The sequence below is a fragment of the Equus caballus genome, chromosome 6 (assembly GCF_041296265.1).
Source record: "Equus caballus isolate H_3958 breed thoroughbred chromosome 6, TB-T2T, whole genome shotgun sequence".
Classification (NCBI taxonomy): domain Eukaryota; kingdom Metazoa; phylum Chordata; class Mammalia; order Perissodactyla; family Equidae; genus Equus; species Equus caballus.
Genome location: NC_091689.1, coordinates 70,595,452 through 70,667,540, shown reverse-complemented (window position 1 = coordinate 70,667,540; position 72,089 = coordinate 70,595,452). Strand labels below are relative to the sequence as shown.

General features: G+C 36.7%; 1 protein-coding gene across 1 annotated transcript; it reads left to right on the top strand.

The window, feature by feature from the left end:
- Window positions 1–22,478: 22,478 nt before the first annotated feature.
- On the top strand, window positions 22,479–64,616 carry LOC100070179 (vitamin D3 hydroxylase-associated protein). The gene is made up of 15 exons (XM_005611059.4): window positions 22,479–22,838; window positions 27,579–27,692; window positions 28,423–28,566; window positions 32,000–32,133; window positions 32,915–33,121; window positions 34,776–34,816; window positions 35,575–35,699; window positions 37,108–37,233; window positions 41,313–41,410; window positions 42,568–42,667; window positions 56,267–56,310; window positions 56,675–56,714; window positions 57,860–57,968; window positions 61,390–61,535; window positions 64,157–64,616. Exons 1-15 carry the CDS (start codon window positions 22,608–22,610, stop codon window positions 64,283–64,285), a joined length of 1,788 nt encoding a protein of 595 aa, XP_005611116.3. The 5' UTR covers window positions 22,479–22,607; the 3' UTR covers window positions 64,286–64,616.
- The last annotated feature ends 7,473 nt before the right edge of the window (window positions 64,617–72,089 follow it).

The window sequence follows — 72,089 nt, the reverse complement described above, 5'->3', positions numbered from 1 at the left end:
AGCATTCATGACTAAGTGTGAATGAAATGGAATTATTCTGCCTCTGTCACTGGATAATCATCCAGCAAGTATGCTCACCTGGGCTGTGCAACGTTTGATGCCTTTGACAAGTCTGCCTTGAAGCACTTTGTGATTTCCAGAATAACACATCGTTTTGGCTTTCCTCTTAGATGTCTGTTTCATTTTGTCATCATGAACAGATTGCCCAGTCTTTGTTCTTTCCTTATCATCTGTGGTTTTCAAGGTTCTGTCCTCAGAAGTCTTCTCTTCCTTAACTCATACTCCCTAAATGATATACTTACTCCTGTGGCTTTAATGACCATTTATTTGCCAGTCCCAAACATATATCACTTATAGGTTGCACACCCGTGTATTCAGCTCCCTATTGTATATATTTTTGGGGGGTTGGACTAATCTAATAATTGTCTTTTTTCTTTTTATTTTGTTTTCACCTAGACGTGGGGGTGAGGGGGTAGGAGTGAAAAGCTTAAGAATCCATGTGGAGATGAAAATAAAACACTGACTTTAAATTAGAGCTTTCTGGTAATTTCTACACTGGAGAATGTGGCAAGGCTCCCATTTCTTTTTTCACTCTCCTGCCAAACTTCACTCTTACAAACACACACTTCCTCCCTTCAGGCTACGGTAGAAAACCATGACCTGTCTCATATTCAATGATGCAGAGCAGCAGAGAGAAAAAGGATGAATCTTCAGTAAAGTTGCCCCACTCTGTTAATTTAACCTATTGGACATCAAACTCTCTCTAACTTGGCAAATGGATAAATTGTTTCTTTACACACAAGGAGGGATGTTTGAGGGAGGAGAAGTGAGGTGACAGAATAGTTTTGCTCTGATACTAATCTATCTCTCAGGAAAACACAAAACAAAATTAGTTTTCTACTGGGAGTTTCCAATTGGATCTTCTAAAGGAACTTTGAATTCAACAGACAAAACCACAGCCTTCCATTCACCATCTCACCTCAGCCTGCTTCTCCTCTTGGTCTTACTGACTCAGTGAACACAATCACCCTTGAAACCAGTAGAGTTAGCCATTGATGATTAAGTAGCTAGGAACCAAAGGTTTTTTTCCTTTTTGCAATTACTGATTATAACTTTTAGCTGTTTAACCCACCCACTGTTAGCTGTGCTGTTTAGGCAATATGCTATCTGACTCCCACTAGGTTCCTATAGATAACATCTTCCTGGAGCCTTGGTCACCATGGTAATGGGTAGGCAGATCTTTTTCAGGAATTAGAACTCCTTGTTCACTTCAGGCCAGTTGAGACCACCAACTCATCAACTGGGCCTATGCAGATGTCTGATAAGTGACCTTTTGACATCAAGAGGCTAAAAACTCCACCCTCGGGGGCTGGCCTGGTGGCACAGTGGTTAAGTTTGTGCATTCCGCTTCAGCAGCCTGGGGTTTGCCAGTTCCGATCCTGGGTGCAGACCTGCACACCACTTGTCAAGCCATGCTGTGGCAGGTGTCCCACATACAAAATGGAGGAGGATGGGCACGGATGTTAGCTCAGGGCCAGTCTTCCTCAGCAAAAAGAGAAGGATTGGTGCCAGATGTTAGCTCAGAGCTAATCTTCCTCAAAAACAAACAAACAAACAAAAAACTCCACCCTCAGATTGTGCTAATGCCGCCATTTTGTAAGCATATGTCCTATGAAGAGGCGTGGAGTCTGACTACGCTTGCGCAGATCGTCAATCACCTCACCTCTCCTCACCTCCAGTCACCTATCTCCACATTTCAGCCCACCTTACCCCCGTCCCATAAATATCCCTGAGTCCCTATTTTCGGGGAAGCAGACTTGAGATTCCTGCTCTCGCTTCCTCACATGGCTGCGTTGTGATTAAACTCTCTCTGGGCTGCCATCTTGTCATCTTGCTGTTTGGCTTTCCGGGTGGTGGGCAAAAATGAACCTGGTTCAGTAACACTGAGAATGAAGAAAAGACAGAAATATGCATTTCCTATTTTTCCTACATATTCTCCAAGAAGTACTAAAAATAGAAAGGGAAAAATGTACATTCGTGTTGGCAACAACATCCTTTTTACAACTGATCCTCTGCCATTTCACCATGCTAGTTGAACTTCGGCTTTCATCAACCATCTGACAATGGGGCAAAGTCATGAATTTGCATTGTGATGCCTGATACTTGGGCCTCTAAATCCTGCAGTCTCATTCCTGGCTGGCTATTTTTTAGAATTCTTTTTTTCCATCTGACCAATAATAACCTCTTCATATCAAATAGTTTATAATATGTAAGGGTGCTCAAAAGTTTGTTTAGAATGCATACATTTCTTTGAAACTTGTGAAATAGGTGGATGACATATAGATCTATACAAGGAAGAGAAGATTTGTAAGCATCAGTTCTACTTTAAATGCCAGTTCTTGTTGTAGACTGAAAACCAAAATTAATATGACCTCCTTACACACAAAAAAATTATGTTCTCTAGGAATTATAATTCTTAGAATTGCAAAGAACACAACAACATATTTCACAGAAATACACTAGATTTTGTCATTTATTTTACTTCTTATCTTGGATGAAAATGCATTTCAAAATTTACCATTTTAAGTCTATGCTCTTAATAGTTGATTCTGTCCATACAGAGAAGATGGCTTAGACTTACCCTATGAAAGTAATTTAACACCTCTCAACTATTATAAATTAAGAATTATAAGATCTGTAATAAGTCAGACAATTTTATAAGAACACTACTGAAAATTCTTGATTATAAAACAGCTTAAATGTACTAACGTGCAAGGTATCACTTTTTTTTATGCTATAGGAATAATGACTTTTTTCATTACTTTTCTCTGAATCTGACACTCAGACCTAAGAATCTTTGTGGTGATAATAAATAACATACGTTATGTACTTACTATGTGCCAAGCATTGCACTATGTACTTCATTCATAAATTCATTTAACTCTATGAAGTAATAGGTATTACAGTTGTACAGTCCTTATCCTGAAATCCTTGGGGCCAGATGTGTTTTGAAAATTGGAGATTTTTAAGTTTCACAACAATAATACAGTGCGTATATTATAGATTATGTCACACACAGAAGAGTCTGCAGAAACACTTCATAATCAAACTCATTAACATTTCAATAGAGAAATTGATAAATGTTCACATTACCTGAGAAAATATGGCAATGAGTAATCCATATCAGCTCAGATGTGTTCTTGTTGCCAGGTGAGTTTGCTCCAAACTTAAAGCTTTTAGTTTTGAAAAATTTTGGATTTTATAATCATGCAAAAGGGATTGGTGACCCATATTTTTCAGATGAAGAAATGGAGGTATAGAGTTATTAAGTAGCTTCCCCAAATCCTATTGGACAGCTAGAAATTAAACCCAGGCAGTCTGGCTCTAGAATCTTTCAAGTTCCATAATCTACCATCATCCCTCGAGGCTGAACGATAAAGAGAAGACGATTTCCCTTCCTCAGCAGTGCAGGAAGTGTTTAGTCTGTGTCCGTACAAATGGATTCCTTTAATAATATGTAATCTGCTACCTCACAAGAACCCACTGTTCTTTCTAATGAAGAGATGAGATCTACTTCTCCATACCTCCATTCATGATTCATAGTTTTGCCTTTAGAAGCAACAAATAATAAATCCATTCCTAAATGACAGTATTTCAAATATTTCAGGATGGTTCTTACCATTTTCCTTTATTTTCCCCTCTGTTTATCTAAACCCTCCCGGTCAGTTCATATATTACATTCTTTCCTTTCCATAATAGGTCTAAATGTCCTCCTGACAACTACCATGTTTTTATTAATATTCCTTTAAAAAATACATTGACAAGACGAGAAGTCAGTAAGCTGATTTGGCTTTTAGAGTAGAACACAGTGGGATACTTATTCCTGTGATAAAACATCATTCTTATGTTGTTGGAAACTAACTCATGAGCTAGCTTTTTAACTATTTTCTGCTATTGTCTTGTATTACATCTGTGGTTAACTAATACCTGTATATCTTCATCATGTGATTTGCTAGCAAGTATAATTTTCATCACCATTTACTTAAGCAAATGAATTTTTTAAAACCCAAAATCTAGTCTTATATATTTATCATGTCATATTTAACAGTTTTTAGCTTTGCCAGGATAACTCAGAATCTAGAATCCGTTATCTATTAGGTAACCTTCTGGCTTTATGGCATTTAGGTCTCCACTAAGTATCTTTTTATCAGAGATTCCATCTTTGATCATGCTTTATAAACTTGCATCCTCCCACCATCACACTTTATTACCTTAAAAAATTATCATTTGACTTTCTATGTGCATGATAAATTCTATGTGCAATTTGCTTATTTTCTTGTTGTCTGTCTCTCTCAAACAGACTGTGTGCTCCAGGAGAACAGTTTTTATTTTCTTCACTGATGTAACCCTCAGCACTTCTGACAATGCCTGACACTTATACATATTTAATAAATACTTTAACTAAATTAATTGAATGTTAGCATACATTTAATATCTTCATCAGACCTTTGATAAAACTGTTGTACAACTAGCTAGCCAAAGATAGAATTTTATAAGCAGGTCACTGAATATCTTATTAACTTTGGCATATAGCCATTAATAAACAACTTTGGCATTTGGTATCATTTTAAATCAAAGACATCTATGCAATTTTCAATCAGTTTTTTGTTGCAGTAATGATATATTTCTCTCAGACCTTTCCCTAATCAGTGAATAAATTAATATTGCCCAACAAAGTATTTTACTATGATTTGCTTTGAATAAGCAATGATACCTTCTGCGGGTTACCTCATTTTTCTCATGCTAACAAAGAAACCATTTATTTAATAATTGATTCTCTAATTTTACCAAAAGTCAGCATCCAGTCTGTCCAGTAATTATTTGTTCCTTGCTTTTGGAAGTTGGGAAATTTGCCAGTCACCAGTCTAGAGTTCTTTCCCCAACATACGTGATTGCTTTGAATATAAATGTTCCTGGATGGTATGGAAATATGCTTTTTCCAATCTATTATAAAATTAACCAGGACTGGGATACTTAACACACTAAAACTGTCTGGTCCTTCTCATTATATTATTACCTGTAGTGAACTGATGTTGCTTTTCTCTTTCCAATTCTAAGCCTATCCTAATTGTTAGAGAAGATGCATTTTCCGTAAACTGTTGATATATGTTATCTTCATCAATCAGTGGCTCATCCCTTCTTCCTCATTTACTTTTATATGATAATGATAGTAATAACTAACATTTAAGGATATTTTACTTGAGCCACATGCTTTTTATATTTATTCTTATTTAAACCTCAAAATGATCCTAAGAGGTTGATATCCCTGTTATCTTCATTCTCAGAAAGAAGGAATGTCCCAACATATTCCATATCTTAGAAATAGAGTTCAGTTCACACAGGTCAAAGGGGGCCAGAGCAATGGCTGCAAGTAGAAAGTTAATAATAGAACCAGAAGTCAGTTAATTGGCTCTTAATTAGCTGATCTGGGTTCTGATCACTGGACCAGTCAGAAACTCCATTATTTCCAGCCCTGTATTCTAGCTTGGCGGTAAACCTAATTCACAAGACAAACTGTAACAAGTATAGCAAGAGAGTGAAAAGAATTTGCTTTTGTAGAAGAAAGACAGACTCATTTGCTGTTAACTAGTTTAATATTTAATCTCTTAAATAAAAATACAAAGTGCCCTCTTTTTATCAGTAGCTGCAGAAGACTGAAAAAAAAATTAAGCACATCATTCATCATAGCCTTCTATTCAAAAATAAACCAAAGCCTTCCTCTCTAAAGATCTGGATTTAAGTTGAAAAGAGTGAGTGTGAAAAGTCGCTGCTTAAATGCAAAGTCACATTTGGTGGCGTGATGAAAAGTGATTGAATGCGTTTTTTACCTCAAATGTTCTTAGAGCTGGTGAGCGTTTTTATCCCCAGGATTTCAAGCTTTCAAGGTATATATGCTCTTTTTCTCTTTCCTAATCTTTTCAAGTAGTATTGATAAGATCAACATTTATTGGAAAAAAATCAGGCCTTAGAAATACATATTTTTTTCATTTCCCACAATTTATTTCCAGGGAAGGTAAACAGAGTTTATACTTATCTATTGCAAGAAAGCTTGTTTACATGTATTACATTCAGCAAAAACCTGAATGGTGAAGTAAAAGGATCTCTCACGAGGACAGAGGACTAACCCATAAACACAGCTGACCCTACCTAGAAGTGGTGTAAATTCATCGGTTCGTGTTGTATTTTGAGGTCGAACAAAAGTTTCCTCTCCATAAAAATTGTAATAATTCTGGTCCATCAGTGCAGTGCCTGAGTCATTCACCAATAATTAATTTCTCCCCATCAAGGAATTTTGTGCCTTAGAAGGCCACACTGTGACTTGAGAGGCAGCCCACTGGAACTTTTCTAACTTGGCATGGACTGGTTGATCAGCTATCTCAGTTTATCAAAGAATAGCATCTTAGAATATAAGAATAGCATCTTAGATGAAAGAGCATCTCACCCAAGAAAGGTAGTTTTTAATGGGCTGGGAACATCTTGAACTTGGAGGACACAGAGAGGATGATAACGTTGTGGGTTTACTGTCCTTCACAGGGGAAAACAAGGGTGGTCCTATTTTTATAGGTATTTTCTTTAGCTGTCAGGGAACTTTCTCACTGAAAAGACTGCATTTTCTCCTGGGTACATGATCAATGCTCTGTAATCAACATTCAATTTCTTTACAAGTAGGCTTTCCTGTCAATTGGTTACTATTGCCATTTAATAATGAGAGTGGAAACTGGAGGCTGTTGGGTCTGGGCAAAATCTTCCAGAAATTTGAGGTTTTCTCCTGGTTGATAATCCACTTTGAAAGGCTCTTGTAGTTGTCTCAGTCAGTGCTTCTTTTTATATTTGGCCTCAAACCCAGCCTGGGTTAAGACTAATTTAATAGATTCCTATTCTGTAAGGAAAACTGTTTACCTTGATTTTCCTCTCTGGACAAAAGAATCTTGATTACAAAGTCAGTTAGAGGTTATTTGATTTAGTTATCTAGCTGAAACCAAACAAGAAAGTGTTTTATAATTAAGGAATTTATGAAGATGGTAAAGAACGAATTTACGGGTGACTAAATCTACGTTACTGTACAGTTAACTTGAACATAATTATATACAACAAACTCCATAATTATTATGTGGGGGTCTGATGTTAACAGTAGTTTCTCTTCCTTAGAAGTTGTGAATCCTCTTTGCCAAGGAGTGACTAAAGAAAGTGTTTTTACTCTGATCTACTTTTAGTTTTCCTTTTCTTTTTTTTAAACATCCATGTTCTGCTTTGTATTTTAGATGTGATTTACCTTAATCATTTGCTGGTGATATTAGGGATGGTCACTTCTTTGACATTGCCAATTAAAAAGTTATCAGTCTCAGGACCAGCCCGGTGGCGTAGTGGTTAAGTTTGCATGTTCCCATTCAGCGGCCCAGGGTTCACCGGTTTGGATCTCGGGCGCAAACCTAGGTGCTGCTTATCAAACCACACTGTGGCAGGTGTCCCACATACAAAATAGAGGAAGATGGGCATGGAGGTTAGCTCAGGGCTAATCTTCCTCAAAACAGAAAAAATAAAGTTATCAGTATCTTCATCTGAAATTGCTCAAAAGTTTACATGTAAAATTTTAATACAGAATTTCATAAACTGAATTTATTTTAAAAATGAATTTACTTTTCCTTTTGTAGTTTGAAAACAGCACATTTTCATTTATGAAAATTTAGATAAAAAGAAGATAATAATCATCTGTTAGTCAACCACACTGTGTATATCCTTTCAGATTTTTAATGCATCTTCATGTACATAAAATCCCAGAGTCCCTGTATATTCTGTGTACCCCTTGTTTTTCACTTCATATATCACGAGTCTTTTTCATTTTCAATAAACATACTTCTATGATATCTTGAATGGGCATTTAAATAACCACTATTTTTGCACATTTAATTTGCTTCCATTTTTTTCCTATTGTAAATAACACTGTGGTAATTATCTTTGCAATTAAATATTTGGGCACATACTTAATGATGTCTGAGAAATGGATTTGCAGGATGAAAAGGAAAATGTATTTTAAAGCTTTTCACAGCCATTACTTTATTGTCAGTTGTAGTTTAAAAACAATGCCTGCTCCTATTTTTCACTACCTCCTCTGACTGCCTATTTTTGAAGATGTGAAAGTTCTTTATCAAAGTATTCTCATCACAGCCATGGTATTCTTCTCTTGCTCTGCGAATGCAGAGAGTTTCATAAGCTTCTGTCTTTTTGGTTGGCAAGAGTGAAACATTTAAAATATTATCCTCTGGGTAGAGCAAGGATTCTGTTAATACCAGATGCCACAATCTGGAGAATGTGCTGTCAAACACTTTACAACAATTTGTGCGGGCAAAGTTCATCCAATTCAGAATTCAGCTCATGATCCTCATACCCATAGCTTCTTTAGCATCTGGAGGTCCAGGAGGTTTATATTCTCCTGGTCCCTTCTAAATCTAAGTTCCCGCTTGCCTAAGCCTCTCAATTTCACTCATGTTTCACATCTCAGTGTTCTATTTTTTCTCAAAACACTACTTTGTAGTTTTAATTGTGAAATAAAGAGTGTATGTTGACCGTTTTTAAAAAAGTCAATAGGCATTGCCTAGAAGAATAAAAATGATTCTATTGATGGCAAGAAACAACTCCAGACAAGATTCTTCAAACTTTGGTTTACTAATTTATTTTCCAAAAGGTATCCATGTTGGAGATATCCAAAAAGTATCCAACGCCTTGGAGAGTCAAGCAATACATTTTTATGAGCAAATGGTCACAATATTATCTCTGAATCATGAAGCAATTATTAATTCATATTTACTGACAAATAGAAATGGCAAGCAATAGGATATATTGGAGTATCTAAGAAAGCCATTTGGTGTAAACCTAATTCGGCCTGACTTTGTTTTTTCCAAAAGGGCCTGACGTGGCCATTGAGCATGCATTATATATCTGCTTTTAACATTTCCTATGGTGAGAACAAATGCCCTTAAGATAAAGGTGCAACTTCCCCCAAATTGGCATTTCCTTAGGATGAGCATCTCTTCCTAGGCAAGGAACTGATTGCTGTGCTCACCTTTGACTACCCAGCTCGCCTGTGATCACCCAGCTCGAGACAGCAGACCTGCCACTCTGCTGAGTCCACTGAGACAGCAGACTTACCTGCTGTGTCCATCAATCGCTGTGCCGACAGAGCAGTCTCACGACTACTATAAAAGGGACATTTCAATCATATGTGAAACATCCTCTTTGGGGGTATATAACCACTCTGTACACCCCACTTCTTTGGTGCCCTTTCTTCCTTTGGGAAGAAATCCCTGGGCCATGGTCCTCACATTTTAGCTCAGAATAAACTCACCCAAGTTTTCATTTATAGATTGGTTATGGATTATTTTCGTTGACATTACCAAATTCCTATTCTGAGGAATTTTATTGTAAATTATGTTTGAAATAAAAAGATTTTGCAATTAAAGGAATAACTAGGTATTTTAAAAAGCTTAAGGGCATCTCCGTGTCAGTTATTCTGCCTGACTTTGAAAAGTATTTCCTCATTTTATCCTTAAAATAAGTTTGCAAGCAAGTCAGGTAAATGAGGTGGTGAGTGAGTCTAACTTCAAATCTTCAAATGCAATAAAGAAAGCTTTGCTTTTATGATTTTTTGTAAGAAATTTTATTATAAGAAAGCAGATGAATTCTTTGCTACTGCTTTGATCTACATCACCAGAGAATCACAGAGTTTTAGAATCACTTGTTGGACAAGGACCTTAAGTGTCAAGTCCAATGACTCATCCAATGTTTAAATATTCGCTAATGGGGTCCGAGGCATTAATGAACTCCTCCAGGAGTGGAACTTGGTTTAAAGAACATAGACATTATCACCAATGATGTGATTTTGCCTTTTCTGTTTCTTTATTATTTTTCAGAAGACCAAAATCATTATTACTATTTCCTTAAAAATAGGTGTAGGCAAGGCTGGAAGACAAAGAAAATTCCAAACCTGCTTATATTTGTTTGTAAAGGAAGCAGCTGCTAATTGTTTCATGGTCTTAATCATGGCCTGGGATAAAATTACTTGGGGACAAATTTAATTTGGCTTGATGTAATCATGTGGAAGGTGGTCCAGAACTCGGATTTTTACAGACCTCTAGGAATGTCTCCAGAAGATTTTGGAAAAAGCTTTGCAAACTCCTAACAGTTGAGTTCTGAGGCTTCTTTTCAGTCAGTCTACTAGAAAATTTTCTAGAACGTGAACCATCTGAACAGTGATATGACTAGGGTGGTAGAACACAGAGTTGAATTTCTGACACGAGACCAACCTGGGAAAGATAAAATTTGTTTTAGTTTCCTGATGCTGCTTTAACAAATTACCACAAACTTGGTGGCTTAAAACAACACACATTTATTCTCTTACAGTTCTGGGGCTCAGGAGTCTGAAATCAGTTTCACTGGACTGAAGTCAAGGCACTGGCAGGGCTGTGCTCCCTCTGGAGGTTCTAGAGGAGAATTTACTTCTAGAGACCACTCACATTCCTTGGCTCTTGGCCTCCTTCCTTCATCTTCAAAGTCAGAAACAGTAAATCAAGTTTTTGTCACACTACAGTCATGTACTGCATAATGACATTTTGATCAACAGTGGACCGCGTATACAACAGTGGTCTCACAAGGTTATAATGAAGCTGAAAAATTCCTGTTGCTTAGTGATGTCCTAGTTGTCATAACGTCATAGCTCAATGCATGACTCACATGTTTGTGGTCATGCTGGTGTAAACAAACCTACTGTGCTGCCGGTCATATAAAAGTATAGCACATGCAATTATGTACAGTACATGATTCTTTTAATGATAATAAATGTCTATGTTACTGGTTTATGTATTTACTATACTATACTTTTTATTGTTATTTTAGAATGTATTCTTTCTACTTATAAAAAAGGTTTACTGTAAAACAGTATGCTGTGTTACACCAGCAGCAGCTTCATAATCTCATGTTTACTGCGTCTCTTGATTGCATCCTTTTCTCTTGTGCTTGGTTTAATCTCGTGTTGCTTTGTTCATCATGGCCCCTAAACATACAAAATCCACTGATAATGTTGCCAGGAAGAGACCATGTCGAGTAACTGACCTGGGAACAAAATTAAAAGTGATCAAGGACTACGAAGGTGGAAAAATCTGTGATGGTTATTGCTCAAAGGTGGAAAATCAGTGATGGTTATTCCTCGCCAGTCAGGCGTGTCCCATTCCACCAAAACTACAATCTTGAAGAACAAGAACAAAGCAATGGAAGCTGTGAAAGGATCTGCTTCATTGAAGACAACAAGACAGGAAATGTCGAGAAGGGCCTATATCAGACATGGAGAAACTTCTAATTATTTGGATTAAAGACCAGACACAAAAATGTATCCCTCTTAACACCATGACAATCATGGTCAAAGTAAAAGTTTGTTTGCAATGTTGAAAGAAAAGGCTGGACCCAACTACACTGTTGAATTTATCTCTAGCTCTGGGTGGCTTAAACGATTCAAGAATTGTCATTCAATACATCATGTGAAAGTGAGTGGTGAGTCTGTGAGTGCGGATGTGAAGGCAGCTGAAGAGTTTTTGGAAACTCTACATAAGCTGATTATGGAGGAAAATTACTCACCAGAGCAAATATTCAACACGAATCAAACCTCCCTATTCTAGAAAAGAATGCCTAAAAGGACTTTCATTCATAAGGAGGCGGAGTCAATGCAAGGTTTCAAGGCTTTTAAGGACAGGATAACAGTCTTGCTTGGAGCAATGTTGCAGGCTACAGTTGAAACCCTTTGTGATTCGGCATAATGAGAAGCCCAGAGTCTTCAAGCATATCAGTAAGCACACACGGCCAGTGTACTACAGGAGCAATAAGAAGTCATAGATGACTCAGCTCCTCTTCCAAGATGTCTTCCTGAGCTGCTATGCCAGTGAAATGGAAAAGTACTCTTTGGAGAATAATATACCTTTCAAGATTTTCCTTATTATTGATAATACTCCTGGACATCCTCCTTTTATTGGTAATCTTCATCCCAAGATCAAAGTGGTGTTTACCCCTCCAAACACCATCTCTTTGATACAACCAACGGATCAAGGAGTTATATAGCGGCTTTTAGGCCTACCACCTGAGGAGGACCTTTGCCCAGGCTATTGTTGCAAATGAGGAAGACACTGAAGCAATTCTGGAAGGAGTACAACATCTACGACTTGCATCAAGAACCTTGCTTTGGCTTGGGGTGATATCACCAAGGAGTGTATCAATGGCATCTGGAAGAAGACATCCAAGAGGTTCATCCATGACTTCAAAGGATTTGCAAAAGATGAGGAGGTTGCAAAAATCAACAAGGCTGTGTTTGAGATGGCAAACAACCTTAACTGGATGTGGATGGGTGTGACATCGAGGGGATCTTAAAGTGATTCCTGAGGAATTGACTAATGAGGAGTTGCTGGAACTGGAACAGGAATGCACAGCTGAAGAAGAGGCAAGAGAAAAGCTAACTATAGGAGAAGAAAAAGAAGAAGAACCCCCAAGGAAATTCAGAGTGAAGGGTTTAGCAGAAGCTTTTGCAGACCTCAACGAGCTCCTTAAGAAGCCTGAAAACATGGACTCCAAGACCAAAAGGTTTTCATTAATAGTGAGGAATGTTTAAGGTGCATTATCACTTATAAGCAAATCTGTGATGAAAAAAAATAGAAACAAATCATGCAAACCACCATGAATGTATTTCTGAATGACTATGTCCTGAGGAACACCTCCTCAAGAAAAGACCCAGACAGGTCCTTCAGGAGGTATTCCAAAAGAAGCCATTGTTATCATAAAATATGACAGCTCTGTGAGTGTTATTGCCTCTGAAGACCTTCCAGCAGGACAAGATGTGGAGGCAGAAGACAGCGATAGTGAGGATCCTGACCCTGTGTAGGCCTAGGCTAATGTGTGTGTTTGTGTCTTAGTTTTTAACAAAAAAGTTTAAAAAGTAAAAAAAACTTAAAAATTTAAAAAATAGAAGAAAACATAGAGTAAAGATATAAAGTAAATATATTTGTACAGCTGTGTAATGTGTTTGTGTTTTAAGCTGTTTTTACAGAAGAGTCAAAAAGTTAAAAAAACTAAAAAGTTTATAAGGTTACAGTAAGCTAAAGTTAACTTACTATGGAAGAAAGAAAAATATTCTTTTATAAATTTAGTGTAGCCTAAGTCTACAGTGTTGATAAAATCTACAGCAGTATACAATAATGTCCTAGGCCTTCCCACTCACTCACTGACTCACCCAGAGCAACTTCCAGCCCTGTAAGCTCCATTCATGGTACATGCCTTACACAAGTGTATGATTTTTTTAATCTTTTGTACTGTATTTTTATTGTACCTTTTCTATGTTTAAATATGTTTAGATATACAAATACTTATCATTGTGTTACGGTTGCCTACAGTATTCAGCACGGTAACATGCTGTACAGGTTCACAGCATAGGAGCAAGAGGCTATACCATACAGCCTAGGTGTGCAGTAGGCTATACCATCCAGGTTTGTGTAAGTACTCTCTGTGATGTTTGCACAATGATGAAATTGCCTAATGATGCATTTCTCAGAATGTAGCCCTGTCGTTAAGTGATGCATGGCTGCCTATTACTTTTACCTCCTCCTTCTTCCACATGTAAGGACTCCGGGTTTACATTGTCACCATCCGCATAGTCCATGATAACCTCCCTATTCTAAGGTCATCTAATCAGCAAACTTAATTCCATCTGCAACTTTAATTCCCATTGTAATTTTCCATGTAATCTTACATATTCACAGGCTCTAAGGATTAGGATGTGGCATCTTTTAGGGGTCATTATTCTGCCAACTATGAAGGTTTTTAGGCAATGTATTACTTTGCCAGGACTGCCATAACAAAGCATCACAAACTGGGTGGCTCAAACAATAGAAATTTATCTCATAGTTCTGGAGGCTAGAAGTTCAAAATTAAGGTATTTGTAGGGTTTATTCCTTCTCAGGACTGTGAAGAAGGACCAATTCCAGGTCTCTCTCCTTGGCTTATAGATGGCCGTCTTCCCCATGCATCTCTTCACAGTGTCTTCCTTCCTTCTATGCATGTCTCTATGTCCAAATTTCTCTTTTTCATAAAGATACCAGTCATATTGGATTAGAGTCTATCTGATTGACCTCATTTTAACTTGATTCTCTCTATAAAGATTCCATTTCAAGAAAAGGCCTCATTCTGAGGTGCTGAGGCTTAGGACTTCACCATATGAATTCTGAGGGTACTTAATTCAACCCATAACAAGCAATCTCTTGCTTTAAAACTTGCCCAAGAATTTACAAAGTTTTTCATCATATTATACAGAGGATCTGGGATTTTAAAGAAGGAATATTTTATTTTCTGATCAGATTTACTTAAGTAATGAGGGAGAGAAAGTATTTTTATATTCCCAATACTTTTCCTCAGCTAACATGAAACACATTTTCTACTCATTTGTCCCTCTAACTTAAGAAAAAAAATTCCACAACATGAAGCCATAAAGTAAAACTAAAATCCTACTTCTCCAGAGAATTCAGATAATTAGCAATAGAAATCTAGGGGGCAAATTGACCTGTTACAATTACTAAAAACATATGAATTCTAAAATTCAATAGAAATGTTGTCTCCCTAGTTAAGGGCCTCAAATCAGTTCTGAAATGCTAATTGCTCTCATTAGGAATGTTCTTGTTTCCCTGAAAAAATGGTAGAGTTTATGCCCTCACATAATACGTTAGCATCTGCTTTTTTTTTCAGCCCTTAAGGAAAAGAAAACTGTGTTAAACTCTTTCCCCCTCTCTGAGAATCCATCAGTCGCTGTCAATGGAGGGCCTGGGCTATGCACAGTCAAGTACTATGTTTTGGGAGCATGAAAACATTGTAAAACAGTAACAAAACATATTGCCTGCCCTGGAAAATCAGTCAAAGCAGTAGCATAATTTGAAGAAACTGAAGGGAATATATGATTTTTCACGTCATCACAGTATAATGCCCCCATATCTCTAGGGACAGAGAAAGAGACTACATGAAATGTGGCAAACTCGACCGAAGTATGATAAAAATAAAAATTAGCTTTTTGTTTGTGAGAGTGAATGTTGTAACACTTTCACTAAGATAGAAATTTAAAACATAGGTACATGAAGCCAATCTCGATACATCCACTAGTCCCCTATTATCGCCCATCCTCCATGATGCCTGTGGGAGGGAAAGATACAATGGACAATGCCTGCAATCTGGGTTTTACTAATGTACGGATATACAACACACAGCCTGTCTGACAGTCTTTAGTCAAAACAAAAAATATTTACCTGATCAGCTAGTACAAATGTACCTTATTCCAGCAGTGTGCAAGTCAGACCTTCAAGAAAAGTTGTGCAACTAACTTCCAAAAGTTAGATTGCCAGTTCTGAAACAACTATTAATTGTAAAGAAAGCTGAAAGAAATTAATTATAAATTAGAATTGTTCATTTAATTTTATTAATATCCTGAAATAGGGCATCATGGGTAAAAATCAGTATGAATAAATGCACTTGCCTAGAACTGGAATCGTGTCCAAACTCCACAAGACAAATGGATTCCAACTTCTCCCGATGGGTAATGTAAAGCTCATTGGTGTGGTACACACATGCTAATGCACCCCTCCGTGTAACAAAGTCACACATCATCATTACAATATGTTAGCTAATTATGGCTGTAGGAAGAAAACTTACTAAAGTGGATTTTCAAGGGAGAAATAACTTGTTTTCCTGCCCTTGACTTGGTACCATAAAAATGATTCTATTTTTCTCTTTTTTTCACAAGGGATTCTTTGATCCTGGTCATCGGCATTTTGGTCGCCACTCTTACCAGCCATTTAACAACTACATTTATAAACTCGACAAGAAGCTTTTAGAAACTAGCTGAGAGTCTATGATTGAGAAATTTACTTCATTTTTCTTGCTTCTATTTTCTCCTCATAATAAGATGTTTGTTCCTTGTAAATAATTTCCTTGGTTGTGGTATATCCCCGGGGAGTCTGTGCAGTCACTGTGACCCAGCTGGCCTTGTTAGGATGGCGGGGCCCTGGTGTCAGGCAATATTCAGACCAGCCAGGGCCCCATTGTCACCTCCTTTCACCGCTGCTTGCCATGGCTAGAAATAAAGAACAACAGTAATTACTTCCCAACAGGTAGGCTCCAGGAAGGCTTTTTTTTAGTGATAGTGAAAGAAAGTTTAATAAAGATACACCTAGAGAAAAACAGAATAGAATTTGAAAGACCAAAAGAAAGTTTATTTTAAAAGAAATAATGCCTCTCTCGCTCTTGTCTTTTTTCTTTTTTGTCCTGATTAGGATTTAATCGTTCTTTCTCCTGCTTTCTGAAGAGGAAACAAACCCTGTATCACTCTCTTTTATAAAATACTGCCCCATCATTCACCGCAAACACTCAGTGACACATAATTAGTGTAGGTACTCTTATAGCTGCAACACGTAATTTTCTGTGGCTATTTGAGCTGTTACAATAGAGAGGAACAGCCTGTCGTCTGTTATGACATGTGGGTATGAGCATAATCTTGAGAGAATGCCTACGGATGGGTCGAACAGCCTCCTCTACCCCAGTAGGGGCTTGGCCAAGAGCCTCTCTGCTTTGTCAGTGGAGAATGTGTTAGTTCTCATGAATCCTGTGGAAAACAAAGGGTCCTCCCTGCGAGGGTTTGCGAGGGTTCGAGGATCCTGGTCTGCTTTGGTCATCATCAGTGGGTTAAGCTCATGTATGAAATAATATAACACTGTTTCTCCAAATTGTCTCCTTGTAAAAAATACACAAATCTAAGGTAATGCTAGGATTACAAAAGATTTTCAAAGGGCCTGAGTATATATAGCTAGCAAAAGTGGCAAAATCTGGTCATCTGATTCTTTTCTCATTGAATTAGCAGGGAAGCATACTGCTTATCATCGATAATTATAGTTGTTCTTTTTTATGTCACATTTCCCTTCAAAACCATTCGTAGGTACTCTGATAGAATTATTTAAGTATGGATTCTAGAAAATAATACTCTACTGGGTGCAAAACTTTGACATACCAGAATATCAATTAAAAAAATGTTATAGACTCTAGCCAGCTGTGCACTGAGGAAACTTTCTTAGACATAAATGTGTTAACCTCATGCATTGCTTATGAATATGCACATTAATTTTTATAGGGTTAGTATTAACACCATCTAAATTCACATAGGTTTGTTTTACATCTGCACCTGCAGTGTTTGTGGTGTGTCAAATTTGTTGACATTTGTGAGGACTTTAGGCATGAGGTAAGCTGAAACTGTTATTAAATGGCCTATTAGATATTAAAAATGATAGTTAATTTGATTAATCAAAGGAAGAGGATCTAAGCAGTTAAATACCATTACATTTCATCTTTTCAGCTTAGGGTGTATCAAATCACCTGTGGGGAGTTTGCAGCCAAATTGTATTCTCTGTGCCATAGTCTTCTTGGCAGGCTATACCCATCTTTTCTTAAGTTTTGTAGTTGGACTGGTTTTTTGGGGGTGGGTGAATAGAGAGAAATGGGTCTTGAGTAATCATCTTCTATGCCACACGTTTTCCTTGAATGCGTGGCCAACATCATACCTGTGTATGTTTGCTGTAACCAGTTCTGTGCCTTGATCAATAAATATTTTGTCAGTGATCCAAATGATAAAGTTAAAAGAGCATGTTGCACAGGCACTGTGTAATTAGTTCCCTTATACTATTTAGATTCTATTAGAAGATTTTGTTCGCGTGTTTGTATCTTTTTAATAACTCACAAATTACTACTTATAATAGGTGCATATCCTAAGTGTTAGAGATGTTAAAGCAGTTGGCAAGGAAAAAAGGTATGGCATTGGAAATCATGCCCCACAAAACCAAGAGGCTGTGCAGGCGAGAGCATCTGAGTTAGAAGCAAAAGTAAAATAATGTTGAATTGGTTTAGTTACAAGGATGCAGTAATCATATGCTTGAAAATTCACTTATCGCTCAGGGTTTGGGGCCATGTATATGTACTAAAGCATAAGCTAATAAAAATGTAAATAAACCAAAGTAAGTTGTAGAGGCAGAAACTGCAAGCTCTTTTGCAAATGCTGTCATTTGGAGAATGCCATTTTACACATAAGACATTTCTTATAAAAATCTCTTGACCCATGAGCTTTGTGAAATCGAAGATTAATTATTTTTTTGTTTCCAGGCATTTTCTCAGTATGACAAGTTGTTGGTGTAAGCCAAAGGCGTTATCGGTGTTTTGCTTATCTTGGATTTCAATACGGTGCACCCTAGTTTTTGTCTGGGACTCTGTGTGATTTCCCATCTTTCCTCGTGTCCCAGGGAAGGGGAGGTGAGTCCAGACCATACAAAGAAGAATAAAGAGTTGCCAAAAATAGCTACCACTCCTTGAATACTTAATACATGGAAGTCACTTCACTAAGCACTTTACATAAGCTGCCTCATTTTGTCTTCAGGTATTTTGATCCATCTTTTACAGATGAAGAAATGGAAATGGAAACCCAAAGAGATCAAGTAACTTGCCACATAACAAATATCTTATAAATTATGATCTGATGTGTGTGAACTGTTGCTTGTCAAATTCCAGAACCTATACTCAACCATTCCACCATTCTGCCAATATAAATCTAGTTCCTCATTTCAGGCCCTGACAAGCCAGACGGGAAGTGAGTGCTGTTCAGCACAACCCCTCAAAGGCCATACCTAAGGCATGTGAAAAATCCTTCTGTTCTAAGAGGAATCCATGTTTTAAGACCCAGAAGAAAGTGCCTGAGGGCAATTAGCAGCTTAATACTTTTTTCTCTAATTCAAACCATGGGAGTCTAAAAATGTTTTTATTACATTAAGTTTAACATTGGTCAGAGGTGTAAGTTAATGCTGATCTGTAACACTGCTGTTCATACTGAGTAGCTCTTGAAATTAAATAATTTCCTGCTAGTAAAGTAGGTAGTCTAGAGGTCCAGTAATTTTGGTTTAAATTTGGAAGGAATAAGATACATTCTTTGAATTGCTCAGTAAATTTAAATGAGAGAATAAAAACTGAACTGCCCCACTGCTTACAGGTACCATCATTGATGAGACTTTGTGCCTGGGACTAAGGCGATGTCTAAGATTCTCTCTATATTCTTTCTATCTGTCAGGACAGGGGTTCTCTAGGATGCAGGGAAAAGCATGAAAAGCTCTCTCTGCCTTTCAGGGGTGGGTGGGCATTTAAGAAGGTGATGCTCACCAAACACTTGGGAGAGAGGGAAAACAAAATAAAGATTATTAGCATTTTGTTGTATTACATATATGAATGGACATCTAATTCTTACAAGGAATTTTAGTTGAGCCAGAGACTTGAAAACTCACCAGGGTCACAGTGACAGTGAAGGTGGTGGGAGACAATAGTGGGAATGCTGGTAATGACAGAAGCGGAATTCTCAAGCCAATATATAGGGACTTTACCCAAGTAGCTCAGTCTTCAAGATATCGCTAAGGAAACATGACCATCATAGCTTCAAATACATTAGAACCATTAAGATAGTTTATCCTAATAAGATACCAATAAATCATGGAGATCTTTGTGAGAATAACAGAGTATTCACCAACATCTAATACCCCACTAATGACCTAGAAAATAGTTATCTATACATTTATTTTGTTGTCATATCCCAGGCTGTATATTCAACTTCAATTTTCACTTTTCCTTATTACCCTGAGCTTTCCTAGAATGCAGTCAGAATCTAATATTTGTGATATTGCAGCTGCCTTTTGCAGTGGAAAATGAAATAGTACCAGTTTGGGTGTTGGTCCTTTTCAGCCATACTGTGACGTACGGTGACAGAAGTCACTGCAGATGATCAATTCTGGTCCAGATAATAAAACCCAAATCAGCAGAGTGAGCTGGGGTTAGATGTCAGGAGCACCAGAATCCAGTCTTTGCAGTAAGATTAAAGTCAGGATATGACCAGGGTCAAATGCCAGATTAATACATCAAGATTTATTACATCCAAGTGGGTCAAGCTATACTGTCCAAAAGTTAAGATCTAAACCGCGCAATTTAGACGCAGATAAATTTTCATGACATTCGTGAATTCTAAAAGTACTGTTTCCAGAACATGGTGTCTGGAACCACTGCTGCTAAGAGGAATGCACCAGTGGTACCACTGTTATGGATGACTCTGTGCTCGCTGAGAAGATCCTCTCACATCTCATACCTCGTCTTTAGCAAAAGACCACCACCCTTCTACACCTGTTCCTACCCACATCTTCAGCGTTTTTCAGCCAAGAAGTTGGAAAGCATGGCTTTTCCTGATCACCTTTCCTCAGCCTTCTCTAGACTCTCAAGAACCATAAGGTGGGTTTGACCTAAGGTTAGGAACTGACGATGGGGTTCAAGTCCATCATCTTATAATCATTGAAATTGAAGCGTATGATACAAATTTGTATTTCTAAAGCAATTAGCTGATTACAAAGCCCTCTAATGTGTATTTTCTTAGTTTCTCTTTATAGCAACCCTAAAAGATAAATATAGCAGATGTTACTACTCCAATTAACAAAGATATGGAAAATGAAGTTAAAAGTACTAAAGGATTTTGTTTTACATTCTGTAGATAGCAAAACCAGGCCTCAGATTTGGGTCTTTTGATTTCAAGTTTGGTGCCTATTCTATGATATTTTGTTCCTTGATGTCATGGAAGAGAAACTGGCTCAGGATTGCAGTGATCATGTCAAAACTGTGATTCCCCGGGTCAAGTCTATACAGCTAACACAACACCACACATCACATGAGCTGCATCAGCATCGCCTGGGAACTTGTTCGATAGGAAAATTCTCAGCTCCCATGCCGGACCTACAGAATCAGAAATGCTGGGGGAGAAGACATATTATCTGTATTTTGATAAGCCCTCCAGGTGATTCTGATGCATCTTAAAGTTTGACAACCGCCATTGTGTGTTATAATGATTCTTCATTTTGGGTCTTTACAATAATAATCACTACATATATATATAATCACTACATCCAGTTTCTGGCAGGAGAATAGTGTGCTTATCCATTTTGCCAAGCTATCAAGCTACACGGGAATATTTATGAAATAACTATGAGATTATATAGTACGATTGTGAAATTGATCTGCAGAAACTTTCAGTTTCTACTCAGTAAAAAATTTATGATATCCTTTAGTATAGCTAAAGCCCAGTTTTAGTTTTTCTTCACCCAGATTGCTGCTCCTCAACTGTTTACACACAGTTTCCACCAGGATATCTGCTCGTTGCTTTAGTGCCTTATTCTTCACAAAGAAAATGCCTTAATCTTTGCTTAGATACCAAGTTTTCAGCACTCAGTTTCCATGGGGGATTTGCTACTCCCCAAAGTATGATGCAAAATGCTGGCTAGTTGCTTTGAAAGAACATTTCTTTCCTTCTTCCTCTTCCTCTCCTCTCTCCCATGTCTATTTCCTCTCTCTTTCTCTTACACGCTTGTCAAAAACACATGTACATGTTTTTATTTTACAAAATTGGGATAATTCTATGTATGCTGCTCTATAACCAACATTTTAAGTTTTCACACATTATATTCAATCCCCATGTTCTTCAATGTTTTTATAAAGAACAATTACATATTCACACAATATTTTAGAGTACAGATTTTGATAATTTTAAGCTTTTCTCCTTTGAGGACATTTGGGTTATTTTCCAAGCTTTTGCTTATAAGCAACAGGGATGAACAACTTGCTATGGAAATATTTGGGGATGTTACAGATTGTTTTCTTGGGATGAATTCCTAAATTCATGGAATGGGTCAAGAGACAAGGCTATTTTTAACATTTCTTAGAAATGTGAACCATTTCATTTTAACTTTAAATTTCAATTGCATATATGCAACATGATTTTCTCATTTTCTGCTTCATGCAAGGGATGGAAAAATTTTGGTAGCAAAAGCAATATTTCTTCACAGCTTCCCGGGCATCATTTTGTCCTAAATCTAAGACAAAATTTGATTTTTCATTTACTGCTTGAGCCAAGCCAAAGCCAAGAGCAGTGATCAGAGCAGCGGTGTGGCTACTGCATTCATATGCTATTGGCAGCTAATTATCTCCCAGCTGATTTCATCTACAAGTCTCCTTAGATTCAGCTGATTTTATTATGTTTCTAAAAAAGATCATGGTGGCACTTGATGAGGAGTGACAGGAGGGAAGCCTAACAGCTGAAATCAATGAAAAAAGTAAGATTGCGGTGCTTTAGAAGGAAGGGGAGAGGATGAGGCATTGAAGAAATGGCTGTTGGTCAGGCGACTTTTCGGAAGAGGAAAAGGAAGACATGGGACACCTTGAGTATGCCCCAGGAAAACCAACACTGTGTGTTCAGGACAGGAAGAATGTTTGCATACAGGTTGGGGTGGGATAGAACTCTGTTCAAAGTCTGCAACGAGGGTTAATCATTGGCTAACTAAGAAATAACCTTAGGTCTGGGAGAGAGTGCTCATCCCCAGAAGGTGCTCTATTCTCTGGCAGATCCTGTGTCCCCCTGAAACATGCAAAGGATTCAGGATATGTTGGGGTATGAAAGGCTGACCCAGCTCCTGCCCACCACAAAATTGGATGGCCGAGTCATTACAGCTATACTCTGTGGCTTCGGAGCTGGCATCCTGCTGCGCAAGTGGCTCTTTAGGAGACAACTTCAGAAGAAGATTGCCAAGGCCCAGGAGCAGAGAGAACGTTTGCTGGAGCAGATGAAGGCAGCAGTGCACCGCTTCAAGCAAAAGGTACGCTTCAAGACTATGTACCCGTTCAGTCATTCACTCATTTAACAAATGTTTGCGGAGGGCTTACTTGGGTCAGACAGTACAGGAGCTTCTAGGTGTGCAGGTGGATCAAAACCAATACAATTCCTGCTCAATGGAGTTTAGTTTTGAGAGAGATAGATACTATTCAAACAATCACATCGTAAATGTATAGTTGCAAATTGCAATAGTGCATGACGGAATGAGAGAGGCTTTCAGGTTCATATAACAGTGGGGAGACGGCAGAGTCTGGGGACTCCAAGAGGGCTTTTCTGCAGAAGCGATTCCTGAGGAAAGACTCAAAGAACACGTAGAAGACAACTAGATGAGACATTTAGTGGTTGGAGGGTGTCCTAGAATTATTGAGAAAGGTGGAGAAAAATCATTCCAGGCAGAGCATGGGCAAAGGCCCTGAAGTAGAATAAAACCTAGCATATTCCAGAAAGTGAAAGCCAGTCAACATGGCTAGAGTACAGTTAGCTTTGGAAAGGTAGCCTCTGAGAACTTCAGAAAAAATGATCACTGGATCAGCATTTACCAAATAAGCAAGGGGCTCCTTTCCCACTTACTCCTAGTCATCAGGAATGCTAGCCCAAGTGACTATTTTGTTTCCTTAATGGAAATTTTATTTTTATTTGAAAAATGAGTTTACCCTTTTTTTAATATGATAAAATATTTAATGTTATTAAAATATTTGTTTTCTCTAAATTAATGGAGTTAATATATGTTTTAAAATTCCCCCGTACTTGGATAATAAATTATTGGAAAAAATGTTTATTTGTCTGATGTGCTTTATGGATTAGGTCGTTATTTTATAATTCTAAAATTAGTCAAGTTTATTGTGAATTTTATATTTCCCTTCTTTGATTAGTTTCACACAGATCATTTTTCTCTTCGCTGTTTGCAAGCATTTTATTAAATGATTCTTATTAACACTAACAAACAAAAAAGAATGCTAGCTAAAACTCCAGGTTTCTTCTGCATTGACTTCCTGAATCATAATCTCTGGGGTCGTGGCCTAAAAAAATCTGCTTTTTTTCCAAATCGCCTAGGTGGTTTTTTTTCCTTTTGCACTTTAATCTGAGAACCAGTGCACTAAACAGTAAAGCAGTCGATTGAAGAATAATTTTTGAGAGGTGGCTTTATTTTAACTGTACAGATATTGGGTGTGTATTAGCTTTCACAGCTGTCCTGAAAGACACCATAAACATAGCAGGGTAAAGTATATCCGTTGATTGGCTCAGAGTTCTATACATCAGAGGTCTGGGCACTGCGTTACTAAGTTCTCTGCTCAGGGTTTTCTAGGGCTGAAATCAAAGTGTTGGTTGGGCTGAGTTCTCATCTAGAGGCTCGGGGGGCAGAATCCTCTTCCAGACTCGCTCTGCTTGTTGGAATAGTTAAGTTTCTTACAGTCATAGGACTGAGGGCCCTGTTTTCTTGCCAGCTGTCAGCTGAGAATGCGCCCATCTCCTAAAGTCTGCCTGTGCTTCTTTGCCATGTGGCTCCCATAGGCAGTTCCAGGTAAACAGGAGCACATCTCTCTAACTTCAAATCTTTGATTTCCTCCATGACCTCTAGACCCAGATTTAAAGGACTCGTGATTAGGTCAGCCCCACCTGAATAATTTCCCTTTTGATTAACTCAAAGTCAACTGATGCGTAACTTGAGTCACATCTGCAAATCCCTTTTGCCATGCAACAACACATCCTTGGGAGTAATACCTCATCGTATTCACAGGTTCTGCTCGCCTTCAAGAGGAGAGGATTATACAAGGATGAGAGTCATTGGGGGTCATCTTAGGACTCTGTCTACTACCAGGTGCTTCCTAGGGCCATGCACTACATATATATACATAGATAGACACATAAATACACATATATAAAATTTAATTTGATACAACAACCTATGAGGTAAATATTAATACAAGTCCCTTGTTGCAGATGATAAAACTTGGCCTCAGAGAGGTTAAATAACTTGCCAAAAGTCATTTATATTGTGAGTGATAAGCTTCAATCTGACAAGTTCAGCTTGTCAGACTCTAGATCCTGTGCTCCTAATACCTCATTAACTCTGTTCACTTCATTTCCAACATACTCGAATGGAAATAGAGGAGAATCTTTAATTGCATCCACATTTCAGGAATATCTTAATAAAGATTATTTTCTCTCATAGAAGCTTGGACCTAAAATCTCAGGAAATCCTTCTTTCTCCTTTTCTCCCTCTCTACAAGGTAAAGTGCTCGCAATAACAAGTTATGTTTACATGGGAGACAGGCCAGCTATTGCTCTATTTGCAATTTACAAGGTAGGTCACTGTGTGGAGCCAGACTAAATCCCTTTAGTTAATTATTAAGTCCCTATGACCTTTAGACTTTCATCTTGGAAATAATAAGTTCTTTTGTGGGTAGAGTTTAATTATTAAGATTAAGAAGTAAGAAGATTGGGAGCCGGCTCAGTGGCGCAGCAGTTAAGGTCACACTTCCCGCTTCAGTGGCCCGGGGTTCGCCGGTTCAGATCCTGGGTGCAGACATGGCACCACTTGGCAAGCCATGCTGTGGCAGGCGTCCCACATATAAAGTAGAGGTAGATGGGCACGGATGTTAGCTCAGGGTCAGTCTTCCTCAGCAAAAAGAGGAGGATTGGCAGCAGATGTTAGCTCAAGGCTAATCTCCCTCAAAAAAAGAGAAAAAGTAAGAAGATTAGGTAAGAAGTATAAAGACTAAGAAGTAAAAATATTAGGGAAAAAAAGAAATGATATCTATGAGGAATTACTTATACCCTAAGATATGTAGTTTTGATGTAAGATAGTAAGAAAGCTACAGAATTTATTTCCCCCTAGTAAATGCACGTCTTCTGCTAGGCCTTTAGGTTTGTGGGAGGGTAGCCAGGAAATTATTTTTTAACGGCATCACCCTGGAGTTTGATGTTAATACAGCTCATTTTGGAGCACCAGTGCTTCTCCTTTTTTGTGCCCTTAAATCCCTCTGTTTTCTGAGGATCCTTGGCAATACCATTCCCAGACAGGTATCGATGCTCTTTCTTTTCTCCTCTCCTGAAAACTTGTTTGGCAGAAATTGCTACCCCCATTAACACTGAGGAATAAGTGACTCATTAAGTTTAAGGGAGCTGTCTCTGGAGGCATTTGTATTTTGCCAGAGGATGATCTCTTAAATCAGATAATTTATGTTACATTATGAAACTTCAAATACTGGTAAGTTGTCTAAAGTTCCACTGGTAAATCAAAAAGCTGTCTGAGGCTCTTGAAATCCCATGTATTAAATATTACCTGCTGTCTATCTGTAATTCCACCTCTCCCTAAAGGTACTAATGTTATTGAATTCGTAATTACTTCATCACATAAAAATATGACATATAGAGGAAACTGGGGATCATCTATAGAAATCAATGTTGATTTCTCAACGATACCAGCTCCCTTAAAGTAGCAATAAGGAATTATAGCTGGAAAGAGGATTCTTGGGTCTTTTCACCTCTAACAATCAGTAGGACTCTTTATAAATAGACCTCAATAGCATCCATTTTTTTCTGAGTTCATTTGTGAGTTATTTTTTTATATAAAGTTTTTTCACCTACTGATATTAATGGCACATCCCTCCAGTTGTAGTTAATCAATTTCCTTTGGACTTTTGCCTGAGCAGAGAAAAAAATTAGAATTCTGTATTAGTATTATTGATAATGCATCTATAATTGGTGAGATAGAATCTTTGAAAGATTTTTTTCCGTTAGTAACTGGAATGCAATTTGTTTTACCTACCACTGATCGTTTTAGTGTCAATTGTATCTATTATAACATAGTATTATACAATGTATATTTCTGACAAAGACTGGTATATGTAAGTGGCACATTCTATTCTTAGAGGAAAGTTTAGGCTACCTCTTTCTCACTCTTCACTTTGGAGGGTTCTCTGCCTCTGGGAAGGCATTCTCTGTCTCACAGTTTAAAGGATGTTGTTGTGACAAGGAAAAGTCGAATTGTACCGTGTGTCATTTGACGTCAATTGTGTGAGGCCACACCCTGTATGGTATATTTGCAAAATATATCAGTGTTACTGTTGACAAACAATTGAGGTAAAGTGATAACATATTAAATTTAAAACAAAAACCAAAAAGACTCTGTGCTAGGCTTTAGGAAGAAACACTTCCTTCTAGGTCTTTTTGGATTTGCCACTCTTTGATTCTTCTTGCCTTCCATGAAGTAAAACATTGAGGCTCAAGAGCAGGGAGGATGCTGGGAAGAAGGGTCCGAGGAGACAATTTCACCCAGGAGGCCTGACTACATATGGCCCAGCTCAGGGGTTCCACAGAGCATTTGGCGGTCAAAAGAAGCTAATAACAATGATTTCACTTGGAATTTTTCCTCTCCATGTTACTCCTTAACCTATGTGTTACGAATGACTACTAATTAGTTTATAATTCCTTATCTACTTAAAAGTATTTGCTTTTATATATACTCCTTGCTTTTTCTATGTGGCTTAGAAAAGCACACATTAATATATTTTATCTGTGAAAGTGTACATGTTTTTCTAACAACAGATTGTAAAGTCCGTGAGGGAAGGAGCTATATCTTTCTTTGATATTTCCCACAAAATATAGCTTAGTGTTTTATACTTAAAATTTATTAAGCAAAGATTTAATATGTGGTGGACCATAAATAATTGATTCCTCCGCTGGAATGTCTCCTCTCATTTGTTTCATTTTCCTACAGCATCCAGACATCCGGGCTGAGTCCATCCTCTCTCTGTCGCTGCTGGAACTGAGTGAGAAGCTCCAGGAAGGTACCTTCAGCCCAGAAAATGTCCTCTACACCTACATGGAGCAGGTGAGGGCCGTGTGAGTGAAACTGATGGACAAAGCTTGAGAAAGGAAACCTGGTTCTTTAGATGGGAGGAAACATCACCAATTACTGGTGGTTCTAAATATAAAGGTCTGGCTCTTACTAGAATATGCTTGATATGAAGAGATGGTTTACAGAAGTGGGAAAACATTATTAAATGCCTAGACATGACATCTATGAGGGATGTTTTAAGGATTGAACTGGAGAAGGAAAAAATTTACTGTAAGGAAAATAGACATTTTCAATAAAAGATTTAACCTTAAAAATGACCTTAGGGGCTGTCCCGGTGGTGCAGCGGTTAAGTGTGCACATTCCGCTTCAGCGGCCCCAGGGTTTGCTGGTTCAGATCCCAGGTGTGGACATGGCACCACTTGGCAAGCCATGCTGAGGCAGGCGTCCCACATATAAAGTCGAGGAAGATGGGCACGGATGTCAGCTCAGATGTAGATGTCAGAAATTCTACTGTGTCATCTTCAGATAAAAGACATTCATTATTGCCCAATGGAGATTTTTAGAGAGATTAGAAATCACCGGTAATGAGATATTTTTCGAGGCTTCCCTGAATACCCTCTAGAGTCCTTCCCAAACTGTAATTTTATGAAGTGAAAAATTCGCTATTCAAGAGGAGATAGTGGATGTAATTGTCTCTTGAATTCCTTGTTCCTGGGTGTTTTAATATTGTTTTCTTGTTCTCTCTGTTGGTGTTGATGAAAAGGCACTGAAGGTAAACGAGGAGCTGAACTGCCTCACGGACTTTATTCCAGACTGTGAAGAGCAGCTTAGAGAACTACAGAAGCGCAAAGAAAAGGGGCTTCTATACGGAATTCCAGTCAGCTTGAAGGAGCACTATGATTACAAGGTGAGGTTCCATTCTTCCTCAAGAGATTCCCTTCTCACACAAATGGAAATCCCTCAATTACTCTGCCGATTACAGATTTTTTGTTGATTATGTTAAATGTAAAAATTCAAACAAATATAAGCATGTAAAAGTAAGTTCTTTTCTACAACCAATTTACTAACCCAAGATAACCAGATCTTTTAGTTTTTATGCATTTATGTGTATAATTTTATATACGTATATATGAGTAAATGTGATTACACTCCCTATTCTGTTACTCAATCTGTGGTTTTCAACTAAAATATACTGTGAACAACTTTCCATGTAAACACTTATAGCAATATTTCACCCTTTGAAGTGACTCCAGAGTCTTCCCTGATTTGAGTATGTTATAATTTACATAATGAAACTCCTATTGATGGATGTTTACATTGTTTCCTTTTTTCTTTTTCTTTCTACGCTCACATAATCATTTCTTTGCATCAGTGCTTCTCAGACTTTTTGGTCAGGACTCTTGAATTCTCTTAAAAGTCATTATTAAAAAATTTATTTTAAACTGCCAATGTGTGACTGTGAAGAATGCAATGACTAATACAGTTTGGTGCCACTGCCTTGATTAATGGTAAGATATTAACTACTTTATACACCATTGCTTTTGACCATTAGTGCAAATATCAACACAGAACAAAAGACAAAAGACATTTTAATATTATCATGAAAATAGTTTTTACCTCACCAATTCCCTGTAAGACTCTTGAGGACCTGGAGAAGTCAATGGATCACTTTGAGAATCATTGCCTTGGATAAATGACCAGAAATGGCATTTCTGTGTTAAACGGTGTATTTATAGATTGAAGGGCAGTTCTATGACCAGATTCTTCACTAGATACCAGCTAATGTAGGAACTAAAGAATCATAACCACAATTTATTTGAAGACATCTTCTAGAATACTTGGCCCAGTGTGAGGAATATAAAGCAGAACCTTAATAGGATTCCTGGTGGGAAAGAAAAAAATCTGGATTTCTCTTTCTGCTGTTCCCAGAAGGTGGCATACAGGGGAAGCTGAACACAAGGATCTCTTTGGTCTCTCACTAAGACATTATATCATTTCCCCTTCAAATACTTTGCTTTGTATCCAAAAGTTCATGCTTCTTCATCTGGAAATCAAGATCCTCTACAACCTTACTTCAACCTACCTTTCTAGGCATATATCTCCTACTCTTTTTACCTTCCTCTGCATCAGCTAAACAGAAATATTCCCAGCTTTTCTAAGTGGGATACTCTTTCCTCCTTTTTCTTCTTTGTGGTTTCAATCTGACATTGCCTGTTTGAACTAAACAAATCCTCTCTGTTCTTTAAGACTTGTCTTAAAGAGAAATTCCATCTTATCTGTGAAGGCTTTGTCATGGTCTCTAACAAAGTGTAGATATTTTGCAGAAAAAATAAGGCTCATATACACAAGAAATGGAAAATAGTGCAAGACAACTTTTATTGCTTTCTGTCCTGCAACAACAGTTTCTGCCTCATAATAGAGAAAGAGAACGTGCCATCTTCTTACATAGAATGCAGAATATTAAAGGACAAAAAGCATGTATTACTTTATACCTCAATGGCTGGTCAAGTTCTTGAGTGAATTAAGGAAAAATGGTGCTTGGGGCCGGAGGAGGATGAAGTTTATGACCATGCTATAGCCTAATTATATACGCCTCCTCTATTTGGTTTCCTGTTATTAATCTTCCTTCTTTGATTTTTCTCCCTTCACTGAACTTCTGTAAGCCTTAGTCTCTATTACACAATTTAGCATTTGATCCCATGTTCTCTTATAGTGTTTTGTGTGTATGGGTTTTATTTTCCCTAACAAATTCTTTAAACAGAGACTGTGAAATATATTTCCACTGTATTCCATAGTATATGACATAATACATACAGGATAGCATAATTTCTGCTTGCTTGAGATCAAGTCTCTGAGCTCTCATGTCTGTGAGTTAAGTCAGGACTAGAATAAACATAAAACCTAACATTGGATATTCAGTGCTTAACCTGAGGGTGTTTGAGAGAATGATGATTCATCAGATCTTTAGTCCAGTGTAAAATTCTCATGCTCCTATCTTGTTAAGTAAATAGCGTGATGGTTAAGGGTATCATGTCAATTGCCTGGGTTCAAATTCCAGCCTAACACTTACTATCTGTATGACCTTGTGTATGTTTCTTAACTTCTCCATGCTTTGGAAACACAGAAAATAACCATACCTATTAATGGAATTATTGTTTGAGTTGAAAGGTTTAACACACACAAGAAATGCTAAGAACAGTATCTGGTTTCTAACCAGTAATCACATATCAGCTGGTAGTAGTAACAGTAGTAGTAAAGCAGTAGTAGCAGTAGAACCAACAGAAGATTGAAACCTTTAGTATTATCTCTTCATGAAAACTCTGAAGTAAAGGATCTTCAGGAAAGAGAAGAATCATAGCCTGAAGCAACGTTTTCCATGCCACTTCTAGAATAATTTTTATGTGGTCATAGTAACTAAATGAAAAAGTTATTGTCATCTTTACATGTTCATAATGGGACAGAGAGTTCCTAGATGTATAAATTCATGGTATAATTCAACTTCTAATAATTTGGATTGGTTTTAAACTTTTTTATAATTCTTACCTTTTGATTAAAAAAAAAAGAGTAAATGCTGAAGACAGATGCTCAGATAACCTATCCAATGCATGATCAGCCTTTGATTTAATAAATTAGCCAGTTAAAAACTTAGAGGAAGCACAATGTTGTAAAATGGAATAAATTTAAGTTTGGGGGTCAGGCATTAAATTTGATCTTCATCACTTAACTGTGTGACTTAGAAAAAGTTATTTAACTGCTTTGAGTCTCAATTTCTTCAGCTGTAACATACGTATATAGTAAATGTAATAATAAAAAATGTTAACATAATAAGCATCTAGAACATGGAAAATATTTGAGAGTACTCAAAAATTGATATCATTCTCTTATTTTTTCAGGCTATTTAAATTAGTCTTTGATTATAAATAATCAGATTGTACATTGCTTTAAAATATAAATAAACAAATATATAAACATATTACATAAATACATACCTACATACGTATACAAATACATACTCAAGAATGCAAGCTTGTGAGATCTTGAGCATAAAAGCACAAAAGAGCAAGTATTTTTTTAAAGTTTTTCAGTGATGACTTATGATCTATCGTCTATCTGTCTATCATCTACTATCTATCATCCCTTTACCAACCCATCTACCAAGCCATCTACCTATTATCTATCTACCTACCTACCCATCCTATGTTACATGGAGAATCCAAAGGGTAAGACATGATTTTAATATATAAGCAATGACTACCAAATGGCATGTGATATATTTAGAAAATTATCATAAGAACTGGTTGAAGTTTCGAAGTCATCTAATGACTTGGTGTTCCCTTTAGAATCATGTCTCTAGCTGTGGCCTGGTGAGCTTTCTTGGAATTCCTGCAAAAGATGACTCTGTGATTGTGAAAGTGTTGAAGAGCCAAGGGGCCATCCCTTTTGTCAAGACCAATGTTCCACAGACCATGTTGAGGTCAGAGTCAAGTTCTCAACAGTGGGGAAGACTGGCTTTCCTTTAGTCTGAGACTAGCTCCTGACTCTTCTGCTTTTGTAGGGCAAAAGGCAGCTACCTTTAACATACTATGAGTTTAAATCTATGTTCCTTATATTTAAAGTGACCAAAATGTGATCCAAGGAAAAGCAATATTCTGAAAATCCCAACTGACAGAGTAGCCGAGTTTAGGTCATGAACTTTTAGTTTCATAAACCAAGAAGAATATAAACCACAGTTGCTACTGCCAAGGAGACAAGAGAAGAAAAGAATGGGCATGAGGCAATAAATATTTGGCTCACTGGTCCTCAGAAAAACAGTTGGTAAACACCACACTAGACATTCACTGATTTAATCTCATACTCTTTAGACGAGTTGAAGCTTAACCATCCCAGATGGTGCTCATCTTATAACTATTTTTAGAGAAAGACATTCATTAGCCTCCTTTACTCATTTATACCAAGGCATAGGAAACCTTCATGATCTGGAAATTTTCATGAGTGGCAGCTTATTCTTTCCTTAAGGATGATAAGGACTTGTTATTATATTTATCTTAATATCCTTCAGATCCTTCAGAATCATTACTACATGTTTTCTTCAGGAAGGGTGGAAAGTATTGTCTCAGCTTTAAGTGGAAATATAAATAATTTTAAGGGCATAAGAGGGTAGTGTATGTAGGTATAAGAGAATTCAGAAATTTAAGGGTATTGGAAAGAAATCTCTGCTGCCATGGACCTAATTTCAGACCTTTGATCTCTTTCAGCTATGACAGCAGCAACGTGATCTTTGGAAAGACTCTGCATCCCCAAAACCCCAAGAAAAGTCCTGGGGGTTCCTCCAGTGGGGAAGGAGCACTGATTGCTGGAGGGGGTTCCATCTTGGGCTTGGGCAGTGATGTGGGTGGAAGTATCCGCATACCTTCTAGTTTCTGCGGTATTTGTGGTTTAAAGCCTACAGCATCTCGACTGAGGTAAGCTGACATAATACATCATTCAGAGGGTACGAATTAACTTAGGCTTTTGGATAAAGTCGAGATTACTTATTACGGTTCTTTCTACATTCTCATCTCATCCGTAGATTATCCATAGTAAATCATACTCAATTCAATAGGATCTAGGCAAATAATTTAGTCCTTTGCCATTAAGAACTACAGACGTTGTCATCTGAACTGACTCCTTCATCTTTGTGAAATGTCTCAGTTGTTCTGTAATTAGGGACTACCATTGGAATCCTGTTAAACGAGGACTGCTTTTATGCTTTGTGAGTATTAGTGGCTTTCCTAATCTGGAGCTGGTAACTCTTAGAATAGGAGGAATACATATATTGTCATGATGTGAGGAGAGTAGAATCCTGCTTGTATAATTGCAATTGATTTTGCCAAAGACTCTTACATTTTGCCAATTGTCAATACTACTCAATTGCACAGGTAAGTCTACATAGTTAAGTCTCTCTTAAAGTAAGGCTATAAAGAATGACCCTTTAAAGTTGACTCTGAAATAAAAGTAAGCAAGTATTTTCAAGATCAATGTCCATGATGACACAAGTCTTGTTTGAATAGGGAATGTGTTTATTCCACCCAGGTGATAAAATTGGTGATATTTTGGCTTCTTTTTAATAATGTTGGCCAGGTCCACTGTGAGGATCAGATAAGCTGTAAAGTACTATACAAATAAAATGTTGTCTGTTAAATTGTGTTTAGAATTAGGGTAGTTTCTACAAATCAACTGTTTTCTAAGGTGTTTTAGTCCCACAGTAAAGACCCTTAAGGGCAAGGAAGAAAAGAAAACATAGAGATTGATGGGAGCAGGGTTTTCATTTTCCTAATTGTCTAGTGGATTCTAATAATGCCCCTTCTGGACCTCCTGACAAAGCCTACTTTTTCGTTTTCCCTGAATGGAGTTTGTCCACATATAGTAATGGTGAAATTATTTTTAAATATTTATGTAATCCAAATTACTTAATATAGTTCATGTGGTTAGTAATACAAACTGCTCTTGGTTAAAATGAAAGCAGTGAGCCATACAGAGGACACTGACCCGCGATCTATTTGATGTCCATCTATCACTTGTCCCCAGTTCTGTTTATCTTAGTGCTTCATTCCTTAGCCTGTTAATAGAAATATTTTCTTTGTATATTCTGCAGCATGCTATGGTTCCTTGTTTCTAATTTTTACACTGTTTAGATAATTTCAGCTTCTTAGTTAAAAAAATCTAAATTCTCTGTCCATAATTCAAGGTCATTAGATCATGCTGATCTTTGCAGTGAAATTTCTATGATGAAAGTCCTTTCTACCCATTTTTTCCCCAGTTTTTCTTTTCCCTTTATTTTCCTATCTCAAGGTCCTTCTTTTCTGTTAAGATGTGAGATATAAGTTGGGAGCCTATTTTTCCTAACTATTCTTTTCTGTAACCTAACCTCCTTCCACCAAGCTGAAAACTTCTCGAGGATGGCAACCATGTTGTTCATATTCAAATCTATCTTTTTAGGTGCCTAAGCCCCCAAAATGCTCAATAACTGCTTTTGGATTATATAAATGACTGAATAGATTATATTTAATAAATGATAGAAAAATTAATCAATGAATAGCATTGATCTCTAATACTCAGCAAACCATTATTTTATAGCTTCCTTGGTACCCCTGTCCCCTTGCCAGGCATGGACACTGGTAAGTTCCTTTACCTATTGTAAGTTTTGTATCAAATACATCAGTATGAAGTCATCTCATCCAGGCTCACATAGTTTACTCTTCCGTAAAGAGTTAAAGAAGGGTAGCTCTCCAGGGAACGTTGCTTGACTCAAGATCTGCGTAGGGAGGCCCTTCTATATCTCTCTTCTATAATTGACTTATTTTTATATCCCTAGTTTCTATCTGAGTAGCTGATCCATAACAAGCACTCAATATATGCATATGAAAAGACTAAAGAGAATTAAAAGAAATCACAGATTCTAGAAACCACCATATCAATTCGCTTTCCTTGTGAAAGTATATCCTAGACTGTTGTGGATAGGTGTTGATATGGATTGACTTTGAGCTTCAGTAGAATGATGAGACTCATTATCACAGAATGTTAAGTTCCAATGATGGCATTAAAAGATGAGCTTAATTAGGAACTGTTTTCTCTGTCAATTATGCCCAAAATAAAATTTTAAGTAAGAGAAAAACAGGAGGAGTGACTAGACCATGCATTTGGACAGACTGAAAATGATCAGATACAGAACATGTAGAATTTGGTGTCATTGCCTAAAAAGTCACTTTTCCCTGTAATGGAGAATAGCTGAGGGATATTAAAAAAAAAAAAATACCCCCCAAACCTAAGGGATTCCTGAGACAGTCACGGAGTAACAGAGGCAGGAGAGGTTACTCTGCACTCTCGAGGGATATGTAAGGGCATCCAGAATGTGAGTTTTCTCTTTCACTTTCAGTGACCGCCAGCCTGGGGCCCATGGCCAGGGATGTGGACAGCCTAGCCTTGTGCATGAGGTCACTGCTGTGTGAGGAGCTATTCCATCTAGATCCATCCTTGCCACCTCTCTCCTTCAATGATGAGGTAAGGCAGAGCAATCAGGTCCTCTTGGGAGATGAGTTCTAAAGATGTTCTACTGTAGGCCAAGTTGTTCCCATTAAAATGGGAATCAGGGCTCAAACTCAATGCTAATTTGTATCATTGACACGTGAAGCTAAAAAATTTGGGAAGAAATTCTTGATGTGCACTCTGTCTCAGTTTGCTTAACTGGGACACAGCAGAAATCATTCTATTTTTCTACCTGTTCCAGAAAGATGAAGGAGTCAGATTTACTCCACTCAGGAGCCCAACCCCCTGCGATTGAATGCCAGTTTAGTCACTAACAACCTGTGTAACCTTGAGCAGGTTACTTAATGACTCTCTGCTTTAGTTTATTCACTTGTAAAATGGAGATAGTCACGGTACTTACCTGATAGCATTTTGATGAGGGCTATAGGAGTTAATACATAGTAAGTGCTCAACAGGTTTATCAGGTCGAAAGAGTTAACGTCAGTGAGTAACTGGGACTTCTCCAGTTCCGTAACGCCATAACCCTCCCGAATCCTCATTTGTAGAACAGCAGCTTGTGACTCATCCTGCAGAGATCCCTGTTTGAAGGAAATGCCCAATAGGGGCATAGCATGTGGTAACGCTTCTCTGAGAGCTGGCACTCAAGTTAGCTGGAGCTTCCTAGGCACCGCTCCACTTACTCACTGTGATCTGCCTTTGGTCTGTCCTCTTTAACCTCAGGAAGTTTTCCTTGTATCTGGAAAACAGGGCAGCCTTCCCAGTCTCCTCCAAAAGCTAGTTTGGTCAACTAGAAGATATTGCCACTAACCTACCTATGAGATGCTCTAGCCTTGGGTTTGACACGTTTACTCTGCTCCAGCTGGACTCTGATCACGGCTCTTATTTAGCACTGCAGCTTACATTTTTCTAGTCGATGGCTCAGGTTATATTGATCATTGATCAAGGGATCAAGTGGAATTAATTGACATGTTTGGGAATTGAACCTGAGAACTTGGCCTTCGTCATAGTTATCTGAACTTAATATGCTTGATAATCCCAGGTACTGCCCAGCTTCTTGAAAGAAATGATTATTTTAGAGTTATTGTACCATTTCTACTAAAAATAAAAATAATAGGCATCACTTGTGAGTGTTTCCTATATGGTAAGTAGAGTGCCATGAATTTCACAGTAACCCCAGAAATTACTGAATTTTCAGAGGCAGTAACAGACTCAGTTTAAGGAGATGAAACAATCTGTCCAAATAAAACTAGTAAGCAGCACTTGTGGGATTTGAATCCATGTAAATTTCTTGTCATACACCAAGCCACCAATAAGAAAGAAGAGAAACATTTTGAAGTCTTTCTCTTTCCAACTGACTCTAATAATGTTTTCTTCATCATATTTATTCTCCTCCCTGTGATATGTTCAACTCTTCCCACTAAAGGTGTACGCCAGCTCCAAGCCCCTGCGCATTGGCTATTATGAATCAGATGGTTTTAGCCAGCCAACTCCCAGCATGAAGAGAGCTATCCAGCAGACCAAGCAACTACTAGAGAAGGCAGGGCATGAGGTAATCAACTTCCTATGACTCTGGACTAAGGAAAAGAGCCAGCTCAAATGTGGACTATTTAATTACCCTCTAATCATGCCTCTATTAATTTCATATGCCAATCTTTAGGTATTGTTTTAATTAATTAATAGTTGATTAATTTATTAAACATCAAGTATCAGTACTATGCTAACTTTGTGCCAAGCTCTCAGTAAGGTAATATGAACAATATAAGCAAAATTCCTGCCCTTTTATAGCTTACATTTTACCTGAGCAAGAATAGACAATAAGTAAACATGTATATCAGTGATGATAATTGTTATAGAGAAACACTAAGACAGTAAAGGGGCATAGGAAATTCTTAGACAAGAAAGTTGTGAAAATTTAAATAGGTTGGATAAGCAAGACTCCTTGATGTTTCTAAGACCCGAAGAGTGGGTCATATGGATAACTGTGGGAAAATTATTCTAGGCAGAGGAAACAGCAAGTGCAAAGGCCCTGAGGTGAGGTCTTACTTAATGTTTTCAAGAAACAGCAAGGAGACCAGTGTGGATGGAGTGAAATATGAGTGAGCAGGAAGGTAGTAAAAGATTAGGAGAAGGAAATAACAGAAAGGCCAGATTGCATGGAGCTTTGAAAGCTGTTTTAAAGAAATTGGCTTCTATTCTAAGTGCTATGACAGGCATCGGGGGATTTTGATCAGGGAAGTAATATTATCTGGTTTATGTTTAAGAAGGATTACTTTGGCTGTTTTGTTGAGAACAGATGGTGGGAGAGGGACAAGGGCTTAAGCAGAGACCAGTTATGGGCCTATTGCAATAATTTAGGCAAGAGATGATGGGAGTATGAAAATTTTTGACTGGAGCCCAAGGACTTCTTGATGGATGGTAAGTGTGGTATAAGAATGAGAGATGTCAAAGATAGCTCCAAGGTTCTTGGCCCAATCACCTGTAAGGGCGTTATTGCAATTTGCTGAAATGGAGAAGATAGTGGGAGGAGAGAGACTGCAGAGGTACCAGGAGGCCAATTGGGATATGTTAAGTTTACAATGCCTGTTAGACTTCCATGCAGAGAAGAAAATAGACAGGTTTCTGTAGGTCAAGAGAGAGGTCCAAGCTGAAGATGTAAATTGCAGTCATCAGAACATATATTATATTTCAAAGTGTGTGAATTTACAAGGTCTCTCAAAGACCAAGAGTAGATAGAGAAGTTCCAAGGTCTAATGACTGGGAAAATACAGAGGCATGGTAGGCACTACATATGGCTACTAAAGTTAAAATTTAAATTAATTAAAATTAAATAAGATTAAAATTCCATTTCCTCAGTTGCGTTTGCCACATATCAAATGCCCAATAGTCATCTCTGGCTACAGGCTACCTAACAGGAGGGTTAAGCTATAGAACATTTTCTACCATGTAGAAGATTCTACTGGGCAGCTATTGTAGAGGTTGAGAAGATGAGAATCCAACAAAGAAGACTGAAAAGGAACAAGTGTGTGATCCTGGAGACTAAATAAAAACATCCCTCTGGAAGAAGGGAGCGAGAAAGTGGGCCAAAATGCTGCTGATAGGTCTAGCAAGGTGAGGACTGAGAACTGGTCATTGGATTAAGCAATGAAGAGGTCACTAGCAATTTCTCTTCCATGGTTGGAGCAAAGATCTGATTTGAGTGAGTTCAAGAAGGAATGGGAGAAAAACATGAATATTAACTACTCTTTCAACAGGGAGCAGAGAAAATGTGCTTGTATTGGAGGAAGAATATGGGATTGGTAGAACATTTCATCTAATACGAGAAGATTAAGCATGTTAGTATGTGTATTTTGATGGAAATCATCCAGAATGAAGAGAAAAGTCTGCTAATACAGGAGAGGGGGAGAAAGAGAGAGAAGGAAGGAGGGAGACTCTATAACTGGAGCAATTCCCCTGAGTAGGTGAGAGGGGATGGAATGTAGCACACAAGTGTAGCAGTGAATTGGATAAAAATGAAAGAAAAGTAAGATGACATGGACACAAATGAGGGTAGGTGGTTAAATATGGTTATGTGAGGCTGTGGAAGTTCTCTTCTTATTATTCCATTTTCTCAAGAAAATAGGAAGCAAGGTCATCAGCTGAGAGTAAAGATAGAGATGGAAGTATTGGAGGCTTGAAGAGAGAGAATATAGCATGAAAGAATGACTTAGTAAAATGGGAGAGTGAATGGACTAGGCTATGTACTGCAATTGCTGGGGGGTAGTATTGAAAATTCTCTTGTGTGAATGGTTATGAATATAGAGTGAGAACATGTAACATGGATATATATTTACTCCAGCCATATGCACTTGCATTTTGTAGGAGTGGGTAGAAAGTTGAATATAACCAGGATAAGCAAGTACAACAAAGCAAGGAAGTTGAGACTGTAGAACAAAGGGAGTTAGTATAGTGATGGATTGTGATTTTTCGGCTGTGTCATGTGGCAAGTGAGCCCAGAAGGGCAATAAGGGAAAGCATAGTAGTGGTAGAGTCAATTTTGTGCGTACTGGTTGGTGAAATTGAAAAATGTAGCAAGTGGATTATTAGTGGGAACGAATGAGATAAGAGAAAGATAGGAGATGAAAGTCAAAGAATGGGATGCTTAAACCAGAGGTTATGGAATGGTTGTAGATATTAGTAATGACATGCTCAAGAGTGTGACTGTGGGAATGAGTAGCTAAGTTCTGATGGAAATCGAGATATTCAGGGAAAACAAGACCAAGGATCCAAGATATCAGGATGCTAGAAGAACTGTTTGTGTGAATATTGAAAAAACCAAAAATAACACATGTATTATTTTCAGAAAGTGATTGATTGTGAGCCAATAGTTAAAATCTATAATGTTTGTGTTAGTTTTATTCATTAAATCAATGTTTATTGATTGCTTTCAATAGAGTACTATTTTAGATCCTGGAGATCTAAAGTAGGGATGATTTCTTCCATCTTGGGGTTTTCCAGCTCAAAGAATATAAGGTGATATTAAAATAAATTAAATTTTAATTGTATTATTTTCATCACTGCTTGAAAGATTGGAATATGTCCTCAGTGGGCTGTTTTATCTACAATTTCCTTTATTATGGATGAATTGCAATCTTTTTTTGTTTTGTTTCCAATTTTTAGTACAATAAGTATAGCAATTTAGGAATGGGCCTTTGAAAATATTAAAGTAAAAAAATAATACCATGAAAATATTTCCTTTGGTTACACCAAATATTTTTACTACTAAATAAAAGTAATTTGTTCCCAAAAACAGATTCACAGCAGTAGGAAAATAACTATTAACCATATAAATAACAATAGAACAATAGAAAATAAAGAAACACATTTAAAATAGACTCTGTATATTCTAATTTTATAATTCTTTTCTTTGTAATGTATTCACTATTAAGAGCCACTGCAACTTAAGTTACATTCTCATATCAAGAATTTTCTACGTGATTTTTAAAAAATTTATCAAGTTCCATTTTTTTCGTATAAAAACCTTATGAAATACCCTGTTCTTGAAAGTATGGTTCTTCTGTCTTTAAAAATGGAGGCTTAGTCCCTCCACTGAATTCCCAGGTGTACTTAATGAACTCGCTGTCTCTCTTTGAAGGTGAATGCCTTCAATTTTTAGAGACTGGTCCTATTTTATACAACAAAACTATGTTAGAGTTTTCCTACTTAATAAACACACTTATGGTTTCCCAATATTTGCTAATATTTCAGATTGTACTTCAAGGAAGAGAGAGAATGAAATACGGCCAATACTTGGGAGTCAGGAGCCACTGTTCTTAATACTCACCCTAGGCCCAGTAACAAATCTCACTATGACTCTCTGACATCACCTCAATTTGAGATTTTAGTATGATTTACAGCCTAGGGTGAAACAGTATAGTTAATAATTCCACTATAGTACTGAAGAAGTCACGTCATGCAGCTGTGATGTCTGGATTAGCCATTCTAATTTTCACTTCCCCTTCCTTTCTTCCTTTCCTGTGCCATCCCGACCCCAAACTCATCCTTTTCTGTAAATTAAGACTTTATTACAAGATCAATGAACTACTTTCTTTACCAAAGATATTTCTCTTATTCTCTCTTTCTTCTCTTTAGTTCATTCCCTTCTCTGTTCCACGAACTGAGCACATGGTTTATGAACTCTTTCTCGGAGGCATATTTGCAGATGGAATAGAAACCCTACATGATCTATTGTAAGTTAATGCTGTCTGAAAGGGCAAAAACTCTAGTTAATTTTCAGAAACTTAGGTCCCTGGGGGAGGATTATTTTTTAAGTTTTGTGATTCTAATTATTTTAGAAGTTCATTTTTTTTTCATGATGGGATGAAATGGTCCCTAGGGTGGTATTAGGAAAATTATGCTTCGGCTTTAATCCATTAATACACTAGTCATTGGATTTTTGTCATTTCCACCACCTATAAAATGAGAACCAGAATCTTACATTTTTGTAATAAATAAATAATAGGCTTGTAGAAATGCCTTGAAACTAAAAGTCTTCAAATAACACAACTCTTACTGTCATTTTGCAACTGCTCTAGGATATATATTTATATCGCTCCGTACTCATCATATATGTAAAGAATCACAAAGTGGAGCACAAGGGTGATATTTTATTTATATAAAATTGTCTCTAATACTGTTTGGATGAGCAGAAACATTTGTAATAAATTATTACAAAGGACAATTGCAATCTCAGTTTTAGTCTCCAAAGTGTTCATTTATTTGCAAAATATGAAGAAAAATCTCTGTCACACAGATCAATAATTATAAATGGCCATATTTTAAACTCACTTTGCCGTGTCGAGAAACCCACCAATGAAACTGAGTTGACAAGAAAAGATTTTATTTTAATCAGACCCAATACGAGTTTATCTAGCGTTAATGGACTTCTGATAGATTAAATTTACTAGATCACACATTTGAATGAGTGTGTTTTAAATTTTAAAATATAGCTAGATCAACTTTGAAAAAATTTGAATCAGATTTCTTCAAGATCCACATGGTGTTTCTGTGGAACTATCCGATCCTGCATAAAACAAAATTTGTAGCTTCTAAGAAAGTTTATTATCCAGCTTTCAGACAAAAACAAGTGGACCTGAGAACTGCTTCTAATTAAAACATCTGGTGAAAGCCTACTCCTGTCCTTAATACTTGTCTTAGATTCAAATCAATCCCATCTATCAGTAAATCTTCCAGATGGGGAATTAGAGAGGAGGTGTTTTCACTTAGTTTACTATTGAGACCAGCTGACTTGGCAGTGAAAAGGCAGAGATGAGGGAAGGAAGCATTGCTATATTAGATTTGGGAGCAGAGGCCAATTTCCCTAAAAGTCTCTCCTTTCTTTTCCTAGGAAAAATGAAATGATTGATCCTTGCATGCGCTATCTCTTCAGACTGAGCTATTTTCCAGCATTCGTTAAGCGGCTTCTCTCCTTCCTGTTAAAGCCCATGGTGAGTAGCACACTTCTCCCTCCTTGTGGGATAGCCAGAGAACTGGGCATAGGGGAAGACAGAATATATATTTTTCTTCACTTCACCTGCCTGAAGTTAAACCTTTGGGCAAGCTGCAACCAAAGCTGCTCTCAGGAATATGAATAGCTTTTTTAGACTGAAATAAACCCAAACATAGATACAAAATACTGCTTTTTTGAGAGTCCTTACCTCAAGAAATTCAAGCGCCAAGGAAAAGAGTTTCTTTCCTATCCTGATAGTGGCAATGCTTTGGAGACAATCTAATTGCGGCATCTAGATTTACATGGGTCTGTGTTTTCAGATCTAAGGAAGTTCATGAAACAAGCAGAGTGATTTTACAATTGCCCTAGAGATTTGAGTCTACTCTAAGGCAGGGCTTAAAGGAGGAAAGGGCACTTCAATTAAATAATCCCTCTGTTCATCAAAGAGAAATCTAAGATAAAGGGAAAATCCATGAGCCATCTATTTAGATCAAGTATTTCCCCCACATTTTATTGTTTCTCAAAATAATGTGCTTGCCTGTAGGTTTGTCTTAATCTAAACTCGCTGCCCTAGGGCTGCAAAAGCACCCCACTGACATTTAGAAATACATAGTGAAGTTTCCGTTCACTGGGATTGCTTTAGTGGCGTGAGGGTTTTCTTTGGAGTTTAAAAAATCTCCCAGAGTCAGCTGCAATGGGGCCAGCACAGCCGATCAATGAGCCGCGTGTGGTTATATAGTTATGGGAGGGTCTTTCTAAGTTGACGGCTTTTGCATTCTTCTAGGAAAAAGCAGATGGAAAGAAAGTGGTTCTGTGAATACTGACTTCGATGACATGTTTGTCTTTGAGAATGTGGACTTTGAACTAGAAACATCAAGTTTATCTTTGTTGAAATTATAAAATTGGACCAATTAGTGGCATTGCCACACATAAGAAATTTCTAGATTTGTGCCAGGTTTCCTATAGGTAACAGAGAAGAAACTTGGTTACACCTCAGATATAAATGATTCCACCCTCAAGATCAGGCAATATAATCTGGGAAATGATTCTCTGCTCTCTTCTCTGTGGTCATATTAAGCAAGTTACCAACCATCCCTACTTGAAAAAATGGTTGATTAACCACTTTGGCATTCTTGAATCCTGTTAGTTATTTTCATTTTTTATATTAATGAACTTCATTTTTTAGAGCACTTTTAGGTTCACAGCAAAATTGAGTGGAAAATACAGAGAGTTCCCATATACCCGCGTCTGCTCACACACACAAGCTCCACTACTGTTGACATTCCACACCACAGTGGTACATTAATTGTAATTGACTAATCTACATTGGCACATCATGATCACCCAAAGTCCACAGTTTACATTAGGGTTCATTCTTGACATTCTATAGGAATTGAAAATGTGTGATGATTTATAGCCACCGTTGTAGTATCATACAAAACAGTTTCACTGCCCTAAAAATCCCTTGTGCTTCTCCTATTTATCTCTCCCTCTCCTCTAGACCATGGCAACCACTTTTACTATTTCCATAATATTTCCTTTTCCAGAATGTTATATAGTTGAAATTATACCATATGTAGCCTTTTAACATTGGCCTCTTTCACTTAGTAATATGCATTTAAATTTCCTCCATGTCTTTTCATGGCTTGGCAGATCATTTCCGCTTAGTACTGAATAATATTTCATTGGAGGTACCACGGTTTATTTATCCATTCATCTACTGAAGGACATCTTAGATGCTTCCAAGTTTTGGTAATTATGAATACAGCTGCTATAAACATCTAAGTGCCTTTGTGGTGAAAGCAGACATTGTATGATTTTTATTCCTTTAAATTTGTTAAGGTGTGTTTTATGGCCCAGAATGTGGTCTATCTTGGTGAATTTTCCGTGAGAGCTTGAGAAGAAGGTGTAATCTGCTGTTGTTCAATGTAGTCTATAGATGTCAGTTATATCCACTGATGGTGCTGTTCCGTTCAACTGTTCAACTATGTCCCTCCTGATTTTCTACCTGCTGGATCTCTCCTTTTCTGATAGAGGGGTATTAAAGACTCTAACTGTAGTAGTGAGTTACTCTATTTCTCCTTGCAGTTCTATCAGTTTTGCCACATCTATTTTGATGCTCTGTTAGATGTTTAGGATTGTGGTCTTTTTGGAGTTTTGACCCCCTTAAAATTATGTAATGCCCTTTTTTGTGCCTGATAACTTTTCTTACTCTAAAACCCATGCTGTCTGAAATTAATATAGCTACTCTTGCTTCTTCTTCTTTTTTTTTTTTTTGGTGAGGAAGATTCACTCTGAGCTAACATCTGTTGCCAATATTCCTCTTTTTTTGCTTGAGGAAGATTAGCCCTAAGCTAACATCTGTGCCAATCTTCCTCTATTTTGTATGTTGGTCCCCACCACAGCGTGGCTTGACCAGTGGTATAGGTCCGCACCTGGGATTCGAACTGGTGAACTGGGCCACTCAAGTGGAACAGGCCAAACTTAACTACTACGTCACGGGGCCAGCCTCTTACTCTTGCTTCTTTTTATTAGTGTTAGCATGGTATATTTCTCCATCCCTTTACATTTAATCTATCTATATCTTTATATTTAAAGTGGGTTTCCCTTAGACAAAATATATATAGGTCTTTGTATGGGATCCACTTTGACAATCTCTGTCATTTAATTGGTACATTTATGTTTAAAGTGATTATTGATATAGTTGGATGAATATCCACCATATTTGTTTCTGTTTTCTATTTGTTGCTTTTGTTCTTTATTCCTATTTTTGTCTTCGACTCTTTTATGCCTTTTGTGGTTTTGACTGAATATTTTATGTGATTCTATTTTCTCTTCTTAGCATATCAGTTTATTTCTTATTTACTTTTTGTAGTGGTTGCTCTAGAGTTTGCAATATACATTTACAACTAATGCAAGCCCACTTTCAAGTAGCATTACACTGCTTTACAGGTAGCATGAGTACCTTATGATAAGAAATAATCCCAATTCCTCCCTACTGCCCTAGTATCACTGCTGTCATTCATTTCACTTATAGGTAAGTCTGTGTGTGTGTGTGTATGATATGAATACATTGTTGCTATTGTTATTTTAGACATACTGTTAAATCAATTAACAAGAAAAATTAAAGTTCTTGTTTTATTTTCACTTATTTCTTCTCCAATACTCTTCCTTTCTTTATATAGATCCAAGTTTCTGAAATATATTATTTTCCTTCTCTCTGAAGAACTCCTTTTAACATTTCTTGCAGGTCTACAGGCAACAGATTCCCTCAATTTTGTTTGCCTGAGAAAGTCTTTTTTCTCCTTCACTTATGAAGGATAATTTCACAGGATACAGAATTCTAGGTTGGTGGGTTTTTTCTACACTTTAAATATTTCACTCTGTTCCCTTCTTCTTGCCTGGTTTCTGAGGAGAAGTCAGATGTATTTCTTATCTTTATTCCTCTATAGGTAAGAAAATTTTCCCCTCTGGATCCTTTCAAAATTTTTTCTCTATCTTTGATTTTCTGAAGATTGAATCTGATATGCCTAAGTGTAGGGATTTTGGGGGGCATTTATCCTGCTTGGTGTTCTCTGAGCTTCCTGAGTCTGTGGCTTGGTGTCTGACATTAATTTGGGGAATTTCTCAGTCATTATTAGTCCAACAATTGCTTCTGTTCCTTTCTCTCTTTGTTTTCCTTCTGGTATTCTCATCATGTTATGCTATATTTTTTGAAGTTGTCTCACAGTTCCTAGATATTCTGTTCTTTTTTCCCCACAGTTTTTTCTCTTTGCTTTTGAGTTTTGGATGTTTTTATTGTCCTATCTTTAAACTCAAATTCTCTCCTCAGCCATGTCTGATCTACTAATGAGCCCCTCAAAGACATCCTTCATTTCTGTTACAGTGCTTTTGATCTCTAGAATTTCTTTTTGATTCTTTATTATAATTTCCATCTCTCTGCTTATTATCTACCTGCTATTGCATGTTGTCTGCTATTTTAATCAAAGCTGTTCTCATATTAATCATAATTTTTTAAAAAATTCCTGGTCTGATAAGTTCACCATTCCTACCATATCAGACTCTGATGGTAATATTTGTTCAGTCTCTTCAAATTGTGTTTTTTATCTTGTATTATGCCTGGTAATTTTTTATTGAAAGGTAAACATGATGTACTGGGTAAAATGAACTATATGGTAAATAAGCCTTGAGTGGCAAGTTGTAGGTGTGTGTTGGGGGAAGCATTCTGTAATCCTATGATTAGGTTTTAGTCTTCTGGTGAGCCTGTGCCCAGGACTGTAAACGTTGCAAGTAATTCTCAGTTTTTTCTCCACTCAAGGGGGGCAAGATGGCTAGAAGAGGCTGTAGTTGGATATATCCCTTCTTCCACATGGATGACTAGTTGGAGCTGGAATTAGGTATTTCCCTTCCCTCAGACTGGTTAGGCGCTGGTAAAACCTCAGCAGGTTAGGTTTTGATAAAATAATTTCTCCTGAGGAAAGGCCCTTTAAAGTAGAACAGAATGCTGTGGCATATTTTTTAATGTTTTCTTTCCCCCTCCTCATGCCAGAAGCACGAGGGGATTTTTCTCTGATATTCACTGTGAGGACCTGATAGAGCTCTTGGAGGTAAAATTCACAATGCGTGGAGCCCTCTCTGACTGGATCCCCCTGAGTTTTTAATTCTCAGAGTTGTCTACACTGAGCCCCCAGCAATTTGTCAATTACAGTTCAGGTTTTCCTATCCCAGCACTGGTTCCTCCAGAGGTTTTTGATCATGCATTTCTGCTCCAGCAAGTTGTGATTCTCTATATCTACTTGTCTGTCTCCCAATTTTTGAGGAAGCGGTTTGCTCTGCGACCTTACTTTTCTGATAAATCTAAGAAGAGTTGTTGGTTTTTTTTCAGTTGGTTCAGCTTTTTACTTGTTGTTAGGATGGAGTGGTGATTTACAAGCTCCTTAGGTACCGGACTGTAAGCTAGAAGCCTGTTGATTCTTAAATTCAACTTCTGTCATCTGGTAGAGTGACAAAATTTTCTTTCCCTTCCCTGCCCAACTTGTTTCAACTGAAAAAATTTGTGTCAATTGAAAACATCCTGTTTTCATCTTGTTCTGAACAACCGTGTCTATGGACAGTACCATTCTTTGGCAAACCCAGTGCACAGGATTCTGATAGGGACTTTTGAGCGAGAAGAATATATTTCACCATAACAAAAAGGAGGTCCGAATATTAACTCTCTCTTCAAAAACCTTGGAAGGCTAATCTAGTCAGCTCAAGTGATTTTGTCCGCTTCAACTCTGCCAAAGCAATCTCAGAACCGATTTAAGAGAATATTGAATAGAGCTAAATGTCAAGAAGTTTTCTCTTCAACATTCTTAACTAATTTTCCTTCGCTTTATTATCTCTTCACTGAAATGACCCTCAGTACCAGCATCGTGTGAGGGCTGTTTACAACCTGTTCTGAAGTATATTCCTTCCACCTTGACTTTTATAACTCAAGATATTGGAATTAAGACTGAGGATCCTGATTTCACCAGCAGTGGTTGAGTTTGTAGCATTTCTTTCTTGATATTCCTATTTCTCCTATTCTTCATTTCTGAGGATGACACTGGAAATGTCTACATTGAAGCATAAGCCTATAATCAGCCTGCCCCTGAATGATGTCTTTTTCTGTGGTCTTGGAGTCTAAATGGCTCTTAGTACAATATGAGACTAGGTTTTCCAGCAACCAATAAGTAAAATATCCATTATTGTCGAGTTTATAGGAATTATTTTTGGAAAAAATTCTAAGAATTTCCCATCCTGGCAGGGAGAATAATGCCTGGAATGAGCTCAGGCTCTGGATCCTAGTCTAAGTCCCAAAGGAGGATTTATTCTAAAGAAATATGTTACCTTTTAGAATCCAAGGGGGGAGAGAAATGTAATTGGAATTGAAGAAGAAACTAGAATAAGAAATTAAAAAGCTATTAGAACTCCGTATTTCACCAGTGCTTATCTTTTCAAGTCTGCGTCACCTCTCTTCCTGTAGGCTGCTTTTCTCTGCTTTTCCAGCCACCCTGCAGAGAGATCCTGGAAGTTGTTGCAGTTAGAGGGTAATAATTAATCACATCCCTTTCCCCCCATGGGTTCTGAACCAGTTTTAGAGATGTAGGAATCAGACAGATGAAGATAAAAATATCAGCCTTATTTTCAGTAAGGCTGGATTGGAGAATGTGGGTGGGATTTAAGACCAAATGGGCTTCCTGCTACTCTCCCTCCTGAATTAAAGCTTCTCAAAGATACAGGTCTCACCCTGCAGGGACAGAGTCTCCCCAGGAAACTTACACCATGGAGGAACAGACAAGGCAAGCAAGTCCTGGGGAGAAGAGCCATTTGTATGCAAGGTCTTAATTCTACTCAAAGAGAACTAAAAAGGTCAGAGTGTCAGTATCTAACCATTCAGATAAATCAATTATGAGCAAGGTGCAGAGAGAGAGACTGAAGTTCTCTCTGGGAAAAGGCAACTGTGAGAATAAAAGGGCATGCATTTCTTCTCTAAGAAATCGTTTAGTCTTATTTTTAAAAGACCTGGTGAAAAAAAATCATAGTGACTTAGTTGGGTGAGGTGTCTTCAGTATGTTAATCAGCAGTAGCCAGGGTACAGGGCCTGTGCAAGACAAATTTGGCTGCCAGAAATTCTCCCCATTGGGCTTGGGAAACAGGACACCAGAGAAAAGCAAAGGTTGTGAGCTTGGCAGACACATTAAAAATGTTTAATACGTGCTTCCACTAGCTACCACTAGCTACGAATGAGAAAACAATTCTTTGGTAACTTTTTATTGTCATATAATTTCCAACTTACAGAGAAGCTGTAAGAATAGTACAAGGAACTCCCAGATTCATCCGTGTTTTGCATATTGTCTCAGTTGCTTTATCATTCTCTCTCTGTCTTTCGTTTTGCATATTATTTTTTTTTGAACCCTGAGAGTAATTTGGTGATATCACACACCTTTATTCCTAAATATCTTAGTGTTTTTCCAAAGAAAAATGACATTTTCTAACATAATCAGAGTATAGTTATCATAATCAGAAAATTTAATATCAATACATTACTATTATCTAATCCAGAACTCATATTCAGTTGTATTCAATTGTCCCAATAATGTTCTTTCTGGCACTTTTTTTCTCCGAAAATGAATTCCATTCAGGTTCATATATTACATTTAGTTATCAAATCTCTTTAGTCTCCTTTAATGTGGAACAAGCCTTCTTTGTCTCTGTGGCCTTGATATATATTTTTTTTTTTAAGATTTTATTTTTTCCTTTTTCTCCCCAAAGCTCCCCGGTACATAGTTGTGTATTCTTCGTTGTGGGTTCTTCTAGTTGTGGCATGTGGGACGCTGCCTCAGCATGGTCTGATGAGCAGTGCCATGTCCGCGCCCAGGATTCGAACTAACGAAACACTGGGCCGCCTGCTGCGGAGTGCGCGAACTTAACCACTCGGCCACGGGGCCAGCCCCATGTGGCCTTGATATTTTTGAAGAGTATGGGACAGTGTAGAATGTCCCTTATCACTGTCTGATGTTTCCTTAAAATCAGATTATGTATTTTTGGGTCAGGAATGTCACTGAAGTAAGGCTGTGTTCTTCTCCATGCATCATATAAGGAGGCCTATGATGTCAGTTTCTCCCAATTTTGATGCTATTAGCTTTGATTTCTTGGTGAAAATGGTTACTGCCAGGCTTCTCTATTGTAAATTTCCTATTTTCTCCTTTTTACTAATAAATGATATTTATGGAGATGTTTTGAGATGATGCAAGTTTCCTGTGTATAATCAATTTTCATTCACTAGTTTTATCATCCCTTGGTGATTTTCCAACTTTAGTCTTTGTTATGTAGGAGAGCTTTCCCTTTCCCCCATTTATCTATTCACCTTATTTACATACGTATGGCCTAAATAATTCTTATTTTATGAAATGGGTTATAATTTTTACTGTTATTTATCTTTATGCTCAAATTCTTCAAGATCTGGTCAGTAGGAATCCCTTCCAGCTGGCTCCTGTGTCGCATTCTTATGGCCTCACGCTTTCTGTGCACCTCTTTACTTTCTGCTGTAACAGGATGTTCCAGGCTACATTTCTATTTCCCCTAACCCAGCCCTTCAAGTAGCCTAGTTCCCTTTAATGAAGAATGGTATTTAGAAACTAGATGCTATTTAGGTTTGCTCACTGCAATTGATATGTAATTGCTTCTAGATAGAGCTAAGAAAAATATAAATATAGAAAAGTATATTCCTACATATTTTTATAAATTCTATAGTTCTATATTAACTATATTAAAAATCATGAGTACATACTTACACAATTCCAATCCAGAACCATGGAGTTTAGTATTTTAGTATCTGCCCTTTCCATATTTGTATAGAGTGCCACTGTGAATAATAAAACTAAAGTTCAATATTTATTTCCAGTTCTTTTTTTGTGTGGTAATATTTACATACAGTGAAATGCACGAATCTTATATGTCCAATTTGATAGGTTTTGACAAACAAGCACAGTTATGTAACCCACATTCTATCAAGATGTAGAATATTTTCTTCACCCTAAAAAGTTCCCTCTTTCCCCTTTCTGACTTTTTTCACCATATATTAATTTTGCCTGTTCTGGAACTTCATGTACAAGAAATTGCAATTTGTGCTCTTTGAGTCTAGCTCCTTTTTGCTTGATGTGTCTGTGAAATACATCCATGTGTTTGTGTATATCAGTGTACTCGTTCATTCTTTTTTATGGTTATTACTAGCCCATTGCATGAATATACCATGTTTTAAAAATCCTTTCTCCAATATTTGGATAGTTTTCTATAAAGCTGGTATAATCCATCTGTTTTCATTTTCTTTGGGTGCATATGTAGGAGTAGAATTGCTGAGTCAAAGGAAAGTAGATGTTTCACTTTATTAGAAACTGACAAACTATGTTTCAAAATGTTTTACCATTTTACACTTGTATCAGCAAAATTTGAGAGTTCCAGTTGCTCTGCAGCCTCATCAATACTTGATGTTGTCAGTTTGTGTGTGTGTGCGTGTGTGTGAGGAAGATGGGCCCTGAGCTAACATCTTTTGCCAATCTTCCTCTTTTTGCTTAAGGAAGATGTTCCCTGAGCTAACATCTGTGCCAGTCTTCCTCTACTTTGTATATGGGATGCTGCCACAGCATCGCCTGATGAGTGGTGGTAGGTCCGCACCCAGGATCTGAACCCACCAACCCCAGGCCACTGAAACAGAGTGCACGAACTTAACCACTATGCCATTGGGCCAGCCCCTGTTGTCAGTATTTTTAATTTTAGCTCTTCTATTCCATGTTATGGTATTTCGTTGTGAATTTAATTTTTATTTCCCCAGTGATTGATGATGTTGAATATTTTCATGTACTTGCTACCCATTCATATATCTTATTTTGTTCTTTTTAGAAACTATTTCTTGTTATATATGTGTCCTAAATATAAGTCCTTTGTCAGATATAAGTAGTGTAAATATTTTCCTCTAATACATGGCTTGCTTATTCATTTTCTTAATAGCATATTTTGAAAGACAGATGTAATTCTGACAGTCTAACTTATTTATTGTTTTTATTTTATGGTTATTCCTTTCTGTGCCCTGTCCAAAAAAATTTGGTCACCCCAAAGTCATGAAGAACATCTCCTACATTTTATTGTAGAAGGATTACATATTCAGCTTCTATGTTTAGACATATAAGTCATCTAAAATTTGTGGAAGGTTTGTATATACTGTGAGGCTAGGTTTTGGGGTCTTTTTATTCCATATGAATAAGATGTCCCAACACCATTTGTTGAAAGACTTTCATTTCCCCCATTGAATTCCTTGATACCTTTGTCAAAAATCAATTGATCGTAAGTGTGAGGGTGTATTTCTGAAGTCTTTATTCTGTTCCTTTGCTCTGTTATTCTATGCCCATATCACACTGTCTTGATTAGTGAAGCTTTATTGTAATTCTTAAAGTCAGGTAGTGTGAATTCTCTAGTTACATTCTTTTAAATAATTGCTTGGCTATTCCAGGTCCATTGAGTTTCAGTAAAAAAATTTAGAAATATCTTGTCCATTTCTATACTTTAAAATGTCTCTGAGTTTATACTTGGAGTTGCAATGAATTTATAAATCAATTTGGGGAGAACTGGTATCTTAAAAATATTTAGTCATCTAAGCTGTGAAAATGGTATAACTCTCCATTTGTCTTGTAGAAATTTCTGCAGTGTTTTTAGTTTTCAAGGCAGAGACCTTTCGCTTTTAAATGTATTCCTTTGTATTTTATATTTTAGCAATATCATTAATGGGAACTTTTATAGTTTCATTTTCAGTTTCTGAATTGTAGTGTAATTTTTCTATCACATGACCTTTATAAATTTACTTAGTAGATTTAATTGTTGCTTTATAGATTCCTTAGATCAAGGGTTGGCAAACTATGGCATGTGGAACAAATCCAGACCACTGCTTGTTTTTGTAAAATTTATTATAATTTTAATTTTTTATTCTTTTACCTTGTTGTATTCACTGGCTATGACCCCCAGTATATATATACAACATTGAGTATAAAATGTCATCATTGCCTTGGCCTTGTTCTAAAAGGGACGTATTAAGTATTTCATCAACTATGACATTAGTTGTAGATTCATCATACTTTTAATTAGACTGAGAAATTCCTTTTATTCTTAATTTTCTGAGAGTTTTTATAAATATGGGATTTTTATTTACCAAACTTTTTTTCTTCACCTGTTGAGAATATTGTATTTACTTTTTTCCTTTATTATGTTAACAAAATAAATTTTCTTAATTGAGTGTTTTGAAAGTTAAAGCAGCTTTCAATTCCTGAATAAATCTCACTTGATAATAGTATACTATCCATTTTATATAACAGTAGATTTGATTGGCTAATATTTTTCTGAGAATTTTTGCATGTATGCAAATAGCATTTTTTTTAATGTTCTTTTCTTGTTATATTTTTATCAGGTTTTGGTATTAGAATTATACTTGTCTTATAAAACAAGATAGTGATTTTAGATAGCCCATAACTCTGTTTTGTTTTTTTATCCAGATTTATAATCTCTGCCGTGTAATTGGAGTTTTAAATTCATCTTACCTTTAGTGTAGCTATCAATATGTTTGCATTCAGAATGACCATTTCGCTGTTTACTTTTTGTTTATTCTGTCTGCTCATATAAAATGACATCTGTTCATTATTTACTTTTTCTGATTGTCTAGTCTTCCCTTTCTGCCATCTAATAAATCAAATGTTTTTATTAGTATTCCCTTGTAATTTCTCTTCTGGATTTTCAGCTCTACTTCTTTTTTTAAATATTTTATTGCTTGCTCTAGGGATTACAATCCTCATCCTTAACTTTTCACAGTCTGCTTAGAGTTGATATTGTATCAGTTCACAAGAAATGTGAATCTGGCATTTGCATGTTGCTTTAACCCCTATACTTTGTGATATTGTCAAATATGTTACTGTACATGTATTTTAAATCCCACATGATTGTTATAATTTTTGTTTTAGACAGTCATTAGGCTTTTAAAGAAGATAAGAAAAATATAGTTTTTATATTTACTCACATATTCACTATTTCTGATATTCTTTATTTCATCATGCACACCAGGTTCCCACAGAGTGTGTATTCCCTTCAGCAAAAGTAACATTCTCCAGTATTTCCTTAACTGCAGGTCTGTTAGCAAAAAATTCTTTTAATTTTCTATCTGAAAATGATCTTAAAATTTCCTTCCTAGTGTAATAATATTTTCACTGCATATACAGTTCTAGTTAATAACTCCCCAGCAATTTATTGATGACATTCCATTATCTTCTGATCTACATTATTTCTCATTAAAGATCCATCATTTGCATGGTTGTCCCCCTACGTGCAATGTATCTTTTCTTTCTGCCTGTTTTCAAAATTTTCTCTTTATCCTGGAGTTTTAGCAGTTTGATAATGTGCCTAGGGGTATTTTTCTTTATTCTTCTTAGATTTATAAATTAATATTTTTCTGAGTAAATTTGGGTAACTTTTCAGCCATTATTACTTCACATATATTTTCTATCACAATTTTTTTTTCTTCCTCTTCACTCTAATAACATGTATGATAGACTCCATAATACTATTTTACATATTACTGATGATTTATGTTCTTTTATTTGTTTTGGGGGGTTTTCTCTGTTTCTTCAGAGTGAATAATGTCTATCGATCAATCTTGAAGTTCAGTGACTCTTTCATCTCCTGCATCTGATCTTATGTAATGGCTATTCAGTAAAATTTTCATTTTACATATTTTATTCCTTGCTTTTAGAATTCCCATTTGATTCTTTTTATAGGCTCTATTTCACTGCTAATATTTCCCTATCTACCCATCTGTTTGTTCATTATGACCATCTTTTTAAGCCCTTGGACATATTTTTATTAGGTGATTTAAAATACTTGTCTGCTAATTCCAACATCCAGATCATCTCTTGGGGTTTGTTTCCAATGACTTCCCTCTCCTCCCAGTTATATGTTGTATTTTCCTGCTTCTTTTCAAGTATAAAAATTTTTTTTTATTGTCTGCCGAATGTTGTGGATGCTAGGTAGTTTGGACTCTGAATTTGGGTCTTTTTTTTAGAGAGAGTTGAGATATTTGAGTTTTGTTTTTGTGTTTTTCATGCAAGCAGCTAATTTCCTAATCAGTTAATCTTAACTTTTCAAATTTCATGTTTGAACTTTGTTAGAATTATTCTAGAGTGGCTATTACTGTAGTAGAAAAGTCCTACTCCTAAGGCATAGCTTTCTTTCATGAATAACCACGTTGTTCAGCAAAGTGTCTTTCCTCTAGATGTTCATAAATCTTGTGTACCCAAGTACTGTGGGAACTTCAGAACCTTCATTCAGCTTACAGATCCCCCGGAGCTATTTTCCATATGAACACACAGTCCTGTACCACCACATGTTCAACAGCTAAAAACAGTTGCCTCATGTATCTCATCCATACACACATATACATACACACGCTCATACATGTATACAGGCATACCTCAGAGATATCGCCGGTTCAGTTCCAGACCACCATAATAAAGTGACTATCAGGCTAAAGTTACTCACACAAATTTTTTGGTTTCCCAGTGGATATAAAAGTTATGTTTATACTGTAGTTTCTTAAGTGTACAATAGCATTATGTCTAAAGAAACAATGTACATACCTTAATTATAAAGCACTTTATTGCTAAGAAATGCTAACCATCATCTGAGCCTTCATCAAGTTGTAATCTTTTTGCTGGGAAAGGATCTTGTCAAAAACGCCATATCTGCGAAGCACGATAAAGTGAAGCACAATAAAATAACGTATACCTGTATACATAATTTCCAAATACAAAATATTTTCCCGGTGGAAATCTGTTTACCTAGTTTTATATCTCTTTTCAATATATCTGAAACTTCACTCTGTGTCAACTAATATAATACCATAGTATTAAAATGTCATCCATGAAGGATATTTATAATTTCCCACTGCAATCTCTGAAAGTCCCAACACAGACTCTGTGCTCTGCTTGGACAGTTACAGTCCTTCTTGATGAATCTAAACTCATCTTCTGGCTTCTTTTAGTTCCCACGACTGGCCAAATTCTTAGATAAAACCTGCGGCATTGGGTAAGTTTATCTGTGTGCATACATAAGACAGTATTAGTTAGATTACTGAGATTTATTGTCCTCAAAGTAGGAAATCTGCCACGAATATGAAAGTAAAGTCCCATGGTTATTTATGTTGAATATTTATAGTTGGGTAATAAATGTGGATTTCAGGGTAAAAAAATATTGATAAGTTACCAGGAGTAGCAGAAGGAGAAGTACTGAACAAGATAATTTAAAGAAAAGTAAAAGAGATTAAATGTGTTTTGGGAAAGGGGAGTGGTTAGTAGATATAGAGAAAGTTCAGGACTTCTGCCAAAATATATACTGAGGTTATAAACTGGGACGTCTGTACTCACCTTAATGTCTATGTTGTGCATTGCAGGTCAGTGAAGAAACTCTGGAAGCAGCATGACGCTGTGAAGGTAATTCAGATTTCTTCTAGGGTTTGAGCTTTACTGGTCACTGGGTCAATGATAAATGGAGTGAGTTGAACATGGATTGGTAAGCATTCACTGTCAAAACAGGGATGACCACTATTTCTCTTTTGATCTCTCATGATTTCTGGTTACTGTAAATCAGCTTTTCAAAAAGCCCTTTTAATATAAAAGAAACTGCATTTTATTCCTTCTACATGTATGACTTAGCCTGTGAAGCCGGTTATCAGTAAATACAAATTTCTGGGAATAGTGAGGCTTAGTACAAAGACCATTGGCTGTGAAGATTAAAACAAACAAATAATGACAATAATAACAAAAAACACTTGAATCTTGAATCTGTTGCTGACTAGCAGTGTAATCTTGGGTCAGTTTTACTTAGTTTTTTTGAATATAAATTTCCTGATCTATAGATTTAAAATAATCTCTGCTTCACATGATGGCTATGAGAATTAAAGAAAGAAATATTGCTGTAGCTAGAGATGTACATTACCTGGCGTAATGCCTGACACGTAACGTAGTAAGACGTTATTCTTTCTTCATTCGTGAATAAAGATTGTCTAGACCAGGAGTCAGCAATTGTTTTCTATGAAGAACCAGAAGAGAAATATTTTAAGCTTTGTGGGCTACACCATCTCTGTCATAGCTACTCAGCTCTGCCATTGTAGCACAAAAGCAGCCATAGACGACATGTAAAGGAATGAGCTTGACTGTGTTCCATTAAACCTTATAACAAACTGCCAGCAAGCCAGATTTGGTCTGTGGGAGCAGGCGTTTGCTGACCTCTGGACTAGATTAAGGAATACGGCGGGGTTTTTTTGTCTGTTTGTTCATATATTTAGTTATTGGATCTATGTTTTAGAGTCCTCAGGCTTAAAAAAAAAAATGCAGAAAGAGCATCCTCCATCTCATCTTCATAGAGGTCCTTTCACATGTCTGATCAAGACAACACTTCAGCGTCCTTTTCTGTCTTTACCATGGTGTGTTTAAAATCCAACTTCTTTGGTAAAAGTATGATTTTGTTACATCACCTTCAGCAATTTTAAAGGACAAAATTTTCTAAAATAATGTAAGCCATTTTTTCTTTTCTTACAAATAGTAATGCTTGGGTTTAATTCTTCTCTTCTTTCTAGACTTATCAGTGTGAATTCATTGACAAATGGAAATCTCTGGAGTTGGATGTTATTCTCTGCCCTGCTGTATGTCCAGCCTTCAACCTGGCTTCTAGTGGGATTCTCCTTGGTAATAAATAATTTTTAGTTTTTTGTTCTTTAAATTAGATAAATGCAGCATGGTATGAGATATAGGAGAAAGTGTACTGGTTTAGCAATCAGAAGAATTGCATTCTAACCCTGGATTTGTTGCCACTTTGTGTTATGTTAATTGAAATATTTAAGAATGAATATATTAGAACCTACCTCTTATGAGATTACCATCAGCCTTAACTTCTTTCTCCAACTCTGTTATCCTCCTGAATTTATTTTCTAATATTAGTCATTTATTTTCTTGTTATTCTTTCTTTCCTCTAGTTTTCCCTAGCTAAATAGTTCTAAATTCTTATTCATGCTGCATTTTGTGGTTTATAAGTTTCTTTGGTGTGCATTATTTAATTTGATTTTCACAACCACTGTGAGTATGAAGGACAAGGCTTTTAATCCTCTTTTACTTCATAATTAAGGAATTAAGTGATAAAATAATTTAAAACTATGAATTTAAGGTCACATGATTGGAAAATAATAGAATGAGTACTAAGACCATACCCTCTCACTAGTTATCCACTAATTTGTTCACTATACTCTGAAGAGTGATAAGCCTCTATTTGCTAATTTTTTTAAATAGGCTTTTTGGGGGATACTTTTAGGTTCACAGCACAACTGAGCAGAAGGTGGGAGATTTCTCGTAGACCTCCTGCCTCCAGACATAAATAGCCTCCCCTGCTATCAACATCCTGCATCAGAGTGGTACATTTGTTACAACTGATGAACCTACACAGACATGTCATTATCACCCAAAGTCCATAGTTTACGTGAAGTTTCACTCTTAGTATTGTACACTCTATGGGAATTGAAAGACGTATAATGACATATATCCATCAGTGTAATATCATACACAATAGTTTCACTGCCCTAAAAGTCCTATGTGTTCTTCCTATTCATCCCTTCCTCCTAATGCATGACAACCACTAAACTTTTTCCTGTCTCCATTGTTTTGCGTTTTCTACAATGTCATATAGTTGGAATCATTCAGTATGTAGCCTTCTCAGACTGACTTTTTTCATTTAGTAATGGGCATTTAAGTTTTCTCCGTGCCTTTTCATGGTTTAATAGCTCATTTCTTTTTATCTCTGAATAATATTCCATTGTCTGGATGTACCACCATTTATTTATCCATTCATCCACTGAAGGGCATATTGGTTACTTCTAAGTTTTGACAATTATGATTAAAGCTCCTGTAAACGTTCATGTGCAGATTTTTGTGTGGACATAAGTTCTCAACTCCTTTGTGTAAATGCCAAGGAGCATGATTACTGGACTGTGTGGTAAGAGTATATTTATTTTTGTAAGAAATTGCCCAAACTATCTTCTAAGTAGCTGTACCATTTTGCATTCCCAGCAGGAATAAATGAGTTCCTGTTGCTCCACATCCTTACCAGCATTTGGTGTTATTAGTGTTCTGCATTTTAGCCATTTTAATAGATGTGTAGTGGTATCTCCATGTTGCCTTAGTTTGCATTTCCCTGATGACGTATGATGTGGAGCATCTTTACATATGCTTATTTGCCCTCTGTATATCTTCTTTGGTGAGGTGTTTGTTAGGTCTTTGGACCATATTTTAATTGGGTGTTTATTTTTATTGTCGAGTTTTAAGAGTTCTTTGTATGTTTTGGATAATGGTCCTTTTTCAGCTGTGTCTTTTGCAAATGTTTTTTCCCAGTCTGTGGCCTGTCTTTTGATTCTCTTGACAGTGTCTTTTGCAAGCAGAAATTTTTTAATTTAATGAAATCTAGCTTATCAATTATTTCTTTCATGGTTTGTGCCGTTAGTGTTTTATCAAAAAAGTCATTACCATACCCAAGGTCACCTAGATTTTCTATGTTGTCTTCCAGGAGTATTATAGTTTTGCATTTTACACTTAGGTCTGTGATCTATTTTGAGTTAATTTTTGTGAAGTGTGTAAGGTCTGTGGCTAGATTGGCTTTTTTCTTTTTTGCTGAGGATGTCCAGTTATTCCAGCACCATTTGTCAAAAAAACTATTTTTTCTACATTGTATTGCCTTTGTTATTTTATCAAAGATCAATTGACTATATTTATGGGAATCTATGTCTGGGTTCTCTGTTTCTGTTCCATTGATTTATGTATCTATTCTTTTACCAATTTGCCACACTGTATTAATTAGTACAGCTTCATAGAAAGTCTTGATACTGGAATAGTCAGTCCTTCCACTTTGTCCTTCTTCACTATTATGTTGGCTATTCCTAGAGTTTTACCTCTCCTTATGAACTTTAGAATCAATATGTACAAAAGAATTTGCTGGAATTTTGATTGTGAATCCATTAAATCTATCGATCAAATTGGGAAGAACTGACATCTTGATAATACTGAGTCATGAACAGGGAATATTTCTCCATTTATTTGGTTTTTCTATGATATCTTTCATCTTAGTTTTATAGTTTTTTTAATATTTCTTTTACATATTTTGTTAGATTTCTACCTAAGAATTTAATTTTGGGGGTGCTGTTGTAAATGGTATTGTGTTACTAATTTCAAATTTCACTTGTTTAATGTTGATGTAGAAGAAAGCAATTGAGTTTTGCATTCTGTAACGTTGCTATAACCCCTTATTTGATCCAGGGTGGTTTTTTTGGTCATTTCTTTCAGATTTTCTGCATAGACAAATCACATCATCTGTGAACAAAGACAGTTTTATTTTTTCCTTCCTGTTCTATTTATCTCCTATTTCCTTTTCTTGACTTATTGCATTAGAAGTGGTAAGAGGGGATGCTCTTGTCTTGTTCTTACTCTTACTGGTAGGAAAAATTTTATATTCATGTGCTCATTTCAGCTTTAAAGGTTAACTGCTTCTTATTTGCACCGTAAACTTGTAAAATAGCATATTTACTGGTTTATTCAATCAACAAATATTTCATTGAATGCCTACTATATACCACACACTGGATGGACACTATTAATATAAATAAACACCATCTCTATGTTATTTTCCTATTATATTAAAAACATCCTGAAATTTAATGTCATACTTTTTCACATGTATATCCTCCAAATGTATGTGATTGAATTATAATAGTGCTAGGTAAATATTTGAAAATCAATTAATTTTCTATGAATGTATAGTGAATGTCTTTTAAAGAATGAAAATCTCCAATCAACCATTTTAAAATAATCTTTGGAGTGGATATGGAGTAGAGAACAAGGTGACAAATCTGGACCCAATTTTAATAATTTCAGTGAAGGGCCCACTTCCTCTTATTTCAGTTCCTTTGCTCCACTGAAAAATGTAAACAAGGCCACTTGTTTTTCTGAGTTGTGGAAGGAAGAAGAGAAAAGAGTTTGCTTTTTCACCTTGTATGGGTAGAAGAAAGGAAGAAACAAAACGGTAGGAAAACTGGAGGAGTTCTGATGAGTCTGTGTGCCTGCTTTCCAGGTGTTACCTCCTATACTTTCCTTTATAATGTTCTGAACTTCCCTGCGGGAACTGTCACTGTTGACACAGTGACAGAGGAAGATGAGGAGAAGCTGAAACAATACCAAGGATACTACCATGACTTCTGGGACACACAACTCCGGAAGGTGAGTTAATCCAGTAGAGGGCACTGAGTGGCAAGGAAAAGGTTTTTTGAAGATTTCTTCCTCCAGATGTTGGGGCTGTTGCTATCTTTTTCTAGTTCCTAAGAGAGAGAAATTTAATGACCTCTACTTTCTTTCTCTGTCCTTCATGCCCCATTGAGCCACATTATCATATATATTTGATAATGTTACAAGAGAATGTTATTTTCTTTTGCAATGAAATAAGGATTGAACCTAAAAATAACTTTTTTCTTTCTCTGTTTATTAGAAAAAGAAGTATCTAATAACATTTCTACTATTGTTAAAATTCCAAATTTGACCTTTTTAGAAAATAGAATGTTTGGACTTTTAGGATTCTCAAACGGTCCTTCATAAGTCTTGTCTATTACACTTTTATTTGTCCTGATTTAAGACACTTTTTCTTTGAGTTTTATGGAATAGAACAACAGGCAAACTTTCACAAAGCCATCACTATTGGTATGAACACCCTCCTTCTATTTCCCCCTTATCCTCACTACACATTATAGAACAGGAGTTTGAGTTCATTTATATTGAATCTTTCTTTAGGATTTTTTGTGTTAAGAATCTCCCGACCCACATGTCTTTGGAGTATTTTCAGAGACGAACTTTTGAATCTTAAACATTTTTAATAAATAGGCTAGTAAGTCTGGAAGCCATATAAAGCCGAGCCTAAGGTACAGTGGTTAACATGTCCCCGTCCCTAAGTAAAAACAAACAAATACACACACAAAATCAATCAATTTTATCCCATTACCAAGTATCTCGTATCCAGGGAGGACTATAGTGAAGTAACTATTACTTCTTGCTTGGGAATCCGTTCTTCAGTCAAATATTATTCCCTCAAACATTTATGAGTTCCTTTGTTGGTACTGAAAAACATCTATGTTTTATATAAATGCTACATAAAGATATAGAGATGGATAGATAGATATTGATATATATTACAAACTTAGAGAATGCCAAGATATGATACTCCATGTACTACTCAAATTATCCTTCTTTAATTATCTCTCCATAGAATTTTCTGGGAAACTCAAACTCCTTATGTTGGATGTTATGTTGGAGCTAGGATTTTCTCTTGTGGATTAGTTTGACTTTTGGATTGCACAAATTAAATAAAAGGGTGAATAAATAGTAACTTAGCAGTCTCTGCTTTTGAGTGCTGTTATGACACATGAAGAGTAAACATCAAATCTGTTTTGACATTCTGTGAAACAGAGCATTAACTTTTATTTTTACTATTTCCCACTTTTAATGATAACACAATGACTGAAGAAAGTAAGGTGCCATATACTTAGGGGAGAAATAAAATGTTTAAAACAAACAGTTATTAGTGAAGAGAATATACTACTAGCTAATATAAGTAGATGAATGAAAGTTAAAAATAGGTATAGTTAACTTAATAACATTTAAGAATGTGTAAATTTGTTTAAAAGACTCTAGAGAAACAAACTTGTGAATTGTATAAAAAGTATGTCACTTGGCTAATTTAATCTGGAGGATAAAATGATCAGAAAATGAGATGAAGAAAAAGATTTGGAGTACAAGCTGAGAATAAGAAATGGATATATCACCATCTAGAAGAAACAAAAAACAAAGAAAATGTTATTTAAAAACATAATAAAATAGCAAAATAAAATAAGAATAAATTCAGTTTAGTAGTAGTTGTAAAAGTTAAATGTAATAGGTAAAGTTTTTAAGGAAAATGCTTGAAAGATGAAAAGAATATTAGAATAAGTTTTAAAAAGCCGAGGACTGGCCTGGTGGCATAGTGGTTAAGTTTGTGCACTCTACTTCGGGGTCCTGGGGTTCACGGTTTCGGATCCCAGGTGTGGACCTGCACACTGCTCATCAAGCCCTGCTGTGGTAGCATCCCACATACAAAAAATAGAGGAAGATTGGCAACAGATGTTAGCTCAGCGACAATCTTCCTCACCAAAAAGAAAAAAGAAAGAAAAGAAAGAAAAATTCTAAGGTCAGCTAAAATTACCTCCTAAAATCAGAGAAGAGTAATCTTAAACAGTGATAGTTTTCAGAGTGTGAAGGTTAACATTCCCTAGAGAAGTAAGTAGGGTCATTGAGTTTAAGGCAGTTGAAGCAAACTTCTGACCTCATCTTAAAGTTGCATTCCTTTGACTAGAGCTCATTGCAAAGAATTCATGTTGGTTGAGGTCTCTTGTCACTGATTCTCAATGCAGCAGTTCTGGTGAAGAGCTGTCCCCTTCCCTAAACTCTTACCCCCCAAGGAAGACCAAACAACAGGCAGGTGACAACCTTTAGTCCCTCCTGGGATCTGAAGTACAAGTTTCAGTAACAGATGATATAGCTGAGATTATTTCAGTGCTTTTCATAGTCCATCTTTTTTTGGAAACCTCTTTTGGGTGATTTCTTTCTGTGAGAGAAAGAGAAAACACAGTGAAGGTAAAGACATACAATTGAAGCGTCAAATGGTTTTCAGATTTTAAATTCAATAAAGTCACTATAAGTTGTTCTAAAACCCAGTCCACTCTGTACGAGTGTGGTAGAATCTGATGTGTCCTGGGGAAACGGTGCCAAGGCTCAAACCAGGTAGCTGTGGAATCATGACCTCCTTTCCTTTCCAGAGTGTTGAAGGAGGAGTGGGGCTTCCCATTGCAGTGCAGTGTGTGGCTTTACCATGGCAGGACGAGCTGTGTCTGCGCTTGATGAAGGAGGTGGAGACAGTGACCCGAGAATGGAGAAGACGCAGGTGAATCCTCGGCCACTGAAGGACTGAGTCCTCCCCAAGCTTCACAATACTGAGCTTGAAATGCAGATCACGCTGCTTTGCCGCTCAACCCTCACAGGCAGTCTAATCTATTTCTCTCCCCAGGTACTCAAGTTAAACATTTTAATTAATTGATTAACATCTGCCAGTGAGCCAGGTAATAGGTGTTTTTTCCTGACAATTCAAATTCCACTTTCTAGGGAGGTAAACTAGGGCAACTGTCTTTAATTTTCAGCCTTAGTTTCTGTGACAGTAAAGTGGGGGATAATGATAATGTTTAGGGGTGACATTCATTAAATACTTACTATAAACTGTAATTGTTTCGAGAGTTTTATTGAGATTAAATCTTCTAATTCCCAGGACAATATTTAAAAGAGTGGTTGTATTATTATCGGCATGTTTATAGATGAGGACATCGAAACTAGAGAGATTAAAAAGTGCCAGAGTTACAATTAGAACTCCGACTGTGCCTACCTGCCTTAGAGAGTAAGGCTATAATAAGAAGAAGTTCTGTAAAATGCATGCCACACTGCATGGCATATGGTACTCATCAATCAACATTGGCTTCTGTTATTATTTTTTTTTATGAATCTCTGCTTCTTCAGTTGGAATTTCTCTCTCTTCAGAAGTCTATCTCTCTTTTAAATGCCCAGGTATTTTCTGAAAGATCCAGCCATAGGAAGAGCAGACAATAGACTGCACCATGTCCATTTTAAGTAGAGGAACTGATATCCCTGTGGCCTTTGGCCTCATTTTGGGGCTACAGAATCAACTTAGGAAAAAATTTAAATTAATTTTATGGATATGGATATTTTCATTGCTTCAAATATTTTCTTCACACAGAAAAATCCAGAATACATATTGTCAACTTGAACTGTCTACAGAAATTCAGTTTCACCTTTGAATCAATTCTCATTAAATAATAATGATGAGTGGAGAACACCGGGGGATGAGCGTATAGATCAGACACGCATACCACAGTTGAAAGGCAATGCATATTTGGTTAGTTATAATTATGTCCAGGATTTAGAAATATTTATCATCCTATAGAATCCTTCAAATGTTTAAAAAATCATAATACAATAGGTGTACCATATTTAATATCATATAAATTGTTGGAAAAAATAAGCCAGAAATTTGTATGTTAAGAATAGTTTATTACCGTGACCAATCTCTTGTCTGAGCTCTCTTTTGGTTAAGAGGAAGTGAACCAAATTTCTAGAAGAGATGTAGCCCAAGTTTCTTTTTATCTTCCCATCCTCTCCCAACAGCAACAATCCTGATTCTGTGGGCTTAGAATCCACAATCACTTTCAACTCCTTTGTGCTATGCTTTGTTCTTTAAGTACTGGGAGGAAAAAGGGCCATGTTTCTTGGAGCTATGCAGCTGACATGGTATAAACTATTTCAGAAGATATTCATTTATTCACTCACTCACTCATTTAGTGCAAATATTTATTGTCTATGATTTGCATAGGTGAACAAAACAGGCAAAGATTCTACGTGTTCTACATATCATCTTGTTTGTATTTTTATTTCCATGTTATGTATGTGTTATGTGTGTATAAATCCTATGTGTCTCTTATTACACGTATTCCATTGTACACAGACACATACACACTCTCCATGTATGTTATTCAGGATGTTTCTAACAAATTAATCTTCCTAATTCATTGGTTTCTTCAGGATACTTGGCTATTGAAGACTGATTGTCTTCCCACTATTTCAAGATCGAGTCAAAGCTCCATAGACCAGGCCTCAAAACTCTCTGAAACCTAATTCCTAACTATCATTCTAGCCTTATTTTTCACCATTGACCAACATAATCTTTTCATTCCATTTAATCTGCTATACTTCTTCCTCCTAAATGCAATTTATAAACGTTGGGAGTCAACTTCTACTTCTGGCCAAAATGGAATAACAGGAACTAGATTAATCCTTGTACCTTAAATGAACTAAGAAAACCGGACAATATATATGAAATAATGGTTTCCAGACATTGCACAAGCAGGCAGTGCACAACAATCATCATAAAAGAGAAGAAAGATCCCCACATTTACCCCTGTTTTCTTTCTTTTCGGACCTTTCTTCTTGGAGATATTTCTAGCCACAGCGCTGAGAGGAAGAATCTGGGGACAGCCTGGCAATTTCCTAAGCTGATGTGATAGAATTGGCTATAGAGGGAGGTTCAAGTGTCTCGACTTCACAGGGCAGAATGCCATGGAGGGAAAATCAGCACAGAAAGAGCCACAGAGAACTGTAGGGGTTGCCCTTTGAATCTTCGGCTGAATACTGATCAGCGCATGTCTGTGAGGAATTATCCAAGGTCGGGGAAAAGCCATCTAAAAAGAAAGCACAACAATCCCTAGAGCTTACTCAGAGCCTGGAATGGTTTGTTTCCCACTAGCAAGAGTAGAAAAGTCTCATCATATGTGAAGCATCAGGTAGAGAACTTAGAAGGCGATTGCCTCAGTAGTGGAGCATAATTAGTCCGAGACGAAAAGCTGCGCTAGTTCACATAACAGTGCTTGAAACCATGCCTTCAAAGGATAAAACTGTTTCCAAGTAACTTCATTGCTATCCAGAGCAAAATTTAAGAATACTTTTAAAAATTCAAGGACATTCAGCACTTAAAAAGATAAAATCCACAATGTGTAGCATCCAATTGAAAACATTCAGGTATACAAAGAAGCATTGTTATCTGTTATTTTGAAGGAATGAGGCCTGACCAAAACAGTTAGTCAAGATTTCTGGAACTATGTGAATCTCTTTAGCTCCTTCATATTCTCTAAAAGAGTAGGTAAAATTGTGGTAAGTTGATCCCAATGCAGGAGATGGACTATCTGCATAGAAAGAAACACGGTGCTCACATGCCTTTTTCTAATCAGAATAAATTACTTAATGATTACTAACTTGAATTCACAGAGAACACCAATATCTGTTTTCAATCATTGGTTCTCAGCACCATGGTGGAGGAAGTGGAAAGCAGGCATCTGTATTTTGAATAAGATCCCCCACATTATTTGCTGCATTGGCCCCAGCGTCATCATCCGCCTCTAAACCTAACCTCTCTTCCTGTCTCCCTGCTGAGAATGGAAACATCATTACCTACTCCATGAAGAGGGGGTCTCTGAACACCATAGCTGACATAGTCCTCCTCTACCTCTCCTAAATCGTTATCTGTCTCCTTCTCCTGCTTTTGAATTCTTCTTATACTTATCTCTGACTGATATATTGCACATTCACTCTTTTATGGGTTTAATATCTGTTTCCATGGCCAGAACGTAAGCTCCATGGAGCAAGGGTCCTCGTCTGTTTGTCTCTGAATCTTTAGTCCCTATTAGTGGCTCATAGCTATTTCTCAAATAACTGAAGGATTCTTAACATCATGTAATTATTTCTTTGTTGATCTCAGTTTTTGCAATGTTCTCCAAGTACAAGTCAGAGCTTTTTACATTATTTTCCGATAACAGGTGCTAAGATGAATCAACTAAATTCTTAAGTTTGATAACGGATTAAATGAAAAATAGATAATGAAGACATTCATTCATCCACTTCTATGAGTTTTTAAATATACGTGTACTGCTGGTAGGGATTCATAGCAAATGCATTCTGATCCCCCTAAATTATCACTTGGCTATCAAATTATTAAATTACATTGATTTAAATTAATCAAATATTAACTGTTTGTTAGGTTCCAGGTCCCAGAACTGTGCTTGGTTCTGAGAATACAACAGTGAGTAAAATATTCTCATGATTCCTGCCCTCATAGCTTACCGTCTAAATGCGTGATAACTAAGTATTTCATTCCTAAATGACACGCGTTTGGGAGATAAAAATGTGAACATCTAAGACAAATAGCTCTAAATCTGTGTAGCAATTAACCTGTTACTTCTATGATGAACAGTGATAATGTATTGTATAGGAAATGAAAAAGAAATACTGGTAAAACACCCAGAATGTCTGGAGTACTGTCTGTATCCTTGCAAGAATAAGCTTTTGGATTGAGAAATAGCAAGCTTTCTTTTGTTGTTTTTAAAGATTGGCACCTGAGGTAACATGTGTTGCCAATCTTTTTCTTCTTCTTCTTCTTCTTCTCCCCAAAGCCCCTCAGTACATAGCTGTATATTTTAGTTGTGCATCCTTCTAGTTGTGGCATGTGGGATGCAGCCTCAGCATGGCCTGATGAGCAGTGCCATGTCCACGCCCAGGATCCAAACCTGCGAAACCCCGGTTTGCTGAAGTGGAGTGCGTGAACTCAACCACCGGGCCATGGGGCTGGCCCCTCAGGCTTTTTAAAATAATGATATTTAAACTCTTGGTTTGGAAATAAAAGATCTTGCCTCTTAGTGAAGCTGCTTTATAAAGAGGACTTTGATTCTCAACTCTGCCACTTACAAACTGTGTGGCCTAGAACAAATTACTGGATTTTTCTGAGTCTTCATTTCCTTTGTGAAATTGTAATTATTCTTTCTCTGTCACAAGATTGTGGTTCGAATCAAATGAGATTATGTTCCAGAAAATGCTTTGAAAATCACAAACTTTGTGGCGATAGCATAAAGTGCTGAGAATAGTAAATGAACTAAATTTGCAAATTGATCAGCCTATACTTATATGCACTTAATAAGTGATCAATACATACAGCTATCATATTAGAGATGACAAATAAAAAAGGTGAAGATTTCATACAGGAGGATTTGAAAGCAAATTATATTTCCAAGGAACACATTTTGAAATTGAGGACTAGAAGGCTTGTCTTTTCTGTCTGAATTTTGATGTGGATATAATTAGAATGTAACCTCAACAGTTCCCCTACTGATGTGTGAAGCTAATGCTCACCTTCCTGCTCCTACTTCAATTCTTTCTCCAGTGATGCTTGGTGAGTCAGGGAAAGGAGAAAAGAAACCCCAAGTGCTATTCACTAAATTGCGTATGAGGTTGAGATGTCTTCTATCACCTTTTTATTAACCTTGATTTCTCTGACACCCATTTGGATCTATGCAAGAGTTGTATTAGACTGCCTTCATGAATATTAAAGACAGAATTAGATGTGAGTGGAATTTTTCAAGTAAATCTTCCTTTTCACAAACTTTGGAATCAGAATATAATGTGAAAGGGAATATTACATAAATTTGAAATCCTTTCCAGGAATTATTTATCAGAAGAAAAGAAAAAATGCAGAACTTTGAGCAAGTGATGAGCGTTGAGATATTCTTTTGTTGCTCAGCAGATGCAGCACATTCTTTAACTTGAATTCAGCTAAACAATGGTTATTATCTATTGAAATAACATTTCCCTTAAACACTTCTTTTATAACTCTAGGTGATGGAACCATCCAGTAGAATATCACTTCATCATTATTATTAGCAGTGAAAGTCATCCTTGTCCTTATTAAAAATTAGGCCACTGAGATACTTCTTTATCTCTCATCATTCACAATGAACTAATTTTGTTAGTGTTTGTAACATGGACTAAAAAACACGGTAGAGTATATATTTTGTTCAATATGAAATAGATTCTGAGAAACACCATTTACTTAGACTTCAACATGAATGGTGCCCCCTAACGTTGTGCAATGAGTTGGTTCTGCTACTCTCTGGGAGGTAGTATAGGATAGTAGTTAGATGTACAGATGAGGAGCTAAACTGCAGAGTTCATACCCTGGATTGTCCTTGCTCACTGCATGCTTCACTTTCCACCTCTGTGAAATACCCTGTGTCCATTCCTGTATTGCTAATAATATGGTATCCTACTCATTGTATCTCTAATGCTTAGCATATGTAGATGCTCAGTTATTTTTAAAATTTATTAAAAACAAAAATAAATGCGTGCTTATTTCATGTAGTAATTGGCAAAGGAAGGTAATATCAAGTATTTAGAAAAATAAACTTAGCAAGATCCAGTTTGCCATCGTGCTGTTTAGACCCTTATCTGCTGTTGTGAGACCCTGGGAAGATAACAAATGTTGAAGAAGGTCAACATCAAAAGTGCTCTGGAAAAGGAAAGAAAATATTCCCCTCTGCCGTAGGATCATTTAGACTGTGTGTTTTCTTTTGCTTCAACTTCTCAATTGTGTCACTTGCCTTCAGGCAAATTTACTGGACAGATAAAATCAGAGGAAGACGTGAAAAGTAAAATCTGAGAACTTCACAGGAGAAATTCCACTAAAGTTTAAACCTGTTTCAATTAATAATTAAAGACGAGTGAAGGATTTTTCATGAAAGGGAGCTGCCTACATTAGTTCTAGCCTGTGTTGTTGTTAAAATATCACTACAAATCAAACTCCAAATATATTTAGCTAGAAATATAGAATCTATTTAATTACTTAGGGAAACAGAATAGCAGGCTGCATGAAATCTCATATAGTAAAACTTCAGTGTTTTCTTTAAAAACATTTATTTTCTTTATAACAAAGATTCAAACATGTTATTTGTAGTTTCACTTATCTTCAATAATATTAACAGCATCTAACACTTATGTTGTGTCTACTATTTGCCAGGTAATACTTTATTCCAAATAACATGTTTTGATTCATTTATTCCTGACAACTCTACATCCTAGATACCATTATTCATTTACAAACGAGAAAACAGAGACACAAAGATGAATGATTTGAGAAGGGTTAAAATGACTGGGTTGGGATTTGAAGCTAGACAATCTGGCTTTGAAGTCTGTGCTCTTAAGCGTTAGACTGCACTGTCCCGTGATGCTTTCAAAATCCCTGCTTGACCATCCTACTCTCTGATCACCACCTCCTTTCCTTCCAACCCACCCACTCTATCGCCCCCTCTGTGGCCATTCGTCTGCCTTATCAAGATCTCCACCAACTTGACTCTTTCATTGTTTTTCTTACTGACCACATAAATTCATTTCCTTCTTCGTTCAGCATAACACCTATGGTCTATCATTATAATCGCTTCATTTTAAACCCTCTCTCTTCCCTCTCCTCCTCCCTTTTTACCCTCATTTAACTAAACTACAATCCAAATTAAACACAATCATCTGCCTACTCTGCAGAAAATACTGAGCAGCTGAGCACTGCAGAAGAAAAGCTCAAAACTGCTTACTTGTTTTGTCTAAATTCATGATCATAAGCTTCAAGTGCACACTTTATTGAGTCAAAAAATTCTACTACAGCTCTCTAGTGTGCTCACTCTCCCACTCTCAAAATGATCATTACTGTTTACCTTTAAGGAGGTTCATTGTTTCTAATAGCAAAAGACTAGAAAGAATCTAAACATCCAGAACTGTTGGAATAGTTGAAAATGTGTCGTGCACTAACACAATGGAACACCTTTATTAATGATGTTGCAGAAGAATACTTCAGGGAAAGAGAAAATGGTCACTATGTTGTTACATGAGAAAGGCAGATTACCAAAACTATATGTAGGGCCAGCCCCCAAGGCCTAGTGATTAAGTTTGGCATCCTCTCCTTCAGGGGCCCAGGCCTGGTTCCTAGGTGCAGATCTACACCATTTGTCAGTAGCCATGATGTGGCGGCGGCTCACATACAAAAAGAGGAAGATTGGAAACAGATGTTAGCATAGGTGAATCTTCCTCATCAGAAAGAGGAAGATTGGCAATAGATGTTAGCTCAGGGTGAATTTTCCTCAGCAAAAACAAACAAACAAACAAAAAAAAACCCCCAGCCAAATGTACCATTCAATTATATAAAACACATGGAAAGAAGAGTGGAAATTACTGGTTTTCTCTGGACAGTTGGATTAGAAATAATTCTTTTATTCTTGTTTTTATTGTGTATATATTTTCTATGTTGAGGATACAGTACCT

Bases quoted from the DNA above. Each gene is read 5' to 3' on its own strand.
- LOC100070179 (XM_005611059.4), top strand. From the start codon at position 22,608: ATGCAAAGGATTCAGGATATGTTGGGGTATGAAAGGCTGACCCAGCTC. The intron at 33,122-34,775 runs GTAAGCTGACAT...ATTATTTTATAG, and splicing joins CCTACAGCATCTCGACTGAG to CTTCCTTGGTACCCCTGTCC. The intron at 56,715-57,859 runs GTAATTCAGATT...TCTTCTTTCTAG, and splicing joins AGCAGCATGACGCTGTGAAG to ACTTATCAGTGTGAATTCAT.